The sequence below is a fragment of the Salvelinus namaycush genome, chromosome 22, assembly GCF_016432855.1.
Source record: "Salvelinus namaycush isolate Seneca chromosome 22, SaNama_1.0, whole genome shotgun sequence".
Taxonomy (NCBI): domain Eukaryota; kingdom Metazoa; phylum Chordata; class Actinopteri; order Salmoniformes; family Salmonidae; genus Salvelinus; species Salvelinus namaycush.
The window spans coordinates 20,935,540-21,007,628 of NC_052328.1; the positions used below are offsets into that span (position 1 = coordinate 20,935,540).

At 41.8% G+C, this 72,089-nt stretch overlaps 4 protein-coding genes across 4 annotated transcripts; 3 read left to right on the plus strand and 1 right to left on the minus strand.

Moving 5' to 3' along the window:
- Window positions 1-25,990: 25,990 nt before the first annotated feature.
- Window positions 25,991-26,937, minus strand: LOC120017986 (cholesterol 25-hydroxylase-like protein). The gene has a single exon (XM_038960946.1). The coding sequence runs from the start codon at window positions 26,929-26,931 to the stop codon at window positions 25,999-26,001; it is 933 nt and encodes a 310-aa protein (XP_038816874.1). The 5' UTR covers window positions 26,932-26,937; the 3' UTR covers window positions 25,991-25,998.
- A 3,054-nt stretch (window positions 26,938-29,991) lies between these two features.
- On the plus strand, window positions 29,992-31,308 carry LOC120017436 (interferon-induced protein with tetratricopeptide repeats 1-like). The gene has a single exon (XM_038960183.1). It carries the CDS (start codon window positions 29,992-29,994, stop codon window positions 31,306-31,308), a length of 1,317 nt encoding a protein of 438 aa, XP_038816111.1.
- Window positions 31,309-46,760: 15,452 nt separating this feature from the next.
- LOC120017931 (interferon-induced protein with tetratricopeptide repeats 1-like) lies at window positions 46,761-48,729 on the plus strand. Its single transcript, XM_038960887.1, has one exon. The coding sequence runs from the start codon at window positions 46,834-46,836 to the stop codon at window positions 48,148-48,150; it is 1,317 nt and encodes a 438-aa protein (XP_038816815.1). The 5' UTR covers window positions 46,761-46,833; the 3' UTR covers window positions 48,151-48,729.
- A 5,973-nt stretch (window positions 48,730-54,702) lies between these two features.
- On the plus strand, window positions 54,703-63,810 carry LOC120017933 (inositol 1,4,5-trisphosphate receptor-interacting protein-like). The gene is made up of 2 exons (XM_038960888.1): window positions 54,703-54,805; window positions 60,887-63,810. Exon 2 carries the CDS (start codon window positions 60,978-60,980, stop codon window positions 62,598-62,600), a length of 1,623 nt encoding a protein of 540 aa, XP_038816816.1. The 5' UTR covers window positions 54,703-54,805; window positions 60,887-60,977; the 3' UTR covers window positions 62,601-63,810.
- The last annotated feature ends 8,279 nt before the right edge of the window (window positions 63,811-72,089 follow it).

Below are 72,089 nucleotides of genomic sequence, written 5' to 3' on the forward strand. Positions count from 1 at the left end.
GCCCACCTGGGGAGGGGGGGGGGGGGTCAAAGGTCATACATGTAATTATTTTAGTGTACATCGAGACAGAATGGGCAGTATTGGGATATGCACTGTTACCACATGGTACCCTAGATCACGTATTCGCAAGAAATGCCGTCGGTGGTACGCCAAATAAAAATGTGATTCACTTTTAACAAAAAAAAAGAAAACTGTCCATTTATATTTTCCAACGGGGCCATACATTTGGGTGAGGTTTTTTGCTCGCCTGGGTAGCCTCGTTTCACTGCCAAAAATAAAATTAAACCATTTCTGTTCAGCGAAATAACAACACAATGTCAAATACAGGTAGCCTAGTCAAATAATTAACATCCAATCACATTAACCGTTACTGTCTCGAGGGAATTCCAATAATGGTCCGAATGTAGCCAAACGTAGCTGCTGCTCATTCCGTTTGCTCGAAAATTGATAAATGGTTAAAAAAAGTAAAGCCCGCATCCATAGAGACACATACCAACTCTACTGGTAGTACTGCTACTAGCAGCAGTACTACACCTGCACCAGCAGTACTACACCTGCACCTGTCGACGACACAAGTTGTTCTGCTTCCACGAACACATCCATTGCTATTATCAGTAATTCTACATTTGTTGTTAGCCCAGCTAGCATGGACACTGACAGTTGTGAATCTGATGCAGCCGAAGAGCTACTGCCCCCTTACCCGGGAAAGCACAGAACAACAGACATGAGAACTACATTGATTTGGAGTTCACTTATATTGGGAGTAGTGCCTTTCCTCAGCCACAGTGTGTTATATGTACAAAAGTACTATATCACAACTCAATGAAACCTTCACCCTTGAGCAGACATTTAGAAACAAAACATGCTCATTTGAAAAATAAGCCACAGGAGTTTTTTGAGCGAGAATTAAGACAACTTTCGAGTAGTAAGACATGTATAAAAGCAACAGATACCATTTATAAGATGGGGCTAGAAGCGTCTTATATGGTGATCTACCGAGTGGCTAGGACAGGCAAGCCCCATACTATTGTGGAGGACTGAATAATTCCTGCTGCCCTAGGACAATGCTGAGGGAAAAGGCCCAAAAAACGATACAGACCATGCCTTCATCAAACAACACTGTTTCACGATGCATCAGTAACATGGCAGGAGAAACAATTACTGCTTCGCATACAAGCCAGTCAATTCTATGCATTACAGCTGGATGAGACAACAGATGTGTTGGGCCTGGTGCAGCTCCTGGTATATGTCCGTTACGTTCATGAGGGGCCAATTAAGGAAGACCATCCTCTTCTGCAAACCACCGGAAACCAGGACAACAGGAGATTATCTTTTTTAAGTACTAGACAGCTTTGTGACATCAAATGGACTTTGGTGGTCAAGATTTGTTAGCATCTGTACTGATGGCGCAAAAGCCATGACAGGGAGACATAGTGGAGTGGTAACACGCATGCAAGCAGTTGCCCCCGACGCCACTTGGGTACACTGCAGCATCCACCGAGAGGCTCTTGTTGCCACGGGAATACCTGACAGCTTGAAAGACATTTTGGACACAACAGTGAAAATGGTTAACTTTGTTCAAGCAAGGCCCCTGAACTCTCGTGTATTTTCTGCACTATGCAATGATATGGGCAGCGACCATGTAACACTTTTACAACATACAGAAGTGCGCTGGTTATCAAGGGGCAAACTATTGACACGTTTTTTTTTTAAATTGAGAGTCTAGCTTAAAGTTTAGAGTCTAGCTTAAAGTCATTACTGACCATCATTTTCACTTGTCTGTCCGCTTGTACGATGACGAGTTTCTCACAAGACCGGCCTATTTGGGTGATGTTTTTTCTTGTCTGAATGATCTGAATATAGGATTACAGGGACTCTCAATGTGCGGGACAAAATTGAGGCTAAGATTAAGAAGTTGGAGCTCTTCTCTGTCTGCATTAACAAGGACAACACACAGGTCTTTCCATCATTGTATGATTTTTGTGTGCAAATGAACTCAAGCTTACAGACAATGTCAATGTTTGCGAAGCACCTGATATAGCGAAGCACCTGAGTGAGTTGGGTGCGCAATTCCGCAGGTACTTTCCCGAAACGGATGACACAAACAACTGGATTTGTTATCCCTTTCATGCCCTGCCTCCAGTCCAGTTACCGATATCTGAACAAGAGAGCCTTATAGAAATTGCAACAAGCGGTTCTCTGAAAATTGAATTTATTTAGAAGCCACTGCCAGATTTCTGGATTGGACTGCGCTTAGAGTATCCTGCCTTGGCAAATTGTGCTTAAGACACTGATGCCCTTTGCAACCACGTACCTATGTGAGTGGAGTCTCGGCCATCACTAGCATGAAAACTACATACAGGCATAGCATGTGTGTGGCAAATTATTTTTAGACTGAGGCTATCACCAATACAACCCAAAATTGCAGATTTATGTGCATCAGTTCAAGCACACCCTTCTCATTAACCTGTGGTGAGTTATTCACAATTTTCGATGAACAAATACAATTTTATATGTAAGATGGCTAAATAAAGAGCAAAATTATTGATTATTATTATATTATTATTTGTGCCCTGGTCCTATAAGAGCTCTTTGTCACTTCCCATGAGCCGGGTTGTGACAAAAACTCACACTCATTCTTATTTTTAATAAATGTATTGTGGAGCGTGTGTGTGGCAGGCTTACAATGATGGCAAAAAACAACATTTGAGAGAGGGGGTATGCAGCTGGAGGTTGAATGTTTGAAGGGGTACGGGACTATAAAAAGTTTGGGAACCACTGCCCTAGATGATGACTACTCCAAATTTAAGACAGAACAAGAAAACCCATTGGGTAAGTATTTTTTTTATTTACAGTATATAGAGTCATCATAGACTTTGTTTATAATCAGTCCCAGTATCCTATTTTCAACATGGCTGCCATTCATTTCAGTGGGGAGGAACTGCATTGATTGCATGGCCATAATATAATAAATAATTTGTGTATTGCAATTTTTGTAGGCTTAAAATGTGTGTTAAAATATGGACAACCCAAAATGATGGTCCACGTATATCAGTTATATGTATTTAGCTAAATATTTCCAAAATAGTGGTAGAAATATGCCAAAAAAGCTGTCAGAATTGCTGAGTTTTGTAGCCGTTTCAAATGTATTACATTAAAACACTTGGAAAATGATTTAGACGCATTCAGTGATGTCTAGTGATTAAAATGATATGCAATATGATTCTATAAATTGTGTTGTAAAATCTGCCCAGTACATTGCACCCCAAATGAAATCCCATAGGAATGCATTACGTTCAGCAAAGAGGTACAGGTAACCCATTTTCGCTAAATGCCTTCATAATAACTGTGTAATCAGTGTGAAATGGATAGCTAGTTAGCGTGGTGCGCGCTAACAGCGTTTCAATCGGTGACGTCACTCGCTCTAAGACCTTGAAGTAGTTGTTTCCCTTGCTCGTGGCTTTTGTGGAGCGATGGGTAACGATGCTTTGAGGGTGTGAGTTGTTTATGTGTACAGATGGTCCCAGGTTCGAACCCAGGTAGGGGCGAGGAGAGGAACGGAAGCAACAGTGTTACAAGTGCACCAGACTTTACATGAAGCTAGGAAAAGTCCAAACCATGATGCCTAGGTATTGCTGATTTAACCATAGGATACACATTTTCCAATAAGGCCACCAACAGGCTCCACTGGTGTTAATTGGATGGGTCTGACATTGCCACAACTCTTTCAATAATAGGTCGAATATGCCTAATGATAATTATATTTAATGATAATAGTTATGCAGACAACACACCAATTTAGCTAGGCTTGCAAAACATATAAGCTTTGTAAAATATCAGCAAAATAGTTTTCAAAATATGCCTAAAACACTATTCATATAACTAGTTTTGGTCAGTATTTGCATCCCTCATTTCTATATTTTAATTTCAAACAATAAAACATGTATCTATAATATTCTTAAAGGGATCTTTCACCGGTTTGTTGTGATTATAATGATATACAATATTATATTATGCCGTATTGTTAAATATAAGATCTTGAATCCTGTCATAACATAACATTCTAACAAACCTGACTGATGATGAGGGCATCAACTTACATAGATGATGAAGTATTAAAGCCTTATAGATTGTGTCTAGTTGCAATATTAATGCAAAATTGTATATTGTAGTGTAGGGCCTACTGAAAAATGTATTGGTTAGTAGCTGCTAAGGGTCGTCGAGGCCGGCAACAGTCAATTTGGTAACATGCTGGATTTGTTTTAAATCACCAGTTGCATAATTTCAATTAAATTTGTCAATCAGCCACTGAACTAATGGCTACAAAATTATTAGGTAACATGTTTCATTAAATAACTAAGGTTAGAGCATAATATTAAGATGGTCAAGGACAGAAAAAATGATAATTGTGTCACGTTCCTGACCTGTTTTTTCCTTTTTCTTGTGTTTATTTAGTTGGTCAGGGCGTGAGTTGGGGTGGGTTGTCGAGGTGTTATTTTCTTGTTGGGTTGTTTGTGTTCGGCCGGGTATGATTCTCAATCAGAGACAGCTGTCAATCGTTGTCCCTGATTGAGAATCATACTTAGGCAGCCGGTGATTCACGTGGTTTTTGTGGGTGGTTGTATCGCGTGTCTGTGTATGTACCACACGGGACTGTTTGCGGTTTGTCACGTTTGTTGTTTTTGTATGTTAAGTGTTCTGTCTATTTTCATTAAATATGAACACTAACCACTCTGCATATTGGTCTGATCCTTCTCGCCTCTCCTCCTCGTCCGAGGAGGAGGATTACGACGATCGTTACAGAACCACCCACCAATCTAGGACCAAGCGGAGTGGAGAAGGGAGGCGACAGCAGTGGGAAAAAACCCGGGACTCCTGGACTTGGGAGGAGATCCTGGACGGCAAAGGACCCTGGGCTCAGCCAGGGGAATATCGCCGTCCCAAGGCGGAGCTGGAGGCAGCGAAGACAGAGAGGCGCTGGTATGAGGAGGCAGCGCGGCGACGCGGTTGGGAGCCCGAGAGTCAGACCCAAAAATTTCTTGGGGGGGGGGGGGGGGGGCACACGAGGAGTGTGGCAAAGCCGGGTAGGATACCTGAGCCAACTCCCCGTGCTTACCGTGGAGTGAGAGGGCGTCGTACTGGTCAGACACCGTGTTATGCGGTGAAGCGCACGGTGTCCCCAGTACGCGTGCTTAGTCCAGTGCGGGCTATTCCACCTCGCCGCACTGGTAGGGCTAGGTTGGGCATCGAGCCGGATGTCATGAAGCCGGCCCAACGCATCTGGCCTCCAGTGCGTCTCCTCGGGCCGGCATACATGGCACCAGCCTTACGAATGGTGTCCCCGGTTCGCCAGCATAGCCCAGTGCGGGCTATTCCACCTCACCGCACTGGCAGGGCTACGGGGACCATTCAACCTGGTAAGGTTGGGCAGGCTCGGTGCTCAAGAGCGCGTGTCCTCCTTCACGGTCCGGTATACCCGGTGCCACCTCCACGTACCAGTCCACCGGTGGCAGCCCCCCGCACCAGGCTGTCTCTCCGGGTTCTCTCTCCAGCTGCTCCCACCTGTCCAGCGCTGTCAGAGCCTTCCTCCTCTCCAGCGCAGCCAGTGTCTGAGCTGTCTGCCTGCCCAGCGCTGTATGAACTGTCTGCCTGCACAGCACCGTTAGAGCTGTTCGTCTGTCCCGAGCCGTCAGAGCGGTCCGTCTGTTATGAACCGTCCAGCCAGGACCAGCCAGAGCCGTCCAGCCAGGACCAGCCAGAGCCGTCCAGCCAGGACCAGCCAGAGCCGTCCAGCCAGGAGCCGCCAGAGCCGTCCAGCCAGGAGCCGCCAGAGCTGTCCAGCCAGGAGCCGCCAGAGCCGTCCAGCCAGGAGCCGCCAGAGCCGTCCAGCCAGGATCCGCCAGAGCCGTCCAGCCAGGATCCGCCAGAGCCGGCCAGCCTGGATCCGCCAAGCCAGGATCCGCCAGAGCCGGCCGGCCAGAGCCGGCCAGCCAGGATCCGCCCCTCAGTCCGGTGCCGCCCCTCAGTCCGGTGCCGCCCCTCAGTCCGGTGCTGCCCTTTGGTAGAGTGGGATTGACATGGAGGGTGGCCATTGGGAGGAGGCCAAGGAGGCGGGGTTTGACTATGGTGGGGTGGGGACCACGACCAGCGCCAGAGCCGCCACCGTGGACAGACGCCCACCCAGACCCTCCCCTAGACTTTATGCTGGTGCGCCCGGAGTTCGCACCTTAAGGGGGGGGTTATGTCACGTTCCTGACCTGTTTTTTCCTTTTTCTTGTGTTTATTTAGTTGGTCAGGGCGTGAGTTGGGGTGGGTTGTCGAGGTGTTATTTTCTTGTTGGGTTGTTTGTGTTCGGCCGGGTATGATTCTCAGAGACAGCTGTCAATCGTTGTCCCTGATTGAGAATCATACTTAGGCAGCCGGTGATTCACGTGGTTTTTGTGGGTGGTTGTATCGCGTGTCTGTGTATGTACCACACGGGACTGTTTGCGGTTTGTCACGTTTGTTGTTTTTGTATGTTAAGTGTTCTGTCTATTTTCATTAAATATGAACACTAACCACTCTGCATATTGGTCTGATCCTTCTCGCCTCTCCTCCTCGTCCGAGGAGGAGGATTACGACGATCGTTACAAATTGCCAATGTTCCTTTTTAGAGATCATTTGTGTTTAACTAAATCTTTGTGTTAAATTGCTGGGACAACTCAACAAATAACAGAGCACAACTTTCATCTTAACATGCTTAGTATTGCTATACAACAGAATATTACAACTAATACGCTAGCAGATTTGTATCTCTTGAACGTGTATTATTTCCCAGTATGACCAACAGTTCTGCTATTTGTAACATTGTTTCAGTAGTCAGTCTAGGTAAATCATTAGATCTGATAGCAAAAATGGACCAAATACCATGGTTTTTAAAATAGAATGTTCCGTTTTTGTTGGATGCAGTCATTTTCAATGAGTATGTGAACATTTCAACATGTCTCAACATTATTTTATCAGCCTGCAAACATGATTTTGCATAGACTCCCATATAACAAAATATAAAAGGTGTGAAAAACATAGAAAGCTACTTTTTGGAGAGGTTGTCATATATCAATTTGATCAGGGGCTTGTGGGGAACAATGTATTACCATCAAACCTTTGCCACCCCAAAGTGGACACAGTCTTATGCTGGCCCATGGACTTTGTGGCAGTTGTGGTCAATGCCATCTTCAATAATCTTTTTAAATAAGTCCACATAAATAGCACAACGCCCAAAACTCACTATTAAATTAGTCCCAAAGAGTGTGCCAGACCTAACGCAAAATGTCGCCACATGATAAGGCTGACTATATTTTTCAAATAGCCTGTTTTATACAGTCAAACGATTAACCACAAGTTATTGTGCAGAGTATTCCATTCCCTGCATCTCTCTTCAAGGGGCCATCCCCTGGCATTGGTAGACTCCATAATTGGAAATTCATGTGGCGAAAACTTTTGGGTGGCTGGCTGATTTGTGAGTGAGATAGTCACGTGCTTTGGAGGGATAAAAAACTTGGTAAACAATATAATCTCAATCATATGGGAATCTACCCAACTGCTCAATGTAAGGAAGGATCAAGAGACACATACGTCATAAAAGACTCCTGCCAAAACACACCTCAAGGTGAGCAAATACAAACCACCCACAAATAATCCTGCAAAAATAATTAAATCCTTGTTGAGTGATGACATTCAATCATGTTTTAATAAAAGAGTGGTTGCCTCGTTTACTTTCATAGAAACTGTTTTTGAAATCAACAAACTTATTACTCTGAGTAATGCCTCACTTTGACTAAGAACCATGTCTTTTACCAGGGTGTATGCCATGGTGTTCATTTAGCATTCACTTACTCATTCACGTGACAAAAAGATGCTCAGGATTACTGTAATGAATAAACTCAGCAAAAAAAGAAACGTCCTCTCACTGTCAACTGCGCTTATTTTCAGCAAACTTAACGTGTAAATATTTGTATGAACATAACAAGATTCAACAACTGAGACATAAACTGAACAAGTTTCACAGACATGTGACTAACAGAAATTGAACAATGTGTCCCTGAACAAAGGGGGGGGGGTCAAAATCAAAAGTAACAGTCAGTATCTGGTTTGGCCACCAGCTGCATTAAGTACTGCAGTGCATCTCCTCCTCATGGACTGCACTAGATTTGCCAGTTCTTGCTGTGAGATGTTACCCCACTCTTCCACCAAGTGTAAAGGGTTGCGTCAATTCAAATCTGGTATCAGGATAATAGGTGATTCAGAGTCACCGAATATACTTTAAGTATTTTTATTAAACTCAAGCGATAAATGGTAAATGCAATTTTCGTATATACGGGTTCACTGTATCACCACGCAGGGTAAAGCAGAGAACTGCTGGAATGTGTACAAACAACAGTTATTATACTGTGATAGAAATAGTTCCAACCCGTCCGTTGGCCTATCACAGTAGAGGCTGAGCGTGGTTTAAACTTGCTCAAACTATCGTAGGCGCTTAGGCTGGTCCCAGCCCCCTAGCGCTCCAGATGTCCGGTGCTGTTGCTGTGTAGATTACGCTCCCACACCCTAGAGACTGAGGTCAGTCAGTTCTGTAACACTGTTGAGTTATTTGCACCTGCATAGAAAGCATACTGTTCTCGCTCAAGGTTAACCACAGCTTCTCAGCACACTATCTGGGGCAAAATGTTACTTCCAGCACACACACAGGCACACATGCACAAAGCAGATACAGCATACAATATTCAATCACAAATGATGTGGTGGCGGGCTATAGTGCATAACACACATATCCTCACACAAGGCACCTGCAAATTCCCGGACATTTCTGGGGGGAATGGCCCGAGCCCTCACTCTCCGATCCAACAGGTCCCAGACGTGCTCAATGGGATTGAGATCCGGGCTCTTCGCTGGCCATGGCAGAACACTGACATTCCTGTCTTGCAGGAAATCAGGCACAGAATGAGTAGTATGGCTGGTGGCATTGTTATGCTGGAGGGTCATGTCAGGATGAGCCGGCAGGAAGGGTACCACATGAGGGAGGAGGATGTCTTCCCTGTAATGATGCTGTGACACACCGCCCCAGACCATGACGGACCTCCACCTCCAAATCGATCCCGCTCCAGAGTACAGGCCTCGGTGTAACGTTCATTCCTTCGACGATAAACTCGAATCCGACCATCACCCCCGGTGAGACAGAACCGCGACTCATCAGTGAAGAGCACTTTTGCCAGTCCTGTCTGGTCCAGCGACGGTGGGTTTGTGCCCATAGGCGACGTTGTTGCCGGTGATGTCTGGTGAGGACCTGCCTTACAACAGGCCTACAAGCCCTCAGTCCAGCCTTTCTCAGCCTATTGCTGACAGTCTGAACACTGATGGAGGGATTGTGCGTTCCTGGTGTAACTCTGGCAGTTGTTGTTGCCATCCTGTACCTGTCCCGCAGGTGTGATGTTCGGATGTACCGATCCTGTGCAGGTGTTGTTACACTTGGTCTACCACTGCGAGGACGATCAGCTATCCATCCTGTCTTTCTGTAGCGCTGTCTTAGGCGTCTCACAGTACGGACATTGCAATTTATTGCCCTGGCCACATCTGCAGTCCTCATGCCTCCTTGCAGCATGCCTAAGGCACGTTCACGCAGATGAGCAGGGACCCTGGGCATCTTTCCTTTGGTGTTTTTCAGAGTCAGTAGAAAGGCCTCTTTAGTGTCCTAAGTTTTCATAACTGTGACCATAATTGCCTACCGTCTGTAAGCTGTTAGTGTCTTAATGACCGTTCCACAGGTGCATGTTCATTAATTGTTTATGGTTCATTGAACAAGCATGTTAAACAGTGTTTAAACCCTTTACAATGAAGATCTGTGAAGTTATTTGGATTTTTACGAATTATCTTTGAATTTCTTTTTTTGCTGAGTTTAGGATGTACACTCTTAGAAAAAGGCTTCCAAAAGGGTTCTTCGGCTGTCCCCATAGGATAACCCTTTTGCGTTCCATGTAGAACCCTCTGTGTAAAGGGTTCTACATGAAACTCAGAAGGGTTCTACCTGGAACCAAAAAGGTCTCTTCAAAGGGTTCTCCTATGGGGACAGCTGAATAACCCTTTTAGGTTCTAAATAGCACCTTTTTTTCTAAGAGTGTAGCAGATCTCCAAAGAAACCAAGTTTTTTTGAGTGAATTGTTTGCAAACAAAAATGAGATTAGTAACCTATCCACAAACCAAGGTTGTATTATTTCCGTTCACTCACATGTTGAGGTAGTCTTATAAACACAACCAAAATACCTCAGAATGAAACCATTCAATAACCACTTCTGATTAGGGTTCGAGTCAATTCCATGCTCAGTCAATTCAGAATCTCCAATTTGCATGTCAATTTTTCTTTATTGAAAATCATTGAAGATAATTGGAATTGGATTTTGTAATTTTACAGTACTTTCTGAATTGACTGGAATTGAAATGGAATTGACCACAAACTTGCTTCCGATATGTCATGGTATGAAGCATATCATTGTCCACTCAGGAAATACTGAAAGTGAAAGTCACCCTGAGTTGTTTAGCTCAATGCATCATACAGTAATGACATTGAAATGAGTTTAGGGAAAATGTGTTTATTAGCCTATATAAATATACATTATAAATACAGCTATATTACAGTGTAATTAGCATACATGATAATACTTTATCTTGGGAAAAATGTGTCACTTTCCAAAAATATGTTTATTGTATTCAGCCAGGGGAGCTTATTGTATGAAAAACATATTTCACGGTCTCTGGCATCTAATGGTGTTTGTCTTGGTCTTAAAAACATCTGATGAACATCTGATATTAATTTCATCAGTGATTTGTAATGCTGTCATCAGTGGGAAAGGCAGGTAAAGTTTTTTTCAGGATATTTAGGAGCATACACTGGGGAATGGTTCCTAGCTGCCCTACAGTATGAGGTCATGACAATAACTAAATAAAATCTCAGAAGACAACGAGAGAGGTTGTGTGCGAGAGAGAGATGGGTGGATGACAAGAAAAGGAAAGTGAACGAGAGGAACAGGGAGTAGCAGGTACAGTATATGGATGTCAAGTGGGTGAACAAGAGTGTGGAGGATCATTGTCCCTTTACCCTTTACACATTAGTATGTGACCAATAACATTTGATTTGATTTGATTTACGCACTAAAAGGGCTCATGAACGTTCAATCTAAAGCATTTTTTAAATGGAAAATCCCAAACCACATTTTTCTTCGCTGGGACTGGTACAGTTCACTTTATGCCCAAAACAAACCAGTTGTGGATGTGACTGTAAGTTTTGCATTGATGGATTCATGTGCATTTAACATCCCAAAACCCATCCTGCTCCCATTATATTCACATACCTCAGTTTGCTTTCGCAATACTCCAATGCCCAAGTGACAAGAAAAACACTGTGGCACCCTACTACATAGAACCTGACAAGATATAATGAGACATGATTCTCTATTTCCATGCATTGTTTTGTCTTGAAAGACATTTTTGCACAGAGGATGTTGCATGGCAGTTGTATTGTGAGTAATGTTTTAGTTTTGGGACCTCTGCCAATAGTTCATTGGAAGGGAGGTACAATTTCAGTGAGTTTATAAATAATGTATCGTGTGTACTGGTCCTCAGCCAGTTTTCCATTCGGTCTTGAAACAGGAAATACTGGTCAGGAAATACTGGTCTTAAATATGTGACTGCACTTCCTCCTTGCAGTATATACACTGTAATGGAAAGCTGTAATTTATACGGTAATTTTTCGGAATTATCAACAGTAAAAAACTCAGACATTCCTTCAGTCATTCATTCCGATTACGGTGGCGTTTACTTTTTTTTTTTTTACAGTTTAATAGTCATTTTTACAGTGTTGTTTCAGTGTGTCATTACACAGTACTTACTTTGATACTGTATTTATATTACAGTAGGTGTGTGAGTGTGCTCTCCTTGAGAGTTTTATTTCTGGTTTAAAGGTGTACACACACTATACATTTGAGTTAGCTTTTCATATTTGTGTTTTATTTTGGTAGAAAATGTAAGTGAAATATGATTGACAGTCAATGTCAATACCCATTGATTGTTAAATATAGAATAATCTGTGAAATAAATAACAGTGCCATGTAAAATAGAAATAACACAATACACACCCATGCACATATATACATACATATACACATATACAGTGGGGAGAACAAGTATTTGACACACTGCCGATTTTGCAGGTTTTCCTACTTACAAAGCATGTAGAGGTCTGTAATTTTTATCATAGGTACACTTCAACTGTAAGAGACGGAATCTAAAACAAAAATCCAGAAAATCACATTGTATGATTTTTAAGTAATTAATTTGCATTTTATTGCATGACATAAGTATTTGATACATCAGAAAAACAGAACTTAATATTTGGTACAGAAACCTTTGTTTGCAATTACAGAGATCATACGTTTCCTGTAGTCTCTCACAGTTGAAGTGTACCTATGATAAAAATTACAGACCTCTACATGCTTTGTAAGTAGGAAAACCTGCAACATCGGCAGTGTATCAAATACTTGTTCTCCCCACTGTATATATACACTGCTCAAAAAAATAAAGGGAACACTTAAACAACACAATGTAACTCCAAGTCAATCACACTTCTATGAAATCAAACTGTCCACTTAGGAAGCAACACTGATTGACAATAAATTTCACATGCTGTTGTGCAAATGGAATAGACAAAAGGTGGAAATTATAGGCAATTAGCAAGACACCCCCAAAAAAGGAGTGATTCTGCAGGTGGTGACCACAGACCACTTCTCAGTTCCTATGCTTCCTGGCTGATGTTTTGGTCACTTTTGAATGCTGGCGGTGCTCTCACTCTAGTGGTAGCATGAGACGGAGTCTACAACCCACACAAGTGGCTCAGGTAGTGCAGTTCATCCAGGATGGCACATCAATGCGAGCTGTGGCAAAAAGGTTTGCTGTGTCTGTCAGCGTAGTGTCCAGAGCATGGAGGCGCTACCAGGAGACAGGCCAGTACATCAGGAGACGTGGAGGAGGCCGTAGGAGGGCAACAACCCAGCAGCAGGACCGCTACCTCCGCCTTTGTGCAAGGAGGTGCACTGCCAGAGCCCTGCAAAAGGACCTCCAGCAGGCCACAAATGTGCATGTGTCAGCATATGGTCTCACAAGGGGTCTGAGGATCTCATCTCGGTACCTAATGGCAGTCAGGCTACCTCTGGCGAGCACATGGAGGGCTGTGCGGCCCCACAAAGAAATGCCACCCCACACCATGACTGACCCACCGCCAAACCGGTCATGCTGTAGGATGTTGCAGGCAGCAGAACGTTCTCCACGGCGTCTCCAGACTGTCACATGTGCTCATGTGCTCAGTGTGAACCTGCTTTCATCTGTGAAGAGCACAGGGCGCCAGTGGCGAATTTGACAATCTTGGTGTTCTCTGGCAAATGCCAAACGTCCTGCACGGTGCTGGGCTGTAAGCACAACCCCCACCTGTGGACGTCGGGCCCTCATACCACCCTCATGGAGTCTGTTTCTGACCGTTTGAGCAGACACATGCACATTTGTGGCCTGCTGGAGGTCATTTTGCAGGGCTCTGGCAGTGCACCTCCTTGCACAAAGGCGGAGGTAGCGGTCCTGCTGCTGGGTTGTTGCCCTCCTACGGCCTCCTCCACGTCTCCTGATGTACTGGCCTGTCTCCTGGTAGCGCCTCCATGCTCTGGACACTACGCTGACAGACACAGCAAACCTTTTTGCCACAGCTCGCATTGATGTGCCATCCTGGATGAACTGCACTACCTGAGCCACTTGTGTGGGTTGTAGACTCCGTCTCATGCTACCACTAGAGTGAGAGCACCGCCAGCATTCAAAAGTGACCAAAACATCAGCCAGGAAGCATAGGAACTGAGAAGTGGTCTGTGGTCACCACCTGCAGAATCACTCCTTTTTTGGGGGTGTCTTGCTAATTGCCTATAATTTCCACCTTTTGTCTATTCCATTTGCACAACAGCATGTGAAATTTATTGTCAATCAGTGTTGCTTCCTAAGTGGACAGTTTGATTTCATAGAAGTGTGATTGACTTGGAGTTACATTGTGTTGTTTAAGTGTTCCCTTTATTTTTTTGAGCAGTGTATATATATATATATACACACAGACACATACAGTACCAGTCAAGGTTTTGGACACACCTACTCACTCCAGTGTCTTTCTTTATTTTTACTATTTTCAAGAGGTCTATATATCCTTAGCAGTGACTGGCAAGTCAACTCTAAATGACACACTGGATTTGGTGTAGGACCCCTACAATCACTCAGTGGCAGTATGGACAATGCATCTGCATTACCATGCTGCTCTGACAGTTTGTACTGTATCTCATATGTGTAAGGTGCTAAAATCAAAGACCATCGTTGCATTCTAGCTGCTGCAAGTGTTGGGACACCTGTCTTAGGACCAATAATCTTAACAAGAGGCGTATGGTCTGTCAGCAAGGTAAATTTCCTACCATACAGATACTCATGAAATGTCATAACTTCAAACACCAGTCCAAGAGCTTCTTTCTCTATTTGAGAATAGTTCCTTTCTAATTTGGTAAGCATCCTAGAGGCAAATCATATAGGCAGCGGTGGAAAAAGTACCCAATTGTCATACTTGAGTAAAAGTGAAAGTCACCCAGTAAAATAGTACTTGAGTAAAAGTCTAAAAGTATTTGGTTTTAAACAGGGACGTCACTAGAGATTCATGGATAGGGGAGCTAAGCCAAAAAGCTCCCAAAACGTCTTTTCATCATGTATTTTTAGAGTAACAACGGGTATAATATCGATCAAAATAAGGTTATTTTTGTTCAAGGTTGGCTAAAAGTATACCTGTCTCATAGTTTGTGTTAGACACTGATCTAATATGACTTACTTAAATTCTATCCAAATAAAGAAATTAAAGCCCACTCTGTCCCCATCCATCCAACACCAACAAAAGGCACAAAAATGGCTGTACGATCTAGCCAAAATACTTTTGGGATGTTATTTTGAGAGAGAGAAATGTGAAGACATGCAGGTCATATTATACCATTAGAAAAAAATCTTTATTTAAATGTGTTGCTCAAAATTAAACCAGTAATTCAGACACATGGAACATCTTAAACAGTATCACCCACAATTGGGCAAAACTAAATTCAACTAATGAGCTAAATACGATTTTAAAAACTGAAAAATAATTAGGAATAAAACCTGATAAAAAAAGTAAGATCCCAAACAAATATTACAATCTATATTACAGAACCTCTCCTCCTGCTTCTCTCTTTAGATGCTTATTTTGTGGGTGGACGCATTCAAGTGTACCTTCTATTTTTAAAGGTGGCAAAGCGGTCAATAACACTATTGTGGCTTAGTGGCCCAAGCACTTCACCCTCAATGGACATGGCTGCAAGACTTGCAAGCCTTTTCTGACCCATTGTCTTACGCAACCAGGAGTGCAGCCGACGCGGTGCACTAAAGGTCAGTCAGGAGCCGCCTGAGCCGCCCGTCAGTCAGGAGCCGCCTGAGCCGCCCGTCAGTCAGGAGCCGCCTGAGCCGCCCGTCAGTCAGGAGCCGCCTGAGCCGCCCGTCAGTCAGGAGCCGCCTGAGCCGCCCGTCAGTCAGGAGCCGCCTGAGCCGCCCGTCAGGAGCCGCCTGAGCCGCCCGTCAGTCAGGAGCCGCCTGAGCCGCCCGTCAGTCAGGAGCCGCCTGAGCCACCCGTCAGTCAGGAGCCGCCCTTCACTCCGGCGGTGCTGGAGTCTCCCGCCTGTCAGGCGCTGCCGGAGTCTCCCGTCTATTCGGGGCCCGCTGAAGGGGTCCCCAGTCCGAGGTCGGCGGCGAGGGTCGCCGCTCCAAAGGCACCACTTGCAAGCGTCTGTGCCACCAGTAAGTACAGATAGTAGTATAAATCCCCCCGCACGGTCCCCGCAGTCGGACAACTTTCTCATGGCTTCTGGAGGGAAATGCTGTAGGAATGCTCAACCGGTGTCACTCATTCAGCCGACAGAAACTTTCAACCGGTTTTCCCCATTAAGTAGCGAGTCGGAGTCTGAGGCCGAGTCTTCTCTTGTTTCTACTCCTCCCGTTACGGGGTCAGAGACGCCGAAGCTTCCCACCATTAGCTCTGACAAATTGAAAACCCTAGTCATTGGCGACTCCATTACCCGCAGTATTAGAATTAAAACGAATCACCCAGCGATCATACACTGTTTACCAGGGGGCAGGGCTACCGACGTTAAGGCTAATCTGAAGATGGTGCTGGCTAAAGCTAAAACTGGCCAGTGTAGAGAGTATAGAGATATTGTTATCCACGTCGGCACCAACGATGTTAGGATGAAACAGTCAGAGGTCACCAAGCGCAATATAGCTTCAGCGTGTAAATCAGCTAGAAAGATGTGTCGGCATCGAGTAATTGTCTCTGGCCCCCTCCCAGTTTGGGGGAGTGATGAGCTCTACAGCAGAGTCTCACAACTCAATCGCTGGTTGAAAACTGTTGTTTTCTGCCCCTCCCAAAATATATAATTTGTAGATAATTTGCCCTCTTTCTGGGACTCACCCACAAACAGGACCAAACCTGACCTGCTGAGGAGTGACGGACTCCATCCTAGCTGGAGGGGTGCTCTCATCTTATCTACCAACATAGACAGGGCTCTAACTCCTCTAGCTCTACAATGAAATAGGGTGCAGGCCAGGCAGCAGGCTGTTAGCCAACCTGCCAGCTTAGTGGAGTCTGCCACTAGCATAGTCAGTGTAGTCAGCTCAGCTATCCCCATTGAGACTGTGTCTGTGCCTCGACCTAGGTTGGGCAAAACTAAACATGGCGGTGTTCGCCTTAGCAATCTCACTAGGATAAAGACCTCCTCCATTCCTGCCATTATTGAAAGAGATCGTGATACCTCACATCTCAAAATAGGGCTACTTAATGTTAGATCCCTCACTTCAAAGGCAGTTATAGTCGATGAACTAATCACTGATCATAATCTTGATGTGATTGGCCTGACTGAAACATGGCTTAAGCCTGATGAATTTACTGTGTTAAATGAGGCCTCACCTCCTGGTTACACTAGTGACCATATCCCCCGTGCATCCCGCAAAGGTGGAGGTGTTGCTAACATTTACGATAGCAAATTTCAATTTACAAAAAAAAAATGCAGTTTTCGTCTTTTGAGCTTCTAGTCATGAAATCTATGCAGCCTACTCAATCACTTTTTATAGCTACTGTTTACAGGCCTCCTGGGTCATATACAGCGTTCCTCACTGAGTTCCCTGAATTCCTATCGGACCTTGTAGTCATAGCAGATAATATTCTAATTTGTGGTGATTTTAATATTCATATGGAAAAGTCCACAGACCCACTCCAAAAGGCTTTTGGAGCCATCATCGACTCAGTGGGTTTTGTCCAACATGTCTCTGGACCTACTCACTGCCACAGTCATACTCTGGACCTAGTTTTGTCCCATGGAATAAATGTTGTAGATCTTAATGTTTTTCCTCATAATCCTGGACTATCGGACCACCATTTCATTACGTTTGCAATCGCAACAAATAATCTGCTCAGACCCCAACCAAGGAGCATCAAAAGTCATGCTATAAATTCTCAGACAACACAAAGATTCCTTGATGCCCTTCCAGACTCCTTCTGCCTACCCAAGGACGTCAGAGGACAAAAATCAGTTAACCACCTAACTGAGGAACTCAATTTAATCTTGCACAATACCCTAGATGCAGTTGCACCCCTAAAAACTACAAACATTTGTCATAAGAAACTAGCTCCCTGGTGTACAGAAAATACCCGAGCTCTGAAGCAAGCTTCCAGAAAATTGGAACGGAAATGGCGCCACACCAAACTGGAAGTCTTCCGACTAGCTTGGAAAGACAGTACCGTGCAGTATCGAAGAGCCCTCACTGCTGCTTGATCATCCTACTTTTCCAACTTAATTGAGGAAAATAAGAACAATCCAAAATGTATTTTTGATACTGTTGCAAAGCTAACTAAAAAGCAGCATTCCCCAAGTGAGGATGGCTTTCACTTCAGCAGTAATAAATTCATGAACTTCTTTGAGGAAAAGATCATGATCATTAGAAAGCAAATTACGGACTCCTCTTTAAATCTGTGTATTCCTCCAAAGCTTAGCTGTCCTGAGTCTGCACAACTCTGCCAGGACCTAGGATCAAGAGAGACACTTAAGTATTTTAGTACTATATCTCTTGACACAATGATGAAAATAATCATGGCCTCTAAACCTTCAAGCTGCATACTGGATCCTATTCCAACTAAACTACTGAAAGAGCTGCTTCATGTGCTTGGCCCTCCTATGTTGAACATAATAAACAGCTCTCTATCCACCGGATGTGTACCAAACTCACTAAAAGTGGCAGTAATAAAGCCTCTCTTGAAAAAGCCAAACCTTGACCCAGAAAATATAAAAAACTACCAGCCTATATCGAATCTTCCATTCCTCTCAAAATTTTTAGAAAAAGCTTTTGCGCAGCAACTCACTGCCTTCCTGAAGACAAACAATGTATACAAAATGCTTCAGTCTGGTTTTAGACCCCATCATAGCACTGAGACTGCACTTGTGAAGGTGGTAAATTACCTTTTAATGGCGTCAGACCGAGGCTCTGCATCTGTCCTCGTGCTACTAGACCTTAGTGCTGCCTTTGATACCATCGATCACCACATTCTTTTGGAGAGATTGGAAACCCAAATTGGTCTACACGGACTAGTTCTGGCCTGGTTTAGATCTTATCTGTCGGAAAGATATCAGTTTGTCTCTGTGAATGGTTTGTCCTCTGACAAATCAACTGTAAATTTCGGTGTTCCTCAAGGTTCCGTTTTAGGACCACTATTATTTTCACTATATATTACCTCTTGGGGATGTCATTCGAAAACATAATGTTAACTTTCACTGCTATGCGGATGACACACAGCTGTACATTTCAATGAAACATGGTGAAGCCCCAAAATTGCCCTCGCTAGAAGCCTGTGTTTCAGACATAAGGAAGTGGATGGCTGAAAACATTCTACTTTTAAACTCGGACAAAACAGAGATGCTTGTTCTAGGTCCCAAGAAACAAAGAGATCTTCTGTTAAATCTGACAATTAATCTTGATGGTTGTAAAGTCGTCTCAAATAAAACTGTGAAGGACCTCGGCGTTACTCTGGACCCTGATCTCTCTTTTGACGAACATATCAAGACTGTTTCAAGGACAGCTTTTTTCCATCTACGTAACATTGCAAAAATCAGAAATTTTCTGTCCAAAAATGATGCAGAAAAATGTATCCATGCTTTTGTTACTTCTAGGTTAGACTACTGCAATGCTCTACTTTCCGGCTACCCGGATAAAGCACTAAATAAACTTCAGTTAGTGCTAAATACGGCTGCTAGAATCCTGACTAGAACCAAGAAATTTGATCATATTACTCCAGTGCTAGCTTCCCTACACTGGCTTCATGTTAAGGCAAGGGCTGATTTCAAGGTTTTACTGTTAACCTATAAAGCGTTACATGGGCTTGCTCCTACCTATCTTTCCGAGTTGGTCCTGCCGTACATACCTACACGTACGCTACGGTCACAAGACGCAGGCCTCCTAATTGTCCCTAGAATTTCTAAGCAAACAGCTGGAGGCAGGGCTTTCTCCTATAGATCTCCATTTTTATGGAATGGTCTGCCTACCCATGTGAGAGACGCAGACTCGGTCTCAACCTTTAAGTCTTTACTGAAGACTTATCTCTTCAGTAGGTCATATGATTGAGTGTAGTCTGGCCAAGGAGTGTGAAGGTGAACGGAAAGGCTCTGGAGCAACGAACCGCCCTTGCTGTCTCTGCCTGTCCGGTTCCCCTCTCTCCACTGGGATTCTCTGCCTCTAACCCTATTACAGGGGCTGAGTCACTGGCTTACTGGTGCTCTTTCATGCCGTCCCTAGGAGGGGTGCGTCACTTGAGTGGGTTGAGTTACTGACGTGATCTTCCTGTCTGGGTTGGCGCCCCCCCTTGGTTTGTGCTGTGGTGGAGATCTTTGTGGGCTATACTCGGCCTTGTCTCAGGATTGTAAGTTGGTGGTTGAAGATATCCCTCTAGTGGTGTGGGGGCTGTGCTTTGGCAAAGTGGGTGGGGTTATATCCTTCCTATTTGGCCCTGTCCGGGGGTATCATCGGATGGGGCCACAGTGTCTCCTGACCCCTCCTGTCTCAGCCTCCAGTATTTATGCTGCAGTAGTTTATGTGTCGGGGGGCTAGGGTCAGTTGGTTATATCTGGAGTACTTCTCCTGTCTTATCCGGTGTCCTGTGTGAATTTAAGTATGCTCTCTCTAATTCTCTCCTTCTCTCTTTCTTTCTCTCTCTCGGAGGACCTGAGCCCTCGGACCATGCGTCAGGACTACCGGGCATGATGACTCCTTGCTGTCCCCAGTCCACCTGGCCTTGCTGCTGTTCCAGTTTCAACTGTTCTGCCCGCGGCTATGGAACACTGACCTGTCCACCGGATGTGCTACCTGTCCCAGACCTGCTGTTTTCAACTCTCTAGAGACCGCAGGAGCGGTAGAGATACTCTTAATGATCGGCTATGAAAAGCCAACTGACATTTACTCCTGATTATTATTTGACCATGCTGGTCATTTATGAACATTTGAACATCTTGGCCATGTTCTGTTATAATCTCCACCCGGCACAGCCAGAAGAGGACTGGCCACCCCTCATAGCCTGGTTCCTCTCTAGGTATCTTCCTAGGTTTTGGCTTCTAGGGAGTTTTTCCTAGCCACCGTGCTTCTACACCTGCATTGCTTGCTGTTTGGGGTTTTAGGCTGGGTTTCTGTACAGCACTTCGAGATATTAGCTGATGTACGAAGGGCTATATAAAATAAACTTGATTGATTGACCACTTAAGTGGGCCAGAACTATGGTGGAGTGGGGTCCACGTCCCGCTCCAGAGCCGCCACCGCGGTAAATGCCCACCCAGACCCACCCTATAGGTTCAGGTTTTGCGGCCGGAGTCCGCACCTTTGGGGGGGTTACTGTCACCTTCTGACCTTAGTTCCTTTTTTATGTCTTTATTTTAGTTTGGTCAGGGCGTGAGTTGGGGTGGGCATTCTATGTTGTTTTTCTATGTTTTGGTCTAGTCGTTATATTTCTATGAGTTTGGCCTAGTATGGTTCTCAATCAGAGGCAGGTGTCGATCGTTGTCTCTGATTGAGAATCATACTTAGGTAGCCTGTTTTCCCACTATGGGTTGTGGGTAGTTATTTTCTGTTTAGTGTTTTTGTTTGCACCTTACAGAACTGTTCGTTTGTCGGTTTGTTGTTTTTGTTCAGTATTCATTCTTTATTAAATTATTATGAATACGTACCACGCTGCACTTTGGTCCTCTTCACCTTCCACCATCGACAACCGTTACATCATCAGTGATTTGTAATGCTGTCATCAGTGGGAAAGGCAGGTAAAGTTTTTTTCAGGATATTTAGGAGCATACACTGGGGAATGGTTCCTAGCTGCCCTACAGTATGAGGTCATGACAATAACTAAATAAAATCTCAGAAGACAACGAGAGAGGTTGTGTGCGAGAGAGAGATGGGTGGATGACAAGAAAAGGAAAGTGAACGAGAGGAACAGGGAGTAGCAGGTACAGTATATGGATGTCAAGTGGGTGAACAAGAGTGTGGAGGATCATTGTCCCTTTACCCTTTACACATTAGTATGTGACCAATAACATTTGATTTGATTTGATTTACGCACTAAAAGGGCTCATGAACGTTCAATCTAAAGCATTTTTTAAATGGAAAATCCCAAACCACATTTTTCTTCGCTGGGACTGGTACAGTTCACTTTATGCCCAAAACAAACCAGTTGTGGATGTGACTGTAAGTTTTGCATTGATGGATTCATGTGCATTTAACATCCCAAAACCCATCCTGCTCCCATTATATTCACATACCTCAGTTTGCTTTCGCAATACTCCAATGCCCAAGTGACAAGAAAAACACTGTGGCACCCTACTACATAGAACCTGACAAGATATAATGAGACATGATTCTCTATTTCCATGCATTGTTTTGTCTTGAAAGACATTTTTGCACAAAGGATGTTGTGTCACAGTTGTATTGTAAGTAATGTTTTAATTTGGGTACCTCTGCCAATAGTTCATTGACATGTACTGATCTGTTGGAAGGGAGGTACAATGTCAGTGAGTTTCAGTGAGTTTTCCATTCGGTCTTAATTAAAACAGGAAATACTGGTCATATATCTACTCTACTCACAGTGTGCTCTCCTTAACAGTTTGACTTCTGGTTTAAAGATGTACACACACTATACATTTCAGATAGCTTTTCATGTTTGTGTTTTATTTAGTAAAAAGTTATTGCTGGTAACTCTAATGAACTTATCCTCTGCATCACAGGTAACCCTGGGTCTTCCTTTCCTTTCTGCAATACATTTGAGAGATATATGCTTTTTGTGTGTATGGAACATTTCTGGGATCTTTTATTTCAGCTCATGAAACATGGGACCAACATTTGACATGTTTTTGTTCAGCATATACTATACACATTAGATATATATACAGTATATATATATATTTATATGTACACACACACACACACACACACACACACACACACACACACACACATCCATATATATACAGTATATATATGGGTGATTATGCCAATACAGGCACTTCTATGTCCTCGGGTCAATTTTGGCAATTTTATTAAAAAAATAACAAATACAAATATTTGTATGTTAATTTCACACTGGAATCACCCCATACTTTTTTAAACACCTCTCTATCAAGTATTCTAGCTACTTTTCAGATGCATTGTATACCTCAATTTCACTATTTTGCCCTTGTCCCTAACCCAGACTTTTAAGCTTCTACTATGTTTTTCTATGAGAAAACATTAATAATTACACATTATATAATGTTATGTACTACAGAAAGAGTCAATTAAATAAAATCTATATCAATATTTATTGTGAGTATGCCCTTTATGTATTTTTTATACACAAAAAATATACCTGTCCTTTGGGAGTGGTGTCATATCCACCACTGAGGACAAATTCCTCATTAATAAAGTTTTCAAGAGAATGTTAATTTAGTTACCACGGAAACATATTGTGACACTGAAGCACATGGCTGCAGTGGACAGTTGTTCCAGATGTGATGTCCAGAAGTTGAAGAAAAAACTAGGTAAATATTGCTTGTGTAGAGAATATTTTAATTGTCAGTAATTTCCAAACAGGCTATAATTTCTTTAATTTGTGGTAGAACTTTATATATTTTAATATATTTTATGTATTTAGTGTAAACGATATGCTAGCTGTAATACTAACCAAATCATGCTAAGCAGTCTGTCAATTTTCTCCAGAAACTGTGGAAGTGTAATTTCCATCCCAATCATTTCCATCACAAACTTAAGTGTGGTGGAAATGACAGAAAGTGGTGGAAATGACACAAATCCATTATCTTATTCGTCTTTACTTTCCTTTTTTAAATTTTTTACTGTAGGCTTATTTAATCATGTTTTAAATTAATTTAATCTAGAAAATGCTACAAGGTGAAAACTAAGTAGTATTTGTCTTTATTTTTTGAAGATGCCACATAAAACAGCACAGAGGTCACAGACATATAGAAACACCCCCCCTCAAAAAAAGATCCTATACGATACCAGGAACATCTGCAAAAAGACAGGGAGAGATACTGGAAGAAAAAAGAGAAGGGAGAAGTGAAATCTATCTCTGAGCTTACAAAGCGAGAACAAAGAAACAAAAGAAGGCGATGGAAATGTAACCAACGGAATAGAAGACAGACTTTAAAGAGAACAGTTGCAATGGAGACCTACCTATCAGGCAACACAACACCTCAGTCACCAGATGACTTGCAGCCAGAACATGAGGCTAACATACCTGCCCCTAACTTACCTGCCCCTGATGCACACCCTGATACCCCTTCCTCATCGTCTGCAACAGGAATGAGAAGTCAAATACTTGCTGGAAGGAAAAAGGTTGAAAGAGGTCGCTCAAAAGCATACAGAGATCTTAGTATGACAAATGTCAAACTTGATAATGCTTTATGGAAAGCTGAGAAATACAAAAAAAGGTATGATCGACTGATGAACAAGATGGAGAGACAAGATTCCCCAAAGACAAAGAAAAAACAGCAAATGAGGGGAACTCTGAAGAACTTGAGAAGGATTGTATTGTTTCAAAATGCCATCATTGCAGAGTTAAAACAAAAGTCTAAAATGTTTTGCAGTGCCAAGGACAAACAAGTGGCTTCAAAAATGCTCAGAGGCAACATCCTGAGAAAGTATGGCCTGGTCAAAGCCGCAAACGCAATGAGGGCCAATGAAAACAGGCCATCAAGTCTTCAATACTCCAGGAAAAATGTGTGTAACCGAATTAGCACAGCCACAGAAGAGAAAAATCACAAGATTCTATGAACTTGATGTCAACAGTAGAGAAACAGCAGGGGAAAAAGGACACACTAACGAGGAACAAGAAAAAAAAGCAGAAGCGCTTCTTGAATGGCACAATTCAGAACCTTTATCAGAAGTTTAAGAGGGAATATTCAGAAATTCAAATTTCCTACTGTGAATTCTGCAAAAGACATCATTTTTGGGTTGTCAAGCCAACATTCCAGGATAGGGACACATGGCTCTGCATAACCCACGCCAACCTCCAGTTCATGGCGGACAAACTACAGCATCACAAAGTGATCAGCTGCAGCAACATTGAGAAAGTTAGTGAGTCTGAGCTGTGAGAACCTGAAGAAAGAGTGCATGTATAGAGAGTGCTCCCTTTGCCAAGCCAAAGAGCTTAAAACATCTGGCTTTGATGCTGGTGAGCAGACATGGTGGTTTGAGTGGAAAAACAAAGCTGAAGAGAGAGAGAGAAGTAAAACAAAGAGGGAAACATGGAGAAGTTCACTGTACATTTGACAGTAAAAGAAAAGGTATGTGGCACACTGCATATTCTATTGGAGGACTTCTCCAACGGATTGAAAGAGAAGTTGGGGAAACACGTGTACGACATTCGACATCAATACTCCAAACTGAGAGAATTAAAAGAGAATCCGGAGCAAGAGGAGATCATTGTGCATATTGACTTTGCAGAGAACTACAGTACCTGTGTAAATACACCAGTGAAATCCAGGCAGTTCACTTTGTTTTCATACGTTTTTTTTTTACATAGATGTCATTTCCACCACACCTTGTCATTTCCATCACAACCCATATTTTTGGGGTAAATGAGTATATTATGTACAATTTACATACATGTATTTGTTTTGGATATGGAAATCATACGGTTGTTATCATAATCTCTCAAAAAGGTTGGGTGGAAACATCTTATTTTTCATGATAAATAAATGTTTTCAGCTGTCACCAAGGCAAGTTTATACATTCAGGCGTCGTTTTGCATTATTAATATTAGGAAAACCTTAAAAATCACTTACAATAATATTCAATACAAGTTCATGTACAAATGTATAAGAAATCTGTTATAAATCAATTGTATGATATTTGATTTTCAACAAAGATGGATGTTTAATGACGTGATGGAAATGACATTTGTCTATGGCTGTCTGGGAAAAGGGACAAAAATATATAAATTCCTGAATAGTACGATCGCAGCCATTATCAGATATAGTTTCTAGACAAATCAAAGACAAGTACAATACTGGTAAAATGGTGTTTGAATAAGTTTTAATTTCTGAAAGTTTGCATGGCCAAAGTGCCCAAAGTTGCAGAATCACCCATATATACACACACACGGTATATTCATTGTAATGAAGCAGCTACAGTAATAGTCCATTGGTCACATGATTCTCAAGTTTTTTCTTCACTGTATTGCACTTTTTAAAAACAAACACTATATAAACACATAATACTGACATAGGTGACACAAACTCTTTGTAGAGCTCCATTCAAATGTCAATTTCTGATTTGGTCCCGGTAGGGTCAGAGAAAAGGTCTTCCTCATTTTCCTCTGAACTTTACCTCATAGTCTTTCACACAGCTTTGTGTAGCCTCATACACTGGTGCATGGCTTACATCAGTCACACCACTTGATGCTGTATCACATCTTTTTGAAGCATCCAACACATCTACATCATGCGTGTCTGGTTTGTCTGTATGCAACAGCGTGCCGAACAGCCTGTCCCAGTGTGTGAAGTAGGGTGCGTAGTTGACCATGAACTTGAGATGGTGGAGGTCGTGGTGCGGAGATCCGCCATAGAGCCCAAAGGGTACCAGTCTGTGAGGGGCCCAGGGCAGGTCATAACCTGAGTGGTCCTCCACAGACAGCCAGATGTTCAGGGTGAAGAAGAGCATCTTGGTGAGCGGGTGGCAGCCCAGCAGGTTAGGGTTCACTGCAGCAAACAGGCCCAGACTCAGGGTCTCCCAGATCCCAGAGTGCTCTGTGGTCAGGGCGAAGGTGGCTGTGTAGCGGTGGTGCACCTTATGGAAAGTCCGGTAGAGCCAGGGCACCTTGTGGTGCAGCACGTGCCACACAAAGTACTGCAGGTCAAAGAGGAGGAGACAGGCTAACACATCCCAGGCCACACGAAGAGCCCCAGGAGCTTGGGCAGGGAGGACCACTGGTCTCCAGTACCAGTGCAGAACACTGAGGGGGAAAATGAACACAGCGTGGGTGTGCAGGGAGGTAGCCAGGCAGCTCCATGCCATTGCCCAGGTCACCCTGCTATGTGACTGAATCTTGTAGCGGTGCACCAGGGCTACTCTGGAGGACAGGGTGTCCAGGCACATGTAAGGCAGGCAGCAGCTCAGATAGAGTGTCATGGAGAACAGGACAGGGAACAAGGGAGAGCGGAGAAAGTCTTCTTGTGCTCTTATCTTGTCCCATAAAGTCTGTAGCAGGAGAGGAGAGGAGGACTCCAGTGAGGGCTCCATCTTTACTGATCGAATGTTCTTCAGTCTGCAGGCAGTAGAGGATGCCCTGCCTTTTAAAGAGGGTGTATTGTTACTCTGTGTGACGTTCCGCAGGTCCTTATTAGTCTTTTCCTGCTGGGGAACTCCGCAAGGAGGGAACGACATGCTTCACTCTCCAAACTATTTAACCCTCTGTGTCTATGAACAACTGTCCTCAAATCAAAATGTCATTTTTCAAAGGGAAATAATAAAATAAAATTATGTTTAGGGTGACAAAATGCTTCAGACAACGAAGTAAGTCATTATTCATTAGTTTAACATAGTTGATAGTAACTGTTTTCAAATGGTCTACTATGACAACACCTTCCCACCCGCTTAAACCATAGGCAGGTAAATACATAACTTGATCATGTCATGGTCATGGACTATAGCACAGGTGTCAAACTCATTCCACGGGGGGCCGAGTGTCTGCGGGTTTTCGCTCCTCCCTTGTACTTGATTGATGAATTAACATCACTAATTAGTTAGGAACTCCCCACACCTGGTTGTCTAGGGCTTTATTGAAAGGAAAAACCAAAAACCTGCAGACACTAGGCCCTCCGTGGAATGAGTTTGACACCCCTGGACTATAGTTTCCAACTGTGTGTATGTTTGTTTTGTTTTGTGTTTTTATTTACAAAAATACTAGTATTTAGTATTTGTTACTGGGTAAACCAATAGGAATACGCCTGAGTTTGATTTATATGCAGTACCAGTCAAAAGTTTGGACACACCTACTCATTAAAGGGTTTTTCTTTATTTTTTACTATTTTCTACATTGTAGAATAATAGTGAAGACATTAAAACTATGAAATAACACATATGGTTTCATGTAGTAACCCAAAGATTTTATTTTATATTTGATGTTTTCACTATTATTCTACAATGTAGAAAATAATAAAAATTAAGAAAAACCCTTGAATGAGTAGGTGTGTCCTTTTGACTTGTGCTGTAGGTACAAGGTCTGGGTTAGGGTACACGGTCAGAGACAGAGTTTTGGTAGAAAGCAATGGGGAATGAAGGTGACTAGACTTCAGTAGACATCCCAATACATCACCTTCTCAGAAGTGCTCCAGAAATCACAGTATCATTTCTCTTAGAAATATTGAACAACATATTGCCAGTAGGCCTACTGTACAGTACTTCACATATTCTTAAACTTCTATTGTACGTGACATTATTGAAATACCCACTACACTGCACACCTATTGAGCTTCTTGATGTTGTACAGTACAGTAGTAGTGACAGTGGGTCATTCGCAAACTAACGTCTCTTTTTGAACGGCTCTTTTTGGTGAACGTCGAATCGCATCCGTGGAAGAGCCATTTCTTTGTCTCCCAGATTTGTCTAGACAACTGTTACCACTGATTTTTGAGCTGCCAACAACAATTATCTGTAGATAAGTTATTTTAAAAATTATCTGGAGATTCCTCACTGCAGGAACAATAGGTAGTGAGTAGAGCGCATCATTCATGTCCACACACTGTGTTAAAAAAATATCTTAATTTTCTTTGCAGGCCGTCTATTAATTTGGTCAGATAAAAATATACTTTAAGTTGCATGTCACATTGTGACATAATGGCAGGTAAAAGGCTATGCTTTACATTACAGATGTGCTCTTTTGTACGGTTTTATGTAAAAGTTTAAGCACTACAGAATGAAGAACTATTTGAGAGGCAAATTAACAGCTCTTTTAGTTGAACGGAGCAAAATGATCCGGCTCACCAAAAAGACTCGGAATGCCCATCACTATAAAGTAGACTACCCCTTCAGTCTTAGTCAAATACAACACTCTTTTCCTTGCAATGGTTTGACAAAAAACAGGATTTTATTTTTGTTTAAGGTTCCACCTAGTGTTTTAATAAAGTCAATGCATCACTTCGCCATCGTCTCATGCAGGGATTGGCAACTCCAGGGTTTCCCAAACACGGTCCTGGGGCCGCATTTTGTTTTTTTCCCTAGCACTAGACAGCTGATTCAAATAACCAACTCATCATCAAGCTTTGGTTATTTGAATCAGCTGTGAAGTGCTCGGGATAAAGTAAACGAGTTCGGTAACCCTGGCCTAGCCCATAAATCTTGTGCGCTCTTAAAGGGGCACACAGCGATTTAACATTAACGTCACATCTCTCACCATCTTTTTCTCTTTGAAAAGTGAGATGATGAAACATTGCTTTGATTTCTTAAGAAGATGAACTCGTATCATAAGATGTTTCAAACATTATAATGAAATGTATCTAAAAAAGCTAAGTCTGGTTGTCAACTATGGGAACCTGTCCTGGGTGCACTATCACCAAGCGGAGCTAAACCACACGTGATGTCATAAAATAAGAAACACTTGATGCCATAAAATATTAAACCTTTACATCTGGTGTACAACACGTCTAGACCTTGGACCTGAAAGAGCCTGCTCTCTGACCTTAATAAACTTTAACCTGTAAGATGTGATACACAAAACCTCCTTTGGCTCAACGTGTTTACTCAACATCTCTGTGACTGCCAATTAAAATGGATCAGTTAGCAATCCACTGAAGGGTTTCTTACTTTTGCATAGAGTAAAAAGGCTGAATTATGTTTGTATTAATTTCTCAGAAATATCATATATGTATTTATTAAGTAATTGATGGTTCGGTTGGTTTGTTGATTAATCTTTAAATTTAAATGTTATTGGAATGGTGTCTGCAATGACCATTCACTTTAGTCTCTATTTGCTAGAAACAAAACTATGGCTAGAAATTAAACTTTGATACGGCTTGTAAAGGTGAGGCAGTAAACAGCATAACCAGCCGATTGTAAGATAACAATGTGGTCCATACAGTATAAAATCAGGAGAGAAGTCAGTGAGGTATCTAATCAGACACTCATTTGCTCTTGAAACTCAGAGACCACAAGATGGCTTTCTCTTGTCCAACTAAGAGGTAAGCTCTCGCTCGCTCTCTCTCTAAACAAGTCCTTGGTTCACCATCCAGGTCTGAAATATCTCTCTTAAGTATTGTTAGTTCTAAACTATTTTGATTGAACTGTTGTCTTTTTTTAACCAGAATGGCTCAGACCTCCTTGAAAATTAGGCTGCAGGGTTTGGAATGCCACTTCACCTGGAAGCTGGACGACAGCAGATCTAAACTGGAAAGTCTCAGAGAAACCCTGATAGACATCATCAGCAGCGAGGGGGTTCAATGTTCCTGGACGGGTCATCTGTACAACCTCCTGGCTTACCTACACCACGCTTTGGGCTCCACAGAGGACGCTCTTCACTGCCTGAAGAAGGCTGAAGAGGCCATTCGCCTAAACTGCCCAGACGACGTGGAGCTAAGTCTGGTGGTCCACTATGGGAACTTGGCCTGGGTGCACTATCACCAAGGGGAGCTGACAGAGAGCCAGACCTATGTGGAGAAGGTGGGGAGACTATTGCAGGACAACCCCTTGCACTGCCCAGGTGTAGTGTGGGGAGAAAGGGCCTGGACTTTGAATAAGTTTGATGTAAGCAAGAGGAAGGCAGCGGTATATTGCTTCCGGATGGCCTTGAAAGGGGATCCTGAGAACAAGGTGCTGCGCTGTGGCTACGCCATAGCATTTAGTAAATCTGTTGATAGGAAAGACATTACCCCGAAGCTGCGATCTGAGATGTTGGAGCACCTACAGATTGCTAGAGAATTGGAACCAGATCATTTGACCATCACAGTGATGTACCTGCAGAGGCTTGCAGCAAGTGGCCAGGTTGAGGAAGCACATAAACTTGCAAAGGAAGTGATAGAGAAGCCTTTGGACAGCTTTGGTGGATTTGGACTCTTACTATCATTTTTCAGAGAATACGTCTCTCATGATTCAAGCATTGACCTGGCAAGAAGGACCCTGGAGAGACACCCTGATTCACGCCAACTGAAGAAGCGTCTTGCGCAGTGTTACAAATGGAAGATTTTCTCTCCAGAAGAGAAAAGGAACCCAATGAGGCATATTCTGATTGAAAATGCAGTCAACCTTTATGAAGAGGTGGTCGCAGTCTACCCAAAATCCCTTGCATTAAAACTGGAACTGTCTGCCATGTACAAAGAATCTGGCAGAGTTGATAGAGCAGATAAGATATTCGAGGACCTGCTTCTTGATAGGGAAGGAATGGAACCACAGGATTTACAGAAATTCTACAACAGGTATGCCCAACATCTGTTTTATGCCAAACAAGATGATTCCAGGTCAATTGATTTCCACAAGAAGGCAGTAGAGATTATGCTACCCACCAGCCAACGTGACAGCAGTATTCGTGTTTTGTTGTCCATTGTCCATAACGGAGAAGACAGAGCTGAGGAAATTGTTGACTTTCTGGATGGACTTGATGGAGAAGGTGCTGTTAGCCGGTTCTAGACCTTTTTTTCCAATAAAGGCTTGAATTAACCAGAACTGCGTGTCGAATCAGTCAAATTTGCATAACCTGTTTATGATTGATTCATGTGGAAAATATATTCACTATACCACTAGGACAAATCTAGGGCAATCTAGGACAAATTTTCATTTAGTACAAACTGAATACCTTAGTATTCCAAATGTCTGTGCTCAATTTTACTACTGGGATTGCTGAGAGATGCATGATTATCAATACTAACACTTGAAAGTAAATTCAAGGCTGAGCGTAAAGTCATAAATATGTAGGCCTAACATGACAAATATCTGTCTGGAATCCACATTTTGAATTGAGTCTGTACAAGTTTACTGTGGACTAATGTACTGTAGACAAACTAACATGTTATTTTTCATTATTGCATTATAGAGTAGAGAGATCCTGTATAGCCTCACAGGCAGACTATCCAGAGCGATAGGATATTATTTATTCTATTTTCTTCACACTGGGCACAATAGATTCTGTTTCTGGAAAATGTATGTAATGTGTAATATTATACTGTCTAATATCTTGTAAGTTATTGTGAAAATAAAGGTATTCTGTTCTATTCTATTAAGAGATAATTAATTAAAGAAATACAGTAACAGCAAACAACAAGTTATGTTATAATACACCACTATCCCAGTAGGTTACTAGAATTTATTAATGCATAGCTGTGGATATCTAGTTGAAATTGTATGACTAAATACATTGACTATCATCAGCTATGGTCTGAGTTTGATTGATTAAGGCTCTGAAGGTCATGGATACGGTACAAGGTCAGGGTCAGGGTACACGGTCAGAGACAGAGAACACCACAATACAGCACAGAATGTTTCAGTGGAAAGCAATGGGGGAATGAAGGGTGATATGTGTCAGTTGACATCACAATACATCCATCACCTTCTCAGAAGTTGCTCCAGCAATCACAGTATCATTGCTGCTGAGAAAGATTGGCCAACAGTACTGTGCAGTATTTCACTAATGTTTTAAGTTCTAAGGTATGTGACATTATTGAAATATACATTACACTACACACCCATTGAGCTCCTTGATTTTGTACAGTAGGCTACCCCTTCAGTTTTAGTCAGAGGAAAAACAGGATTTGATGTGTGTAAGTCGCCACCTAGTGTTTTAATAAAGACAATGCATCACTTCCAATTGTCTCATGCATCACCACCAGTTCAGCATCCAAAATGAAGTCAACCTTTATGAAGAGGTGGTCGCACTCAACCCACAACCCTTTGCAGTAAAACTGAAACTGTCTGGCATGTACAAAGAATCTGGCAACGTTGACAGAGCAGATAAGATAGAGGATTTACAAAAGATTCTTCAACTGGTATTTCCAACATCTGTTTTATGCCAAACAAGATGCTTCCAGGTCAACTGATTTCCACAAGGCAGCAGAAATTATGCTACCCACTGACCGACGTGAGAGCAGTATTCGTGTTTTGTCATCCACTGTCGGTAATGGAGGAAACAGAGCGGGGCAAAAAAACGCCACCTGCTGGAGATTTCATATTTTGGGCCCACTTTACACCTCTCGGTTCACCTCTCTCCCCTAACATAACTTTCATGCGCTCTTAAAATGCGGCACACACCCATTTGCTTTAGTCTCTATTTGCTAGAAACTAAATCATGGATAGAAATAAATTTGTAACACTTGAGGCAATAACAGACCATTGGAAGATAAGGATGTGGTCCATACAGCATAAAATCAGGACAGAAGTCAGTGAGGTATCTAATCAGACACTCATTTGCTCTTTAAACTCAGAGATCACGAGGTGGCTTTCTTTCCCTAAGTGCGTTTCTCTCTCAATCTATCACTCACTCACTCAGGCATTGTTAGTTGAACTAAGTTCTAAACTATTTTTGATTGAACTGTTTGTTTTTATAAAAGCTCTACAACTGGTATGCCCACCATCTGTTTCATGCCAAACAAGATACTTCTATATCAATTATTTTCCACAAGGCAGCAGAAAGTATGCTACTTAACACCATGACAACAGAAATCGTGTTTTGTTGTCACTTGTTGGTAATGGAGTAGCAGCTATGGAAATTGTGGACTTTCTCAATGACCTTGTTGGAGAGGGTACCGTTGGCAAGTTCTATACTTTTTTTCCAATAAAGGCTTGAATTAACCAGAACTATCTAGTATCTAGGACAATCTAGAGCCAAAAATTATTTTGTAGAAACAAAATACTTTCATATTAAAAAGTGTCTAGGCACAGTTTTAGCTACTGGGATTGTTGAGAGATGCATGATTATCCATACAAACATTTTAAAGTAAATTCAAGGCTGATGGTAAAGTATTCTAATTCATGTAAACATGTAGGCATAACATGACAAACATTGGTCTGGAATCAATATTTTCAAATTCAAATCACTTTTTTTTTTAAATGGTCACATACACTTGTTGAGCAGATGTTATTGCGGGTGTAGCAAAATACTTGTGCTTTGAGCTCCAACAGTGCAGTAACATCTAACAAGTAATATCTAACAGTTTCACAACATATACCCAAAATACACGTAAATCTAAGTAAGGAATGGATTAAGAATATACAGTTGAAGTCCGAAGTTTACATAAACGAGTTTTAATGACTTCAACCTAAGTGTATCAACCACTCCACAAATTTCTTGTGAAAAAACTATAGTTTTGGAAAGTCGGTTAGGACATCTACTTTGCGCATGACACAAGTCATTTTTCCAACTATTGTTTACAGACAGATTATTTCACTGTATCACAATTCCAGTGGGTCAGAAGTTTACATACACTAAGTTGACTGTGCCTTTAAACAGCTTGGAAAATTCCAGAAAATGAGGTCATGGCTTTAGAAGCTTCTGATAGGCTAATTGACATCATTTGAGTCAATTGGAGGTGTACCTATGGATGTATTTCAAGGCCTACCTTCAAACTCAGTGCCTCTTTGCTTGACATGGGAAAATCAAAAGAAAATCAGTCAAGACCTCAGAAAAACTATTGTAGACCTCCACAAGTCTGGTTCATCCTTGGGAGCAATTTCCAAATGCCTGAAGGTACCACGTTCATCTGTACAAACAATAGTACGCAAGTATAAACACCATGGGACCACGCAGCCGTCATACCGCTCAGGAAGGAGACGCGTTATATCTCCTAGAAATGAACGTACTTGGTGCGAAAAGTGCAAATCAATCCCATAAACAACAGCAAAGGACCCTGTGAAGATACTGGAGGAAACAGGTACAAAAGTATCTATATCCACAGTAAAACGAGTCCTATATCGACATAACCTGAAAGGCCGCTCAACAAGGAAGAAGCCACTGCTCCAAAACCGCCATAAAAAAGCCAGACTACGGTTTGCAACTGCACATGGGGACAAAGATAGTACTTTTTGGAGCAATGTCCTCTGGTCTGATGAAACAAAAATAGAACTGTTTGGCCATAATGACCATCAGTATGTTTGGAGGAAAAAGGGGGAGACTTGCAAGCCGAAGAACACCATCCCAACCGTGAAGAACGGGGGAGCTGTTGAACTGGGACTCAACTTTGTCCCTATATTGACGTTTAGCCTGCTTGATTGCTTTGTGGAGGGAATAACTACACTGTGTGCATTCTTCCATATTCCCAGTCTTCTTGTCCTGGTTAAATGCGGTGGTTTGCGCTTTCAGTTTTGCGCAAATGCTCCCATCTATCCACGGTTTCTGGTTGGGGTAGATTTTAATAGTCACAGTGGGTACAACATCTCCTATGCACTTCCTGATAAATTTATTTACCGTATTGGTATATATGTCGATATTATTTTCTGAAGCTACTCTGAACATATCCTAGTCCACGTGATCAAAACATTCTTGAAGAGTGGATTCCGATTGGTCAGACCAGAGTTGAATAGTCCTCACCACGGGTGCTTCCTCTTGAGTTTCTGCCTATAGGAGGGGAGAAGCAAGATGGAATCGTGTTCCGATTTGCCCGAATGTAGGGCGTTGGAGGGCCTAATATGCATTCTGGAAGGTAGTATAGCAATGGTCGAGGGTTTTAGCAATGCGAGTACAGCAATCAATATGTTGATAGAATTTAGGGAACCTTTTCCTCAAATTTGCTTTGTTAAAATCCCCAGCTACAATAAATGCAGCCTCAGGATATGTGGTTTCCAGTTTGCATTATGTCCAGTGAAGTTCTTTGAGGGCCGTCATGGTATCTGTTTGGGGGGGATATAGACCGCTGTGGCTATTATTGACGAAAAATCTTTCGGGAGATAGTACGGTCGGCATTTGATTGTGAGATATTCTAGGTCGGGTGAACAGAATGACTTGATTTCCTGTATGATATCAATTAAACCATAAGTCGTTAATCATAAAACATACACGTCCATCCTTCTGCTTCCCAGAGAGATGTTTGTTCCTGTCGGCGCGATTTACTAAGAACCCAACTGGCTTTACAGAGTCAGACAGTATATCTCGAGAGAGCCATGTTTTCGTGAAGCAGAGTATGTTACAATCCCTGGTGTCTCTCTGAAAAGCAATTATTTTCATATTGTGTCTGTAAAGGCATACTGCGGACGAATGTAGACATACTAATGTTATTCTTAATTCTTGCATTATAAAGTAGAGAAACCCTTTATAGCCACAGACTGACTATCTGTGTTTGTTTTTGTTTTCTGCACAGTGGGAACAATTGATTCTGTTTCTGGAAAATCTGTTAAATGTGTAAGATATACTGTATAATATCTTGTAAGTTCTTGGGGAAATAAAGGTATTCTATTCTATTGTGTTTACATATCATTAATTAAATTAATACAGTAACAGAAAACAAGGCCAAGTCCTTTTACAATGTACATCACTATCCCATGTAGATTACTAAAATTTCTAAATGGAGTTGTGGATATCAAGTAGCAATTTTAAGGCTTAATACATTGACTATTAGCTAAAGCGCCATTGAGGCCATTTTCATTTTGAAGTAGTCAATGTTCTTCTTCTACGAGTTGGCAAACAGACTGAAAGGGAGCATTCTGCCACCTAGAGTGGGTTGTTTGAAAAGGTACAAAGCTAAGGTTTGCGATTTACTGCCATATCCAGTTATGGAATGTTTGCTCACCAGTATAATTCATTGGATGATCCTTTCTGATGACCCGGATGTAATCATGTGATCCTTCCTTAATCCATAGGAAGTCCCACCAAGTTGACTACTGCAAAATGGTGAATGTCCTTAATGGCGCTGCCCATGCTGAAATTTGGGCACAAGAGCCCTCTAGCTATCTCAATGGGGGAAAACTAGTTCCGATTATGGGTAAAGCCAGTCAGGTAATGCCAAGGATTTGACGAGATGGTGGAAAATGTGGTTTTGTTTGAAACTGCTAGTGAGTCGGGTGAAGATAATAGCACAGAGAGTGAGAATGAGTGGGTTACAGTGGCGAAGAACTGACACAAAATAAGTACAGTTGTAGTGGAAACTAAGAAACCCCTAGATTCGTTTTTAGTCAGAAGGATAAGGAAAATCTGGTATATTTTGGAGGAAAGTGTTAAGTCGGTGAGAGTCACAAGAAGTGGTCTTTTTTTAGACATTTTGTGTGTTTACAGAGCAGAAGAAGCATGTTTTAATCCTTAAAAAGATAATCGGTGGAATGTTCCTGTATGGATTTTTGAAGCAGGGTGCCTATCAAGAGGGTTATTTCTGGGGTGGCGCAAGAAGTAAAGGCAGATGATATAACTAAAGACATACTGTAGATGGAGTGGTTGTTGCACGTCGACTGACCCGTATGGTGGATGGAGAAAATACATTTACTTCATCCATACTAGTGTTCTTTAATGAAGAGTCTTTCCCTTCCCATATAAAGTCAGGATTCATGAGCTTTTGTGCACAAACCCTTTCAGTGTCATTAATGCAGAAGTTTCTCATCAACCGAGGGATCATGAAATGTTACATGTTAAAAAGGTGGACTTTATTATTTTTTGCAATGATCATAAACTGTACAGCACAAGCTGGGAAGAAGTCTGAGAAAATTGGAATCATTGTGAATGCAGATTAAAGTTTTTGGGATATTCATGATTTCACAGCCGAAGCCTTGCAATAAATCTGATCGGTGAATGTTCCATCCTCACAGGCCTCTGGGCCTGTGGAATGGACTGTGATTGAAGAAGTGGGATGCGTTTTGTTTGTTGACGTGTTTTTTCCACAATTAATGTTTTTATTTTTTATTTCAATACCCCGTCCAGCTGGTGACAGTAATGCACCATTAACATTGGGTGCAAACCGTCATCAAACCCCATCAAAGGAGAAGGAAATGCGAAGGCTGAACCATTCCTTCTTCATTCGGACATCTCAGAGTTTGCGTTTCGTCAGTTCTAAATAAGCTCCTGTTGGTCTTGAAGAATTGCAATTGCAGAAGAATGAATTATGTTTTCAGTGAGATCTGACTTAAACGTTTGTGATTTTAAATAGTTCTTCAAAATGCAATGTATCATGAAATGTATCATTCAGTCATTCAGTTGATCGTGTTTTATTTCGGCACCCGTTCGAGTGTTCCCGTTCATTCATTGGCCTAAGCATTATTAGTGGAAAAACGTCTAGTTTTGTTGAGTTATTGCATGAATCCACAATTAAACCATGGATTGTTACAATAGAAAATGGGTAAATTGCTATTTTTTTTATAGATAGCTGGTTTTGATAGGCTCAATGTATTATGTCTACGTTTACAGCAACATCTCACATTATTTCAAGTTGGAACTTTATGACTCATCGTCAGGTCCGGCAGTGCTAGTCGTCAGTGGTCCAAATTGCAATGTCCATCCTTCATTGGCGTATGGGCTAGTTTGAAGTATCCTAGAAACAATAACAAAACACATCATTACCAGTAATCGCTTTGCTAATGGTGTGTGGTTGTAGGCAGTTCCTATTTCATGCAAAAAAATTATGTTTAATTGTTTTCAATTGAGTCAGTGTATTTTGTTTGCACCCCTGTAAGTTATGGGTTGTAGGCAGCCCAATATAGGACTGAAGGAGCTAACGTTACTTCTTAGTCGAGAGCCGTGCGTCCTCTGAAACACGACCCAACACTGCTTCTTGACACAATATCCTGCTTAACCCGGAAGCCAGTCGCACCAATGTGTTGGAGGAAACGCCGTACACCTGGCTACCGTGTCAGCGTGCATGCGCCCAGCCCACCACAGGAGTCGCTAGAGCGCGATGGGACAAGGACATCCCGGCCGGCCAAACCCTCACCTAACCCAGACGACGCTGGGTCAATTGTGTGCCGCCCCATGGGTCTCCCGTCCACGGCCAGCTGCGACAGAGCCTGGACTCGAACCAGGACCTCTAGTGGCAGAGCTAGCCACCACAACCTTTATTTTCTGTGACTTACTGTTTCTGCAGTACAGTTGACAACCATGGCTATGAATGCTAACAAAACCACCAAACTGAAGCACATTCTTCCCAGGGGGCTGTATTGGTCTCTGCCTATTCACAGGAATCCTCTCAGGATCCCTCACCCTGTACCCATCTTACTCTACCACTCTCTTCACTGCTTCAGCATACAACACTTTCTTTACTACTCTGACCCTGGAAACATCAACCTGCCTTTCTCTCACCGGACACCTCTGATTTCCAGCCCCATGGGCACCCCCACAGCTAACACACACAACTTTCTCCACCGATACTACACATTCCTTCGTCTCATGTCCTCCTGCACACTTCTCAAATCTAATAATCTACCTCTTACACACTGCTGCCACATGACCATAAGCTTGGCACCTAAAACACTGTAGTATTTTCGTAACAAATTCTCTCACAGGATAACTGACTGACACATCCTAACATGACCTTGTCGGACAAAGACTCTGCATCAAAACTCAGCAAGACAGACAATGTCTTCACCGTTTCACCACTTCCTCCCCGGATCTGCGTCACACCAAACGCTGGGCGTCACAGACACCAGGAATCTTCCATTTCAGCTACCCCCGTTATCACTACTTTCAATGGCGCCCTGCTCCGGAGAGCGAAGCAAGTCCCAGTCCTTGTCGCTTGGTCCGGAGCACCCGCTCCCACTGGATGGAAGAAACACAATAAATCATCACGGGTCCACTTCAAGTTACTTTCACAGATTCAACAGTCCCAAATCTCTTCTCCACCGAACCACATACCGCATATGAATCAGTCAGAATACAAAGATAGATTCTCTCCGAAATCTCACTCCCACTTGGCCAGAATCATACTTGTCATCATTGGGATGAGGCATGAACTCAGCGGTCCTCACCTCTGGTACTTCATCCTCACTCTCGTCAGGTTCCATCTCTGAACTACTGGAGCACATGTCCCTCACTTTTTACTTGACGCCAACCTTCCTCACCACACCGCTTCCCTCTACACTCAGCTCTTTCTTGGCGTTCATCACTGCCCCTGCCACCGCAGTTAATTCATCCTTACTCTCGTCGCGTTCAATTTCCGTCTGTAGCTCTTCCAAAAGTTTTGTTAATTCCTCCATTCCATATTGCCTCAAGACATGTTAAACTTTTCCTTCTATTCTTGTCCACCATCTTCTCCTTCAGAAGGCTTGTGCATTTCCCCACTCCATATTTACTCATGTTCCATTTTCCTCCTTTTTTTCCTGTCCGCCATCTTGGCAGCCATCTCTCCTGTTATGTCTCTCTCACCTCTATCGCTTAGATTCTGCCAGTCCACTCTGTCTTCCATCTGTTTTCCACAAACAAGCGCATGGAAATATGGCCGTGTGGGAACCCTAAACATATAAAGTTGATCAATTTAACCTGTTTAGTTTTTTGAAAATTATTTATTGCTGATATGAAAGATAAAGAAGGTCCTCATGCTTCCAAAACTGTACCACAAGTGATGCGTGTTAATGTTCAGACAGAGTGCAGCAACTCTCAACCAAACCCACCCCTAAGGAAGATGCCTTCGTCCAATGACTCTTATGTGTAATCTAATACAACTGAGAGTCATGATCAAGGGCTAGGGATGTAGGGTAGGCTACTGTAGAGTTGTAAGAGTGGCCTTTTGGTGTTGAAAAATAATTTAGGCTTTAGCTGTTATCAGTATTTTGTCTTGATTCCAAAGGCTAATGTTAGTGCTTTGAATAGAGAACACCACTTGTCATCTCTTGTTGTTGTAGGCCTATAATGTTTGTTGAACTGTAGATTATGGAAAATACAAATAACCAAGTGAAGTAAGTCATGGTAAGAAAAGATTTGAAGTGTTGGCAAGGTAAAATGTTACTCTGAATTATATTTTTCCTGGCTCTATAACTTTCATACCTCATCATAGTCTTTGTCATGGGGGAAATTTCAAAGAACAGACAAAACCCACCTAAAAGCCATGACAACTTTATGGGGTATATTTTGTATCATATGCTTGGCTACTATTGCAGTTTGCAGAGGAAATACCAAATATACTGAACAAAATATAAAAGCAACATGTAAAGCGTTGGTCTTATGTTTCATGAGCTGAAATAAAATACCCCAGAAATGTTCCATACGCACAAAACGCGTATTTCTCTCAAATTTTGTGCACACATTTGTTTATATCCCTGTTAATGATCGTTTCTCATTTGCCAAGATAATCCATCCACCTGACAGGGGTGACATATCAAAAGCTGATTAAACAGCATGATCATTACACAGGTGCACCTTGTGCTGGGGACAATAAAAGGCCACTCTAAAATGTGCAGTTGTGTCAAACAACACAATGCCACAGATGATTCAAGTTTTGAAGAAGCGTGAAATTGGCATGCCGACTGCAAGAATGTCCACCAGAGCTGTTGCCAGAGAATTGAATGTTAATTTCTCTACCTTAAGCCTCCTCCAACATTGTTTATAGAATTTGGCAGTACATCCAAACAGCCTCAAAACCACAGACCACGTGTAACATTGCCAGCCCAAGGACCTCCACATCCAGCTTCTTCACCTACGGGATCGTCTGAGATCAGCCACCAGGACAGCTGATGAAACTGAGGAGTATTTCTGTCTGTAATAAAGCCCTTATGTGGGGAAAATGTATTCTGAATTGTCAGGCCTGGCTCCCAAGTGGGTATATATAAACGCAACAATTTCAACGGTTTTACTAAGTTACAGTTCATATAAGGAAATCAGTCAATTGAAATACAGTCCTTAGGCCCTAATCTATGACCTTCACATGACTGGGCAGGGGTGCAGCCATTGGTGGGCCTAGGAGGGCATATGCCCACCCACTTGGGAGCCAGGCCCACCCATGCCTGCACCCCTGCCCAGTTATGTGAAATCCATACATTAGGGGCTAAGGAATTTATTTCACTTGTCCGATGTCCTTATATAAACTGTAATAGTATATTTTTGTTCAGTATAATTGAAGGAAACAATTCCCCTCTGTTTAAGTTCAGTCTTGGGTCAATGTATAATTAAATGTCAAATAGAAATGTTTGGTTGAAGATAGAAGAGTGGAATGCACGTTAAAATTTGTGTATATGTTTGTTTCTTTTATTTATTTTTTTAAAGTTGTATGTTTTGTAGTATTACCAGTATCTCTCATACCCATTGTAACTTGCCTATTTTACCACAGAATGTAATTTTAACAATGTATGTTTTTATTTGCATATGAGGTTTTTCTATTCATTAATGTTGAAGGCTGCTTCCAGTTTGAAGGACTGTCTATTACTTGTGTTGTGAGTCGTGACATTGATTTAGCTATGCATGGACATACAAGATAGGATTTGACAATGTGACAGGCAAGATAGTGGCATAACCAGTGGCAGTGCTCCACCCTCTATTCACAGACCTGTCCAAGTACAGTATAGGTTAATGTCAGGACTGGTGGTGAAAATAAGGTAATGCAGATGACTATCACACTATTTCACTTCCAGATTTCAGGACAACAATATAAAAACACCAGAACTCTTGTTGTGCAGTCTTTATTACATTAAAATATTTATATGCTTTTGTAAATGTAAAAAAATATGCCAGGTGTTGACTAAGCATGATAGAAATGAACGTCAACAGACATGACTCACAGTTCCATCAGTATTTCTGATCTACCTCTAATGAAACTACACTACAATCATTCTAAATAATCATTGTTATGCGTTCATTGAACATCTGGTAATCAAACCATGTTCCATATACAATTAAATGTAATCAAAGGAAAGGAGTACAGAAATTAACCTTCAGAAAGGTTTCCTATGAGATAAACAGCTGCACAACTAAGTTGACATCTACAGCTGATGCCCTAATTACATAGAGGATATATACAAATTATTTTAGAATGGGGAAACTGGACGGTCAAGTGTGAATTGCCATCGTGCCATGTATCTACAGGCAATAGTCAAAATTGGATTTCCATTAGCCCTTGTTAATAAAGGCCTTGTACAGTAGGTCTCATTGGGGACCATGGTGGCTTTCACTGTTGGATCCTCAAACATGCATTCCGTCCACTTCTTGAGCTTAGTGGGAATAAGAGAAGACATTTATTTTATTTTTTGAAATTAGACTAACGAGCCCTTGTCGCTCGCAGTGCACTTTGGTTGAGCCAAACTATATAAATCACACAAGCAATAGGACCATCTCATAAACCCTGTGAGAGACGCAATAAGAATATGGAGGATTCTGTAGACTGCTATTCATACACTAGGGCCAGTATTCACAAATCGTTTCAGAGTAGGAGTATGATCACACTATCATATGATCAGGGGGGACCAGAGCCCATATCCAAAAAGCGTCCCAGAGTAGAACATTTGTCGCATGTGCTGAGAATAGACATTTTACTCCTACTCTTATGGGTAAAAATAAAAACTATGAATGAAACCTCTTTATTCATAAGAGTCCCACTTAGGAGACAGATATTTATGAGCTCAGTGTTGCCAACTAATTTTCAGGGTAAGTTGCTAGAGGCAGGTTGATTTGTTGCTAAAAGTTGCTAAATGACGTTGTGATGTCATAGCGTGATAACGTAAAACTGCGTCATTACGTAGAATAAACAATAACGTTACTCAAATTGACTGGTCATCTCGGCAAAAAATATGATTTGACATTTGTTCAGGTACAGACTACCACTCTTTTCTGTACTTCTGGCTGTACAATTTTGATTGAGACATGTTGATTGATGTTGTAAGTTCTGTTCAAGATCAAACATTCGTGACCAACTATATTCATTGGGTTTGGCTCATCGAACCTACTACTACTGTTGCTGCAGTCAGCCAACAATGATTTGCAATTTGCTGAAATTGCTGCTGGCCTGCTGCTGCCTGTGCACGAGCTGAGCGCCTGCTGCTGACTTCACTCACAATGCACTTTTGCAGCCAGGCACGTGTGTTGTGACTGAGTGTGTGACAGAGAAAATAGTTGTTGTGTCATTTAGAGGGGAAATGTGTGCATTTTCACGTTCAAGTCACTTTTCAAAAGTTGTTAAAAGTTATAAATACATTTTTTAAAGTATTTTGTTGCTAGGTGCTGTTTGAAAAGAAAGTTGCCAGGGTAGTCTGAAAAGTTGCTAAATCTAGCAACAAAATTGCTAAATTGGCATCACTGAATGAGCTGCCCTAACCAGTTGAGTTAATAGCAGGTGTCATGATAATAGAAAAATGCAGCGAGTCAATGGTTCCTGCGCCACATGCAACTGCTTTGGAGTTGTTAACATAATGTTTTGGTATAGGATCAATCCATAAATAATGTAGACGTACATGCAACAGTGTCTCTTGCTCTTTTGACAATGATGTCGCATGAGGCCTATTTCACATGATATGCCTAAATACTTAAAACCACTAGGTCAATAAATACATTTCTTTCGATTATTGAATTACCTACATGTTATTTCAAGTTATTCGTTTGGAGCGCAACATCACATTGTAAAAAGAAAAAAAATCCCTAAAATTGGGCATGTCTAAAGTTGGGAAATTGAAGGCATCTAGGACTTATTTTAACTTTGATTGTGTTCGATGGAAATAATCAACATTTGTTTCAAACGTATGCAATGTTGTATGCAACCCAGACAGCACACATACATCTCACCGAGGTCGGCCTGACAGCGGTATATAATTAGTAGATCGGCTGTGAGTGTGGGAGGTCGAAATGCATGCACGCTGCACGGTCACATGGCCGCTCAGCATCACAGAGTCGGCCATAGATCGTGTAGACATCGAAATAGGGCCGAGTGTAACAATGCTGCCTTCTTTCGATGCATAATCATTCCTCACCAGCTGGGGCCACAGTTCACATCTTTTATGCATAGCCTACCCATGGACAGTCAAACCTTTTCGGGCCATGGTTGGCAATACTTTTACCAGAAAAGATGTATAAAGCCTATAAGCTTAAATAAATTGATAAAAACGCATTTTCTGACAACAGGACTTGTTCCATACATTTTTTTCACCACTTGGCTCAAATGCTACCATTTTTTGTAAATATATTCATCACACATTCACTGCAAAAATCAATTAGCATGTAAAAAAACCTTAATTCCATCTTTATCGAACTAGCTGGACACCCTCTGCATAAGATATATTTTTGTTACATGTGATGTTTCGGTTTCTCCGTTCCTTGTTTCTCTCTTTATGCTGGAGTTCTTTTAAGAACTTGATTGTATAGCAGTAGCCTAATAAACTTGACATTAACTTGAATCTTCTCTTTTCATTTTACTTACAAACAAAATCACTTATAGTCTAGTATAGTCCCACTTAGCTCAGTTGGTACAGCATGGTGCTTGCAATACCAGGGTTGAGGGTTCAGTTTCCATGGGGGACCAGTATGAAAATGTGTGCACCCACCACTGTAAGTTGCTCTGTATAATAGTCTCTGCTAAATGACAAAAATTAAAAGCATATTGTGTTTTATTATTGGCAGTATAATTTTGCTAATAATCTTTTATATATTTTACATTCAAATTCGATGTTTACACTCATTTGGTAATGACTAATTCAAATCGTGTAGTAAAACATTATTTGCTGTTGGATCCGACCTCAAATAAAGGTATTTTTAATGTTGTCTGTACAGAGCTAGACAGCATGCAGCCTTGACATGCATTGTCCAAACAGTGCCTGAAGGCGAATGCCTAATGCCGACGTCTTGGCGACATCTTGCCAATGTGCAAACGCTCTCCATACAGTGAGATGTATTTGTGCTGTCTGGGAACATTATCGCCAAGTGACCAATTATGATGGTTATTAAAAGTGGAATTTTGACAATATTATCGTAATCAAAACACTTGTCACTCTCGTTTTACAACTAAATCGTTTTGGTACACAGGCATCAAGATCAAGTCACTTTCCCCGGTCAATTGTAAGTGCTGTTATTGTGAAGTAGAAACCCCTAGAAGCAACAACGACTCAGCCGCGAAGTGGTAGGCAACACAAGCTCACAGACCGGGGATGCTAATTGATAAAAACGCATTTTCTGACAACCGGACTTGTTCCATACATTTTTTTCACCACTTGGCTCAAATGCTACCATTTTTTGTAAATATATTCATCACACATTCACTGCAAAAATCAATTAGCATGTAAAAAAAACTTAATTCCATCTTTATCGAACTAGCTGGACACCCTCTGCATAAGATATATTTTTGTTACATGTGATGTTTCGGTTTCTCCGTTCCTTGTTTCTCTCTTTACGCTGGAGTTCTTTTAAGAACTTGATTGTATATATACCCTAGAAGCAACAACGACTCAGCCGCGAAGTGGTAGGCAACACAAGCTCACAGACCGGGGATGCCGAGTACTGAAGCGCCTGGTGCGTAAAAATTGTCTGTCGTCGGTTGCAACACTCACTACCGAGTTCCAAACTGCCTCTGGAAGCAATGTCATTACAATAACTGTTCCCAGGGAGCTTCCTGATATGGGCCTCCATGGCCGAGCACCCACACACAAGCCTAAGATCACCATGCGCAATGTCAAACGTCGGCTGGAGTGGTGTAAATCATGCCACCATTAGACTCTGGAGCAGTGGAAATACGTTCTCTGGAGTGATGAATCACACTTCACCATCTGGCAGTCCGACAGACAAATCTAGGTTTTGCTAGGAGAATGATACCTGCCCGAATGCATAATGCCAACTGTAACGTTTGGTGGAGGAGGAATAATGGTCTGGGGCTGTTTTTCATTGCTCGGGCCAGGCCCCTTAATTCAAGTGAAGGGAAATCTTAACGAAACAGCATACAATGACATTCTAGACGATTCTCTACTTCCAACTTTGTGGCAAAAGGCCCTTTCGTGTTTCAACATGAGTCTTGTGGAGCACACACCCATTTGCTTAAGTCTCTATTTGTTAGAAACGAAACTATGACAATAACCACATAACCCGCCCATTGGAAGATAACAATTTGGTCCATACAGTATAAAATCAGGATAGTCAGTGAGGTTATCTAATCAGACACTCATTTGCTCTGTCTTGAAACTCAGAGACCACAAGATGACTTTCTCTTGCCCAACTCCGAAGTAAGTGATCTCTCTCTCTCACTCACACACAAACAATGAGTAATTGGTTCACCATCCAGGTCTGAAATATCTCCGTTAAGTATTGTTAACTCTAAACTATTTTGATTTAACTGTTGTCTTTTTTTAACCAGAATGGCTCAGAACTCCTTGAAAAATAGGCTGCAGGGTTTGGAATGCCACTTCACCTGGAAGCTGGACGACAGCAGTTCTAAACTTCAAAGCCTCAGAGAAAGCATGATAGACATCAGCAGCAGCGAGGGGGTTCAATGTTCCTGGACGGGTCATCTGTACAACTTCCTGGCTTACCTACACTACGCTTTGGGCTCCACAGAGGACGCTCTTCATTGCCTGAAGAAGGCTGAAGAGGCCATTCGGCTAAACTGCCCAGACGACGTGGAGCTAAGTCTGGTGGTCCACTATGGGAACTTGGCCTGGGTGCACTATCACCAAGGGGAGCTGACAGAGAGCCAGACCTATGTGGAGAAGGTGGGGAGACTATTGCGGGACAACCCCTCGCACTGCCCAGGTGTAGTGTGGGGAGAAAGGGCCTGGACTTTGAATAAGTTTGATGTAAGCAAGAAGTCAGCAGCACTAGATTGCTTCCGGATGGCCTTGAAAGGGGATCCTGAGAACAAGGTGCTGCGCTGCGGTTACGCCATGGCGTTTAATAAATCTGTTGAAAAGAAAGACATTACCCCGGAGCTGCGATCTGAGATGATGGAGCGCCTACGGATTGCTAGAGAATTGGATCCAGAAGAGTTGTACATCACAGTGATGTACCTGCAGAGACTTGCAGAGAGCGGCCAGGTTGAGGAAGCACGTAAACTCGCAAAGGAAGTGATAGAAAAGCCTTTGGACAGCTTTGGTGGATTTGGAATCTTGCTATATTTTTTACGAGATTACGTCTCTCATGATTCAAGCATTGACCTGGCAAGAAGGACCCTGGAGAGGCATCCCAATTCACGCCAGCTGAAAAGGCATCTTGGGAAGTGTTACAAATGGAAGATTTTCTCTCCGGAAGAGAAAAGGAACCCAATGAGGCATATTCTGATTGAAAATGCAGTCAACCTTTATGAAGAGGTGGTCGCACTCTACCCAAAATCCCTTGCAGCTAAACTGGAACTGTCTGCCATGTACAAAGAATCTGGCAGAGTTGATAGAGCAGATAAGATATTCGAGGACCTGCTTCTTGATAGGGAAGGAATGGAACCACAGAATTTACAAAAAATCTACAACTGGTATGCCCAACATCTGTTTTATGCAAAACAAGATGCTTCCAAGTCAATTGATTTCCACAAGAAGGCAGCAGAAATTATGCTACCCACTGACCAACGTGACAGCAGTATTCATGTTCTGTTGTCCATTGTCCATCATGGAGGTGACAGAGCGAAGGAAATTGTCGACTTTCTGGATGGACTTGATGGAGAAGGTGCTGTTAGCCGGTTCTAAACTTTTTTCCAATAAAGGCTTGAATTAACCAGAACTGCATGCCGAATCAGTCAAATTAGCATCACCTGTTTATGATTGATTCATGTGGAAAATATATTCACTATACCAATACACCACTAGGACAAATCTAGGGCAATCTAGGACACATTTTGATTTAGAAGAAACTGAATACCTTAGTATTAAAAACGTCTGCACTCAATTGCATAACCATCAATACTAACACTTGAAAGTAAATTCAATGCTGATAAGTCTTATAAATATGTAGGCCAACATGACAAACATCTGTTTGGAATCCACATTTTGAATTGAGTCTGTAAAAATGTACTTTGGACTAATGTACTTTAGACAAACTAATATGTTATTTTAAATGTTTCATTATAGAGTAGAGGCCCTGTATAGCCTCACATACAGACTATCCAGAGCAATAGGATCTTATTGCTTTTATTTTCTTCACACTGGGCACAATAGATTGTGTTCCTGGAAAAGATATGTAATGTGTAATATTGTACTGTCAAATATCTTGTAAGTTCTTGTGAAAATAAAGGTATTATGTTAAGAGATCATTAATTAAAGAAATACAGTAACAGCAAACAATTCCAAGTTATTTTATAATACACCACTATCCCAGTAGGTTACTACAATTTCTTAATGCATAGCTGTGGATATCTAGTTGAAATTGTACAACAAAATACATTGACTATGATCAGCTATGGTCTGCGTTTGATTAAGGCTCTGAAGGTCATGCATACGGTACAAGGTCATGGTACACAGTCAGAGACATAACACCACAATACAGCACAGAATGTGTCAGTGGAAAGCAATGGGGAATGAAGTGTGACTAGGGTCAGTTGGCATCACAATACATCACCTTCTCAGAAGTAGCTCCAGAAATCACAGTATCGTTTGGGCGGCAGGTAGCCTAGTGGTTAGTGTTGGGCCAGTAACCGAAAGGTTGCTAGATTGAATCCCCGAGCTGACAAGGTAAAAATCTGTTGTTCTGCCCCTGAACAAGGCAGTTAACCCACTGTTCCTAGGCCGTCGTTGTAAATAAGATTTTTTTCTTAACTGACTTAACATTACTCCTTCAGTTTTAGTCAGACTACTTCTCTCGAAAGGGTTTGACAAAAAACGGGATTTTAAGTGTATAAGGCGCCACCTGGTGTTTTAATGAAGACAATCCATAACTCCCCATCATCTCATGCATCACAACCAGTTTAGCATCCATAAATTCACCCATGTGTCTCTATTTGTCATTGATTGACTGACATGCTGAAGTCAGGTCAAGGAAAACTCCTGGCCTTAAACATAACATTCTCATTCCATCTCTCTTCACCTGTCTCTGGTGGTGTAGCTATTCATAGTAGGTGAATCCAGTGTGAGGAATATGTGAACCCTGGGCTCGTTTATTTACATTCTGTCCCGTACTCTTCGATTGTATATCCTGTTTCTCTATTTGGTTATCTCTCCCCTAACCTAATACGCCAGGCCTAACAGAAACGCCTGAAATTATTTCCCCTACATCCTGGATCTGACATTAACAAAAAAACTTTCGGGGGAGGTTCTCTTCTGCACTGTTCAACCAATCCAGTAACTGTGGAGTAGTTAAAATGGAGTGTCGCCACAGATTCTCATCAATGAAACATTTGATCTCAATACACTTTTCTGTTCCCAAAACTAAAATATGTTATGAACAAAACGGACTAAGTTTTGTAGACTTCACCCTTTTCCAAAGCTTTAAAAAAATCGCGCTATTTAGGAGTGCAAAGGAGAATTGAGTTCTCACACAAACACACACACATCACAGAGTAGGCGTTCCCAAACAGAAATATGCAGCTGTCCACTAGAATACGCCAATAAGCTCTGCCCACCTCCTTTCTTGTTCTGCCCACTATGACTCATTTTTTCCTATTGGAAACGACAAGGTTTTTTGTTTTTTTTTGTCTATCGTTGGTGTCTCGTTGTTAACGTCCAAAAACGGATTTGCGTCACAGGCTCTCTTTCCATTTCTTCTGAAAACCAGAACATCTGTTTAGGGAACTCGGCAGAGGCACAGATAATCGATTATATTGACCAGAAACTCCAGAGAGAAATAGTAATTACGTATTTATGAGGCACCCTAACTCCGAATGGCGTTTTTGTAGTTTTGTTTTTGGATAAATGCCACAAATAAGGTCTGCGGTAAACACAGGCTTATGAGATCTTAAACGTTTTGTGGTAATCTTTATCAGGCTAATGTCACTTTTTGTGAGTTTTTAAAAAGCACAAAGGCTTCATCATTCATAAAGGTCATGTTAACTGACTTATATTATCTCACAGAACAAAACGGATAAACTCTCCTAAACTTATGTTAACCTCAGACCTTATTTTCGGCATTTAACCCAAAACCCTTTTCTTTCCCGATAAATTATCCACATAGGAATGCCTGAACCAAAAGATTATGGTCATACTGACAAGATACACGTTTCTCCGCCCTAACAATGGGAGTTGTTGTCCACAAAGCGGCACCGCGAGCTGTCTAGCTCCCGCCTCCTTTCTTTGGATTGATGGATATATCTCATTATTGTAATCTTTTGAATATTCGACGAGGGTTGTTGACGTCAACAAGTATTCAATAGAGAGAGATGCTATGCTACTAACATTTACTTACCCTACAAAAAGAAATTGAACTGTATTTTAAGACAGTTAAATACTCCACTAACAAAAAAGCTGTTAGAATTGTAAGTATGTCCCTTAAGGTCCTTGTGTAATTGTAATGTGATATTGTACCCCCTAGCTCGATTGTCCATTGTATATAATATATATATACTTGTGTTCCCTCATGTACTTTCTGTACTGATTTGTTGTTAATAAAATAAAATAAAAGATGCTATGCTACTAGCCTCAGAGCATGCATCTCAAGACAACTCCGATTAAGTTTTTTTTTTCAAAGTTGCTGGGATGTCACGTACACTTGTACCAGCATTAGCATTACGAAACTTATTTTCAATCAAATAAACCTCACGTAGCAAGTAAGCCATGCATTTTTTTGTTTACCAAATTCGACACTCCATACAAAAAGTCCTTGCTTGGTTGGGGAAACAACAACAAAAACGTAACATGCTGGAGGGAGGCAGATTTTACGCCGAGTTGGGTCTTCCTCTCTAGCTGAACGAACCAGAGGAAACTTATTTCCAGGTTTAAGGACTACAACAAATATATGTATAACTATCCCAAGATGTGTCGTTCACAGGGAGCAAATGAAGCATAGTGGGCAGAACAAGAAATTAGCTGGGCAAAGTCAAGCACGAGATATTGGCGAGTTGTAGCAACTATTTGCATATTGCCGTTAGGTAACGCCTCCTCTATGAAGTACGCGTGTGCACAAATTCAACACTGCACTCCTTCTAAACAACGCTTTTTTTAAACTTTTTTTACTTTAGCAAAGTGTCAACTTTATAAAACTTAGTGCACTGTGTTCGTAACATATCTTAGTTTTGGGAACTGAAAAATGTATTGAGATCAAACGTTTCATCGATGAGCCAATTAGCAGGCCCGGTTTGACCAGAGATACTTTAGAGGAGATGGGAAACTCCATTCATCTATTGATAACGCCATTGACGATGCATGGGCAATGTACACAAAGGGCCGCGCTGTGCATTCTGAGCTATTTTGGTGTGTGCTCTCCTTCATAAGGGTGAGTGCTCTCCTTCAAAAGGGTGAATGGTAGTCAATTGGGCGCCAGCTCAAATCAAATCCAATTTTATTGGTCACATACACATATTTAGCAGATGTTATTGCGGGTGTAGTGAAACGCTTGTGTTCCTAGCTTCAACAGTGCAGTAATATCTAACAATTCACAACAATACACACAAATCTAAAAGTAAAATAATGGAATTAAGAAATAAATAAATATTAGGATGAGCAATGTCGGAGTAGCATTGACTAAAATATAGTACAATAGAATACATTATATACATATGAAATGAGTAGAGCAATATGTAAACATTATTAATTAAGGTGCAGGGTTGAGTAACCAGGTGGTAGCCAGCTAGTGATGCCTATTTAACAGTCTGATGACCTTGAGATAGAAGTTGTTTTTCAGTCTCTCGGACCCAGCTTTGATGCACTTGTGCTGACCTCGCCTTCTGGATGATAGCGGGGTGAACAGTTCGTGGCTTGGGTGGTTGATGTCCTTGATGATATTTTTGGCCTTCCTGTGAAATCAGATGCTGTAGGTGTCCTGAAGGGCAGACTGTGTTCCCCCGGTGATGCGCTGGGCAGACCGCACCACACCTGGAGAGCCCTGCAGTTGCGGGCAGTGCAGTATCCGTACCAGGCGGTGATACAGCCCAACAGGATGCTCTCAATTGTGCATCTGTAAAAGTTTGTGAGGGTCTTAGGGACCAAGCCAAATTTCTTCAGCCTCCTGCAGTTGAAGAGGCGCTGTTGCGCCTTCTTCACCTCACTGTCTCTGACCATTTCAGATCGTCAGTGATGTGTACGCCGAGGAACTTGAAGACTTCCACCTCCATTGCGGTCCCTTCAGTGTGGATAGGGGCGTGCTTCCTCTGCTTTATTCTGAAATCCACGATCAGCTCCTTTCGTTTTGTTGACGTTGAGGGAGAGGTTATTTTCCTGGCACCACTCCTCCTGGGCCCTCACCTCCTCCCTCTAGGCTGTCTTTTTTAATTTATTTTTAATTTAACCAGTCAGATAAGAACATATTCTTATTTACAATGATGGCCTACACCGGCCAAACCCGAACGACGCTGGGCCAATTGTGTGCCGCCCTGTCTCGTCATTGTTGGTAATCAGGCCTACTATGGTTGTGTCTTCTGAAAACTTGATGAATGAGTTGGAGGTGTGTGTGGCCACGCAGTCATGGGTGAACAGGGAGTACAGGAGGGGGATGAGTCCCACCCTTGTGGGACCCCTGTGTTGAGGAACAGTGAAGTGGAGGTGTTGGGAAGTGGGAACACCTTCACCACCTGGGGGTGGCCCGTCAGGAAGTACAGGACCCATTTGCACAGGGCGGGGTTCAGACCCAGGGCCCCGAGCTTGATGATGGTACAATGGTGTTGAAGGTTGAGCAATAGTCAATGAACAGCATTCTTACATAGAAGGATTTGACGAGATGGCGGAAAATTAGGTTTTGTTTGAAACTGTTAGTGAGTTGGGTGAAGATAATAGCACAGAGAGTTATAATGAGTGGGTTACAGTGACAAAAAAGGGAAACAAGAGAAGTACAGTTATGGTGGAAACTAGGAAACCCCTAGACTCATTTTTAGTCGGAGTAGGGTATTGGACTAATGCTACCTGGGAAATCTGTTTAACGTCTCTAGGAAAATCTGGAATGTGTTGAAGGAAAGTGTTAAGTCATTGAGAATCACAATAAGTGGTCTTATTTAGATGTTTCATGTCTGCGGAGCAGAAGAAGCATGTTTTAATACTCAAAAAGATAATCGGTGGAATGTTTCCTGTATGGATTTTCAAAGCAGGGTGCCTGCCTATCAAGAGGGTTATTTCTGGGGTGGCGCAAGAAGTAAAGGCAGATGATATAACTGAAGACATACTGTAGATGGAGTGGTTGTTGCACGTCGACTGACCCGTATGGTGGATGGAGAAAATAAATTTACTTCATCCATACTAGTGTTCTTTAATGAAGAGTCTTTCCCTTCCCATATAAAGTCAGGATTCATTAGATACCCTGTAAGAGCCACACTAGTTTCTCATTAAACGAGGGATCATGAAATGTTAAAAAGTTGGACTTTGTAATATTTATTGTAATGGTCATAAACAGTATAGCACAAGCAGAGAAGTCTGAGAAAATTGGAATCATTATGACTGCTGATTAATGTTTTTTAGATCTTTGTTGTTTCACAGCCGAGGCCTTCTAAGAAATCTTGTCTTTGAATGTTCCACCCTCACAGGCCCCTGAGCAGTTATGAATGGACTGTGATTGAAAAAGTGAGATGCGTTTTGTTTGTTGAAGTGTCTATTTTTTGTATTTTGTATGATGTCATTTCCCCCACTTTTCTGTAATGGATTTTTGTATTTTCTCGTTCAATATCCCGTCCAGCTAATGTACTATTAACATTGGATGCCAACCGCCGTTTAACCCAAATGAAGAAGAAGAAAATGAGAAGGCAGAACCAAAGATTTTTATAACTAAAACAAGAAATCCTATTGGCACGTTCTAGTACACGTCTGTATATTTCCGTTAGGGAACGCCTACTTTGTGACGTGCACGTGTGCAATAACTCAATTTGCCTCTGCGCTCCTAAAACTTTTGCAAAGGGTAAAGTCTAGAAAACTTTGCCCACTCTGTTCATAACCAATTGTAGTTTTGGGAACAGAAAACTGTATTGAGATCAATCGATGAGAACATTTACAGAATGTCGGCCAAAATCCATCTAGTTCCCTCTTCTCCTACTGCTCGCCAGTAGGCTTCCTCTCACTACCATATTTGTTAGGGACGCCAACCGGATGCTTCACATTTATACATCCAGTAAAATATCTGTCTCATTGTTCTATCTGTGGCTGAACCACTCCTTCCTCATTCGCACATTTCAGAGTTTGCGTTTCCCCGGTTCTAAATAAGCTCCTGTTTGTCTTGAAGAATTGCAATCGCAGAAGAATTAATTATGTGTTCAGTGAGATCTGACATCACTTAAAGGTTCGTGATTTTAAATAGTAAATCAAAATGCAATTTATCGTTTAGTTGATAAGGTTTTATTTCGGCTCTCGTTCAAATGTTACCGTTTATTCATTGGCCTAAACTTTATTACGGGAAAAACGTTTTATTGAGTTATTGCGGTAATCCACAATTATCCATGGATTGTCAGAAGAAAATGGGTGAATTGCATATATATATATATACACACACACACACACATATATATATATAGCTTGTTTTGATAGCCTCGATGTATTCTATTCGTATTTATGGAAACATCTCATTCTTTCAAGTTGGAACTTTGTGACTCATCCTCAGGTCCGGCAGTGCTAGTCGTCAGTGGTCCAATTTGAAGTGCCATTCTATTTTTCCATCCTTCATTGGCCTATGGGCTATTTTGAAGTACCCTAGAAACAATAACAAAACATCATTGCCAGTAATCACTTTGCTAATGGTGTGTAGTTGTAGGCAGTTACTATTTCAGGCAGAGAGTACTGCAATTTTGTAAAAGTTTATTTGTTTTATGGTTTTCCATTGAGTCAGTGTATTTTATTTTGTCCCCTTTAAGTTATGGGTTGTAGGTAGCACAATATTGGACTAAAGGAGCTAGCGTTACTCCTTTGTCAAAGAACCATACAAATACTCCATCTGAACGTGAAATCGATTCTCAATTGTTGTATGTCTCTAGAAACATAAATCCCTCTACTTTCATATCATATCAAAATAATTTCACAAATGTACACTATTTTAACCGTTTTAACACAATTGCAGACGACAGAATTTTACAGTGACAGCACATTTGTGGAGTCAGTCTTCTGTTTACAAACAGGTGGTTGGAGACACAGATAGCTAATTAGCACGGGTAGTCCACTTTGGGATTGGGTTGGCGGATCGCATCCAACTTTTAGGTGCATATACCGCCACCCACTGTCTAGGAGTGTGAGGCCAGTCACGGCCTACCTACAATAAATTCTAGTACTACAAAATTGTGGGAAAAGGAAAATTACCCTGCCAACTATTATCCCTCACACAAAAAACACCACTATTTCCACTATTTAACCGTATCTAATCTTACTACTGGCCAACGGTCTGGGAAGACAGATACTATCACAAAACACCCCCTGCAACTCTTCTGCAGTAAAACCTCGCAATCCCAAGGACTTCTTTGCAGCTGCCAACACAACCTCTATTTTCTGTGACTTACTTTTTCTGTAGTACAGTTGACAACCATGGCTATGAATGCTAAGTAACCCTCCATACTGAAGCACATTCTTCCCATCCCCCTGTATTGGTCTCTGCCTATTCACAGGAATCCTCTCAGGATCCCTCACCCTGTACCCATCTTACTCTACCACTCTCTTCACTGCTTCAGCATACAACACTTTCTTTACTACTCTGACCCTGGAAACATCAACCTGCCTTTCTCTCACCGGACACCTCTGATTTCCAGCCCCATGGGCACCCCCACAGCTAACACACACAACTTTCTCCACCGATACTACACATTCCTTCGTCTCATGTCCTCCTGCACACTTCTCAAATCTAATAATCTACCTCTTACACACTGCTGCCACATGACCATAAGCTTGGCACCTAAAACACTGTAGTACTTTTGTAACAACATTTCTCACGGGTTAACTGACACATCCTACATTGACCTTGTAGGGCAAGGACTGCATCAAAACTCAGCAGGACAGACAATGTCTTCAGTTTCACCACGTTCCTACCGCGTCTGCGTCACACCAAACGCCGGGCGTCACAGACACCAGGAATCTTCCATTTCAGCTGATCCTCCTCAACACTTAATGCCACCCCCTTTATCACTCCTTTCAACGTCGCCCTGCTCTGGGGAGCGAAGCAAGTCACAGTTCTTGTCGCGTGGTCCGGTTGTGTTTTGGAGGACGCATGCCTATCCTGAGTCCATACGGGAGTTGCAGCGATGAGACAAGACTGTAACTTCCAATTGGATACCACGAAATTGTGGAGAAAACGGGGTAAAGAAATAAATAAATAAACGTTCCACTTTTCTAATTTCTTTCTTGTCCACCATCTTCTCCTTTATCAGATCTTCCAGAAGGCTTGTGTAATCCACCACTCCATATTTACTCATATGTTCATATGTTGTTAGCCATCTCTCCTGTTATCTTTCTCACCTCTATCGCTTAGATTCTGCCAGTCCACTCTGTCTTCCATCTGTTTTCCATAAACTAGCGCTGTGACATGGAAATATGCCGTGTGGGAACCATAACCGTATAAAGTTGATCAAACCTTTGTTCTTTGGCAATTATTTCTCACCGATATGAAAGGTCCTCATGCTTCCAAAACCATACCGCAAGCGATGCGTGTTAATGTTCAGACGGAGTGTAGCGGCTCTTAACAAAACTCCCCCCTAAGGAAGACGCCTTTGTCCAATGACTCTTATGTGTAATGTAATGATTCAGAGGAGTTGGGTTAAATGCGGAAGACACATTTCATTTGAAGGCATTCAGTTGTACAACTGACGAGTATCCCCCCTTTCCTTTCCTTTCCTAATGGAACTGAGAGTCATGATCAGGGGCTCGGGATGTAGGATAGGCTACTGTAGAGTCAAAAGAGTGGCATTTTGGCGTTAAAATAGTTTAGGTTTTAGCTGTATGTTGTCTTGATTTTAAAGGCTAATGTCAGTGCTTTACATAGGGAACACAACTTGACAGCTCGTTGTTGTAGGCCTATAATGTTTGTTGAACTATAGATTATGGAAAATACAAATAGCCAAGTGAAGTAAGTCATGGGAGGAAATGTTGCCAGTGTAAAATGTTACTCTGAATTAAATGTCTCCTGGCTCTACAACTTTCATACCTCATCATAGTCTTTGACCTGAGGGAAATTTCAAAGAACAGACTAATTCCACCTAAAAGTCATGAACAACTTTCAAAGTTCAAAAGTCATGACAACTTTATGGCGTATATTTTGTATCATATGCTAGGCTACTATTGCTGTTTACAGGGGAAATGCCAAATAGTTGTTCAGTCAAGTAATGACGCCAAGTAATTTTTTTTCGCTACACGTGCATCACAGCATTCCTAACCTAGCCCGCAATGTCTGCCATGTGGATCGAGCAGTCAACAAGTCGAGCAGTCATTTGAAAGGGTAAGAACATTTCAGCGAGACAACTCAGGCGAAATCCATTAATGCCAAGATAATGGAATTCATTGCCCTTGACAGTCAACCGTTCTCTGTCGTGGGTGATGTTGGCTTTCGCGACAGGTCGAGCACCGGTACACACTAATGTTACCAAGTGCACTATTATTCAGATGTTGCCCTACCGGAGTTACACAGTAATAGCGTCACTGCTATTAGCTTCACGACATAGCTAGCTTTAGCTTGGTACCTAGATAGCACCAAAACAAACAGCCTGAAAACAATAACCAGTAGAAACTGCAGTCATTTTCACTGTTCTTAGCAATGATTTAGGAATCCTTGTGAGTAAGTATTAGCTAGGTAGCCACTTGTTGTTTGCCTATTTAAATTGAACTTCAGTTCATGAAAATAAATAGCTAGCCAGCTACTTAACCTTGATGCCCAAAGCTAATGTTATAAGCAGCCAGACAACTTCATCTGGCTAGTGAGGCTCGACCTGACCGGGTTATGTGTTGTGAAGCTAGCCACAATAAGGATTAGGCACAATAGTGGAATTTGCTGTTTGACTTAAAAATAAAAGTACCTCTTTGAAAGTGATGCAGAAGGTTAAAATTGGTGGAATCATGCCATATTTAGACTAGATAATGTTAAACAAGGTTGGAATGTGAAGCAATGAAATGGGGTATCAGTTTACTCGGTGACACCCACAGAACACAACTGTGAAGAGTTTACGCAAATATTAGCGTTGTAGCTCTTATCGCGGGACTGTGACTATTTGAAATCACCTACTTAGCCTATTGTGTGTATTGACATTCATATTGACCTCTACAGCTTTACCTAAGGATTGGGAATCAATGAAATGGGGTAACACTCAATAACCAATATATTTTTTCCCAATGTCCCCCTCAGAGTTATCAGACTCCAAAACATCCACGCAGTATTGTTTTTCCTCAGGAATAGTGTTCAATACACATAGGTTGACAATAAATGAGTCCCGCAATAAGAGCTACGATGCTAATGTTCTCTGGGTGTCACTGAGTAGACTGATACCCCGTGTCATGATCCACAATCCATAGGTAAGGCTGTACAGTGAAAAAAGTATGCCACCAATGCAATTCTAAAGTATAATACATCCAGTGTGATTAACAGATTTGTCAAATTAACAAATTATCTTTTGTTGATTTTATATATTAACATTCCAACCTTGTTTAGCATGAGCTATTAAGTTATGGCATAATTCTACTATTTGTATTCATTTGCATCACTGTCAATAAAATAGTTTTATTTTGAAAACTAACCACAAAGTCCACTATTGTGGCTAATCCTTATTGTGGCTAGCTTCACATAGATGGGTCCGACCACCATTAATCAAATAAGAACTGTCTTATAAATTAAGGTTATTTTAGATGATGACACATAGCTCTGTAGTTAGCTGAAACAAACTGCCATGTTGCTATGTTTTTGGGGAAGAACATTGTTTGCATCCATGAGCTAGCTAGCTTTTTTTTATGACCAGCACTGTAGATGCGCGAGACAACTTCACCAGCATCATAGCATAGGTATTGACGAATCGTTGTGACATATGAAATACGAGTGATAGTGTAATCAATGTGTAATAACTACGTAAAAAATGTATGATCGCCTTAAATGAGTACGTGACGTGCAGTCATATTCAGGTCCTGATTGGTCAACAAGCTTATTTGACACGTCAAATAGTGTTATTTGACGTGTATCTTTTTTGACATGCAAAGACCCAAACGGCGTTCCATAGAAATCCTGGTTGAGAATGAAATGACTGAACAAATGAGCAACGAAACAGCACAGCAAGTAAGTGAAAGAAATAGAATAGGTTTTGATTATGTTTTACTGGTAATGGGGACATACGTAAATGCCAACAAAATAACTTTTTGTTCAGTGTGGTGTGTGTGTGTGTAACCTTTATTTTACTAGGCAAGTCCCTAAAGAACAAATTCTTATTTACAATGATGGCCTACCCCGGCCAAACCCAGACGACGCTGGGCCAATTGTGCAGTGCCCTATGGGACTCCCAATCACGGCCGGATGTGATACAGCCTGGATTCGAACCAGGGACGGTAGTGATGCCTCTTGCACTGAGATGCAGTGCCTTAGACCGCTGCATCCATGTGTGTGTGTTAACTATTTAACTGTACTAGAATGCTTAAAAGGCTGCCAAAAATGTAATATCGGTGCATCACTAATCTGGAATGTTTATGTTCAGTCTCCCAAAAGCTTGTTCATTTCATGACCCATTCATAATGCCTACAATTCCTTTATTTCTCTAAATATTTAGAAGTCTGCTTTTTTGATTATATGCTCACCCCAAGGGTTGGTAATATGAGATACTGTTGAAGTTCTGTTAAAAGCTTCAAAAAATAAGATTTTGAAAGGGCCCTTGTGTTATTTCCTTTCCTATGTAGGCTAAATTGTGTTTCCTTCCTATCTAAACACAACCAAAATGTTACATGAATTGAGCTACTATTTACTCCTTTCTGGACCCATCATCTGACTTAATACCGCTCTGCAATAGTGAATCTTTGACAAATAAATAAAAATGAATTATACATTTGCCAAATTAGTTATTGTAAGGTTTTTCCTCTAATTGTTTACTGGAAGCAAATTCTTGACAGATACAATGCGATCAGTTCTGTTTGGTTCTCGCAGTGCTTACTTCCTTCCATGACACACAGTTCAATATTTGGCTACAGTGCGTCACTCTGCTCTCTCTATATTTAGAGGTGCAGGCTGCTTCCTCAAGAAGGCTGAGGCTCTTCAGAGTTAACATGTGATTTTGTGTTATGATTCTACTGAATCACCTCGCAATGCACAGTACACAATAGCAACGTGTTTGAAAAAGTAAAATAGCTCTCAAGCTGATTATGAAATCCCCCAAAAAGTTGCAAGGACATTTCATAATTTTGTCAAATCCTATTTATTTTTCAGGTTTTGGGCTGCAGCTTGATCAGAGTCGATGAGATGCTGGCGTGAGAGGTGACACTGGTTTTGTCTCCTCCCTGAGGTCCAGGGAGCCAGGATGCAGGGGGCGATAGCACGGGTGTTTGTGGTGGTGGCAGCGGCCATCTTGAACCATCCGCTGCTGTTCCCGCAGGAGAACACCACCCTCCCAGAGCAGGATGAGGCCCTGCTGGCCCGCATGAGGGAGCATGAGAAGAGGCTGGAGCTGGAGCAGGCGCGGCTGGAGCAGGAGCTCTTGTATGCAGGCACGGAGCAGCAGGACCCTGGCTCAGAGGACGGCTACGGCTGGTACTTCTGGAGCGCCCTCTCACTGGCCATCTTCTTCACTATTGAGGTGTGTCGGCAGGATTTGGCAGACATGGAAGCCCGATACGCTGATGATGAGGATGGGTTTGTTGAGAGTGGATCCATCAGTTCCAAGACACTCCAGCTCGATAAAGGAGTCCTAAACAGCTTCTGTGAGAGATGCATCTACACCTCGGCCCATGAGAACTGGAGGGTGCGGGAATTTGTGGAGGGCTTCGCTGACGACCTGCTGGAGTCCCTGAGGAGTGTGTGTGATAGGGAGACTGACATGGAGGTGGCGGACTTTGTGGGCGTTGGGAGCATGTTTGAGTCGTGGAGGGTGAGCAAGCCGCTGATGTGTGATCTCATTGTCCCTTTCACCCCCCCGGAGCCATACTCCTTCCAGTTCCAGCTGTGGTGCAGTCCCTCCAGTGACGTGCCCCTGGACATGCAGGGCTGTGGCAGGATCAAGGTGACAAAGGTCGGGGAGAATGAGGACGGCTGTCTCTGTGGCTCTGCCAACCTGGGTGAGGACATGCTGTGCTTGCTACACAGCAAAAATGAAAAGCCCAGAGCAGACCACACCCCGGATGACCTTCTGTGCTCCAAGAACACACCTTATCTGGCTAAGGACCAGGTCATGAAGTGGTTCCAGATATCCGTGACCAAAGCCTGGGGACGGATTTCTCACAAGTACGAGTTTGAGCTCACTTTCCACAACCTGGATGCGACTGGAGCACTGAAGGTCCGATTCCGCTCAGGAAAGGTTGTTGTGATGAACATCATCCCCGTTGTGGAACTAGATGGCACAAATGCCTACTTTGTATCACACTTCGCCTCTGACAGCAGCACCTCCTCAGACACTTACTGGCCCCTCTCCTTCGCTGTCTATGAGAAGAACCTGCTCAAACATGTGACTAAAAGCCTGCCTGAAAATTCCTGCCACCTCCACTGCCTTCAGCTCATCACTTTCCTACACAAGAAACAGATGGGTCTAACTGGCAGGTGTGCTCTGACCAACTACCACCTAAAGACGACCCTGCTGCACCTGTTGTTGAGTAAGGGCTCGTCTAGCTGGGGCTCTGAGAGTCTGGAGCACAGGCTACGGGACATGCTAGGCTTCCTTCACAGGAGTCTTCAGGAGAAGAGACTCTGTCACGCTTTGGTTGGGAACAGCCAAGTTCCACCAGAAGTCCGGGTTCCGGCAACATTCCACACGGCGGAGCCCATCAATCTTTTCCGGCCACTGGTGTTACAGAGAGAGCTTTACGCTGACACGCTTCGGCATTTCCAGGAGATGCTCAGGAACGCTCCTGTTCTGATTCAGGAGTACACGCCTTTGTTACAAAATGGCGACACTCACCACAGACTCAACTCGATGGCACAGTCTGAGTAATGGACTCTGTTTTAATGCACTGCAATGAGTGGAGGTATCCTTAATAACAATAACAATAATAATAATTAACAAAAGTATGTTACAGCTTTAAGACATTTCTCTAGGCACTGAAAAGAGAAGTGAACAACGTTCCTTTGTTATTTTGAAATGGACTTTGTGGTTGGTGGTTTTATTTGATAGCAGCTTCTAAAAACACTCAAGGAAGTTACCAAAGCGTGTTCTTAGTAACAGTACTGTAACTGCTATTTCAATATGGCTGTTTCACAAGTGCAATTATATTTTACTGAATTGAAGGTTTACAAAAACTGTTTTCCCCTCACAAAATTAGAGCAGTATATTTTGATATGAAGAATAAGTATTATTTTTGTATTCTAGAGAAGACCACATCATACTTTGTAGTATGTGTGTTTTTATGATGCAGTATTATGCAGTACTTGTCAACAATTGCTATTTGACATGAAGGGATATTCATTTTGTAAGCCGTGCAACAGTTTGAAAATACCAATTGAAGACTCCCTGTTACACGTCTTGGCTGTCATTCACCAAAAGACAAGAATGTCAGCAAAGGTATTCCGTTGAAATTCCTTTACAATGGGTACATGAGGAACATAAGATAATTTTAGAAATTCCTTTCAGCATGACAATCTTAGAAATGACACACAACATGTACACAGCCGATGTTGTACGGTTGTGCTAACTAATTGAAGGGAAAATTCCCCTCTGTTTAAGTTCAGTCTTAGGTTCACGTATAATTAAATGGCAAATAGACAACGTATGGTTTGAGATAGTGGAATGCACTCGTAAAAATGTCATTTGTGTACAAGTGTATATATATACAATTTTTTTTTATTTATTAAAAGAAAATGTATATTTTGTAGTATTACCCGTATCTCTCATACCCATTGTAACTTGCCTATTTTACCACAGAATGTACTTTTAACAGCGTATGTTTTTTTTTGCAGTGTTTTTATTCATAAATGTTGAAGGACTATATTCCTTGTGTTGTGAGTAATGCCATTGATTTTTCTACACATGGACATACAAGATAGGATTTGACAATGTGACAGGCAAGATAGTGGCATAACCAGTGGCAGTGCTCCACCCTCTATTCACAGACCTGTCCAAGTACAGTATAGGTTAATGTCAGGACTGGTGGTGAAAATAAGGTAATGCAGATGACTATCACACTATTTCACTTCCAGATTTCAGGACAACAAAATAAAAACACCGGAACTCTTGTTGTGCAATCTTTATTACATGACAATATTTATAAGCTTTGTAAATGTAAAAAAATATGCCAGGTGTTGACTAAGCATGATAGAAATGAACTTCAACAGACATGACTCACATAGTTCCATCAGTATTTCTGATCTACCTCTAATGAAACTACACTACAATCATTCTAAATAATCATTGTTATGCGTTCATTGAACATCTGGTAATCAAACCATGTTCCATATACAATGAAATGTAATCAAAGGAAAGGAGTACAGAAATGAACCTTCAGAAAGGTTTCCTATGAGATAAACAGCTGCACAACTAAGTTGACATCTACAGCTGATGCCATAATTACCATAGCAGGAATATAAAATACATTTAAAATGGGAAAATTGGACGGTCAAGGGTGAACTGCCACCGTGCCATGTATCTACAGGCCATGGTCAAAATTGGGTTTCCCTCTGACATAGCCCATGTTAAAGACCTTGTAGGTCTCACTGGGGAACATGGTGGCTTTCACTGTTGGATCCTCAAACATGCACTCTGTCCACTTCTTGAGCTCAGTGGTACCATTCAGACAGCTTGGAATAAGAGATTACATTTATTTGAGTTTTGAAAATGAGACTAATGAGTTCAAAGTGCACTGCTAGTGACAAGGTTGAGCCAAACTATATAAATCACACAAGCAATAGGACCATCTCATAAACCCTGTGAGAGACGCAATAAGAATGTGAATGATTATGTAAACTGATATTCATACACTAGGGCCAGTATTCACAAAGCGTTTCAGAGTAGGAGTATGATCACACTATCATATGATCAGGGAGGACCAGAGCCCATATCCAAAAAGCGTCCCAGAGTAGAACATTTGTCGCATGTGCTGAGAATAGAGACATTTTACTCCTACTCTTATGGGTAAAAATAGATTTTTAGGAACCTCATGAGCTGTCCTAACCAGTTATAGTTTAATAGCATGTGTCTTGATAATAGAAAAATGCATTGAGTCAGTGGTTTCTGCACCACATGCAATTGCTTTGGAGTTGTTAAAATGTTTTGATATTTTCATCCATAAATAATCTAGAAGTACATGCAACACTATTTGCGCTTTTGACTACTTCGATCATTTAATTACCTGCATCGTGTTGTTTCAAGTTATCCCTTTGGAGCGCAACATCACATTGTAAAACAAATATGCCTACAATTGGGCATGCCTAAAGTTGGGCAATTGTAGGCATCTAGGGCTTATGTTAACTTTGATTGTGTTCGATGGAAATAATAGACAGTTTCAAACGTATCCAATGTTGTATGCAACATTATCGTCAAGTGACTTAATCTTGATGCCTGTCAGCCAAAACGATTTAGAGTTGTAAAACGGGAGTGACGAGTGTGTTGATAGAACGGTAATATTGTCAAAATTCCACTTCAACAACCATCAGAATTGCTTAAAAAAATGTTATTCATGCCAACATAGTCATCAATAATTAAGAATATGCAAAGTGATCATGTCAGGCAAAAATTATATTAAACGTTTATACTAATGCTGATGGTTGTTAAAAGCGGAATTTTGACAATATCCCCGTTATATCAACACACTCCTCATTCTCGTTCTACAACTTTAAATCGTTTTGGCACACAGGAATCAAGATCAAGTCACTTGCCGATAATGTTGCATACAACATTGCACAAGCAGCCGCAACATGCACAATGACAAGCGTCGGCTGGGGTGTTGTAAAGTTCGCTGCCATTGGAAACACGTTTTCTGAACGGACGAATCTGGATTTGGAGATGCCAGGAGAACTCTACTTGCCTGAACGCATAGTGACACATTCTTTATTTGGTGGAGGAGGAATAATGGTCTGGGGCTGTTTTTCATGGTTCGGGCTAGGCCCCTTAGTTCCCCAGTGAAGGGACATCTTAATACTACAGCATAGAATGACATTCTAGAAGACGATACTGTGCTTCCAACTTTGTGGCAACAGTTTGGGTAAGGCCCTTTCCTATTTCTGCACGAATATTGTGCGCTCTTAAAAGGGGCACACATAGGGCTGTGGCGGTCACGAAATTTCGTCAGCTGGTGATTGTCAAGCAAATAACTGCCGGTCTCAGTTAATTAACAAACACATTTAGCATATCCTGGCTTCCACACAAGCTACTGATGCAGACCTTTGGAACATCTACATTTTAAAAAGTCAAGTAAATCCATGTGATATAGCCTACACCTTCACAATAAATCCATTATTTATTTAGGATAAGTCTAAAGAAACATGATATGAAGAAAATGTAGTCTATTTCAGAAGAACAGAATAGCATACTCTGAGTTGTCCTTATGTTAGGCCCTGATCTGGCTATGCCATTTGGCTGTGGGCTACGCTAGTTCATTTAGCAGACAAGATTTGCTTTGAATTCCGTGGCATTATTTTATAGTATGAAGAATACAATTGAACTAAGCAGAATGAAATAGAAAGGATATTTTCTCCAAACGATTTGAGGGAGTGCGCACACAAATCTATTCTGTGTTGAGTTGTTAACATACTGTAGAAATACAGTGCATTTGGAAAGTATTCAAATCCCTTGACTTTTTCCACATTTTGTTAAGTTACAGCCTTATTGTTTGTTTTCCTCATCAATCTACACACAATTACCCAATAATGACAAAGCAAAAGCAGTTTTTTTTTTTTTTTTTGCAAATGTATTAAAAATCGTAAAGTATTCAGACCCTTTACTCAGTACTTTGTTGAAGCACCTTTGGAAGCAACTTCAGCCTCAAGCCTTCTTTGGTATGACGCTACAAGCTTGGCACACTCGTATTTGAGGAATTTCTCCCATTCTTCTGTGCAGATCCTCTCAAGCTCTGTCAGCTTGGATGGGAAGCGTCGCTGCACAGTTATTTCAGGTCTCTCCAGAGTCTGAGGTCCTGAGCGCTCTGGAGCAGGTTTTCATCAAGGATGACTCTGTACTTTGCTCCGTTCATCTTTCCCTAAATCCTGATTAGTCTCCCAGTCCCTGCCGCTGAAAAACATCCCCGAAGCATGATGCTGCCACCACCATGCTTCATCGTAGGGATGGTCCAAGGTTTCCTCCAAATGTGACGCTTGACATTCAGGCCAAAGAGTTTAATCTTGGTTTCAGCAGACCAGAGCATCTTGTTTCTCATGGTCAGAGTCCTTTAGGTGCCTTTTGGCAAACTCCAAGCAGGCTGTCATGTGCCTTTTACTGAAGAGTGTCTTCTATCTGGCCACTCTACCATAAAGGCCGGATTGGTGGAGTTGGTTTTAAACGTCTTCCATTTAAGAATGATGGAGGCCACTTTGTTCTTGTGACCCTCAATGCTGCAGAAATGTTTTGGTACTCTTTCCCAGATCTGTCCCTCGACACAATCCTGTCTTGGAGTTCTACGGACAATTTCTTCGACCTCATGGCTTGGTTTTTGCTCTGACTTGCACTGTCAACTGTGGGACTTTATATAGACAGGTGTGTGCTTTTCCAAACCATGTCCAATCAATTGAATTTACCACAGGTGGACTCCAATCAAGTTGTAGAAACATCTCAAGGATGATCAATGGAAACAGGATGCACCGGAGCACAATTTTGAGTCTCATAGGAAAGGGTCTGAATATTTATGTGAATAAGTTTTTATATATATACAGTCGTGGCCAAAAGTATTGAGAATGACACAAATATACATTTTCACAAAGTTTGCTGCTTCAGTGTCTTTATATATTTTTGTCAGCTGTTACTATGGAATAGTGAAGTATAATTACAAGCATTTCATAAGTGTCAACGGCTTTTATTGACAATTACATGAAGTTGATGCAAAGAGTCAATATTTGCAGTGTTGACCCTTCTTTTTCAAGACCTCTGCAAATCTGCTCTGGCATGCTGTCAATTAACTTCTGGGCCACATCCTGACTGATGGCAGCCCATTCTTGCATAATCAATGCTTGGAGTTTGTCAGAATGTGTGGGTTTTTGTTTGTTCACCCGCCTCACACCTGCCTGCTGCCATTCCTGAGCAAGGTCTGTACTGGTGGTGCCCTGATCCCGCAGCTGAATCAACTTTAGGAGACGGTCCTGGCACTTGCTGGACTTTCTTGGGCGCCCTGAAGCCTTCTTCACAACAATTGAACCGCTCTCCTTGAAGTTCTTGATGATCCGATAAATGGTTGATTTAGGTGCAATCTTACTGGCAGCAATATCCTTGCCTGTGAAGCCCTTTTTGTGCAAAGCAATGATGTCGGCACGTGTTTCCTTGCAGGTAACCATGATTGACAGAGGAAGAACAATGATTCCAAGCACCACCCTTCTTTTGAAGCTTCCAGTCTGTTATTCGAACTCAATCAGCATGACAGAGTGATCTCCAGCCTTGTCCTCGTCAACACTCACACCTGTGTTAAAGAGAGAATCACTGACATGATGTCAGCTGGTCCTTTTGTGGCAGGGCTGAAATGCAGTGGAAATGTTTTTTGGGGATTCAGTTAATTTGCATGGCAAAGAGGGACTTTGCAATTAATTGCAATTCATCTGATCACTCTTCATAACATTCTGGAGTATATGCAAATTGCCATTATACAAACTGAGGCAGCAGACTTTGTGAAAATTAATATTTGTGTCATTCTCAAAACTTTTGGCCACGACTGTATATATATATATATATATATATATATATATATATATATATATATATATATATATATAAATTGGCAATTTCTTTTCAAAAATCTGTTTTCACTGTCATTATGGGTATTGTGTGTAGATTGATAGGGATTTGTATTTATTCAATAAACTTTAGAATAAGGCTGTAACGTAACAAAATGTGGAAAAAGGTATGGTGTCTGAATACTTTCTGAATGCATTGTAGGTACTACTATATGCTTATTTTAGTTGGGCTATATGTGGGCTATATGTTTTGATTTTGAATACATTGTAAGGCTGCAGAATGCGATTAAAAGTTGCATGAGCTGTGCTTTGTTTTTGCACAGGCTGTACACACTTCATCAGTCTCTCATTCACAATTTGATAAGCACATGATAATGCCTCGACTTTCCCCTTTGTGTGTCCGTAATGCCTCCTAAAAAAATCCATGCCTTTTGCGGCCAGTGGCCTTTGCGCTGAATATAATAAATTACTATTCCCTTCTCCCTGAGTGCTGCATGCTCCGAAGCACCTCTCACTCACATGGCTCTCCATCATCTGATCGGGTGTTGTTAGGCCTACTTTCTCACAGGCTACAAGTGAAGACAGACACATCGGGGACTCAACTACGTGCATCCTTATCCTATTCCGAGGTGCATATTGAAGATATTGGAAGATCTGTCCACATTTACAATTTTGTCAGCCAACATGATAAGTAAGCCTAACAAACAGCAAAAGCACTAGGCTATGTCAATCCACTATCCCCCATAATACAAAAGTTGACATATTTTATTCTGTGCGAGAAATAAATATTCCAAACAGTCTGGGACAGTTATGGGATGCGATAGATCCCAAATTAATACAACTACTAGCATAAAAAAAAAACGTTTTACTCAATGAGGCTGACACAACAGATCAGAACGTTTAGCTTAAAATGTTGATAAACTATTAGGCTATTTCTTCACATTATAAGTGCAGCAATGCACACACAGTCCATTAGCGGGAAACACCACTATCAAGTGACTGCAAATGCGATTACTCATGTAATGCTTTTATTATAAAGGTGCATTTTTATTGTGAAAATGTACTTCCCCAAACTTGAAACTCACGCACTGCTTATGTATGCCAGTTAGGCTCTACACCCCTTGTAAAGCGGATTAATGTGCTTAATTTTAAGAAGTTATTTAGCCACTTTAGTTGTGAAACAAACTTATTAAAACATATAGGCTTATGGGCTAGACTATATGATTAAAAAAAGTAGCAACAAAAAAAAAGCATTGTTTCTTGCCTTACGCTGGGCATCATTCACAAGTAATAATATATAATTTACAAGTGATAGCCTACTATTGTTATTAGGGATGCATGATATATCAATAAGCATATCAGAATCGGACGATATTAGCTAAAAATACCAACATCGGCATCGGCCCGATGTCTAGTTTAACGCCGAAGTGCAAAACCGATGTCAAAGCTGACGTGCAAACCTACAGTGCCTTGCAAAAGTATTCATCCCCCTTGGCGGTTTTCCTATTTTGTTGCATTACAACCTGTAATTTAAATAGATTTTTATTTGGATATCATATAATGGACATACACAAAATAGTCCAAATTGGTGAAGTGAAATTATTATTTTTTTAAATGAAGCCCCTAAATAAGATCTGGTGCAACCAATTACCTTCAGAAATCACACAATTAGTTAAACAAAGTCCACCTGTGTGCAATCTAAGTGTCACCATGATCTGTCACATGATCTCAGTACATATACACCTGTTCTGAAAGGCCCCAGAGTCTGCAACACCACTAAGCAAGGGGCACCACCAAGCAAACGGCACCATAAATACCAAGGAGCTCTCCAAACAAGTCAGGGACAAAGTTGTGGAGAAGTACAGATCAGGGTTGGGTTATAAAAAAAAACTGAAACTTTGAACATCCCACGGAGCACCATTCTATCCATTATTAAAAAATGGAAAGAATATGGCACCACAACAAACCTGCCAAGAGAGGGCCACCCACCAAAACTCATGGACCAGGCAAGGAGGGCATTAATCAGAGAGGCAACAAAGAGACCAAAGATAACCCTGAAGGAGCTGCAAAGCTCCACAGCGGAGAATGGAGTATCTGTCCATAGGACCACTTTAAGCCGTACACTCCACCGAGCTGGGCTTTATGGAAGAGTGCCAGAAAAAAGACATTGCTTAAAGAACAAAATAAGCAAACACGTTTGGTGTTCACCAAAAGCCTTGTGTTCACCAAAAGACTCCCCAAATATATGGAAGAAGGTACTCTGGTCAGATGAGACTAAAATTGAGCTTTTTGGCCATCACGGAAAATGCTACATCTGGCGCAAACCTAACACCTCTCATCACCACAGTGAAGCATGGGGGTGGCAGTGTAACAGTATAACTTTAGACCGTCCCCTCGCGAACCAGGGACCCTCTGCACTCATCAACAACAGTCACCCACGAAGCGTCGTTACCCATCGCTCCACAAAGGCCACGGCCCTTGCAGAGCAAGGGGAACCACTACTTCAAGGTCTCAAAGCAAGTGACGTAACCGATTGAAACGCTATTAGCGCGCACCACCGCTAACTAGCTAGCCATTTCACATCCGTTACACTCACCCCCCTTTCGACCTCCTCATTTTCCGCAGCAACCAGTGATCCGGGTCAACAGCATCAATGTAACAGTTTAACTTTATGGCGTCCCCTCGCCCCGACGCGAACCAGGGACCCTCTGCACACATCAACAACGGTCACCCACGAAGCGTCGTTACCCATCGCTCCACAAAGGCCGCGGCCCTTGCAGAGCAAGGGGAACCACTACTTCAAGGTCTCAAAGCGAGTGACGTAACCGATTGAAACGCTATTAGCGCGCACCACCGCTAACTAGCTAGCCATTTCACATCCGTTACAGCAGCATCATGCTGTTGGGATGTTTTTCATTGGCAGGGACTGGGAAACTGCTCAGAATTGAAGGAATGATGGTGCTAAATACAGGGAAATTCTTGAGGGAAACCTGTTTCAGTCTTCAAGAGATTTGAGACTGGGACGGAGTTTCACCTTCCATCAGGACAATGACCCTAAGCACACTGCTAAAGCAAGTGGGTTAAGGGGAAACATTTAAATGTCTTGGAATGTCCTAGGCAAAGCCCAGACCTCAATCCAATTGAGAATCTGTGGTATGACTTAAAGATTGCTGTACACCAGCGGAACCCATCCAACTTGAAGGAGCTGGAGCAGTTTTGCCTTGAAGAATGGGCAAAAATCACAGTGGTTAGATTTGCCAAGCAATTAGAGACATACCCCAAGAGACTTGCAGCTGTAATTGCTGCAAAAAGTGGCTATACAAAGTATTGACTGGGGGGGTGAATAGTTATGCACGCTCAAGTTTATTGTTTTTTTTGTCTTATTTCTTGTTTGTTTCACAATAAAAAATATTTTTCATCTTCAAATTGTTAGGCATGTTGTGTAAATCAAATGAACCCCCCCCCCCCCCCCCCCAAAAAAAACTATTTTAATTCCAGGTTGTAAGGCAACAAAATAGGAAAAATGCCAAGGGGTTGAATACTTTCGCAAGCCACTGTATAAAACGTAGGTAGATGACGTAATGATGCCACGAAAAATATAGTGATACACGTGCAA

Coding starts and splice junctions, on each gene's coding strand:
- LOC120017986 (XM_038960946.1), bottom strand. CDS start 26,931: ATGGAGCCCTCACTGGAGTCCTCCTCTCCTCTCCTGCTACAGACTTTA.
- LOC120017436 (XM_038960183.1), top strand. CDS start 29,992: ATGGCTCAGACCTCCTTGAAAATTAGGCTGCAGGGTTTGGAATGCCAC.
- LOC120017931 (XM_038960887.1), top strand. CDS start 46,834: ATGGCTCAGAACTCCTTGAAAAATAGGCTGCAGGGTTTGGAATGCCAC.
- LOC120017933 (XM_038960888.1), top strand. CDS start 60,978: ATGCAGGGGGCGATAGCACGGGTGTTTGTGGTGGTGGCAGCGGCCATC.